Raw genomic sequence first — 59,421 nt, 5'->3', positions numbered from 1 at the left:
TCAGGCTGAGAACACGCTGGGCTGGAGTCACGTGATCGACTTGTAGTTCAAACACAGCTGTTTCCTTTCCTGAGTTCTTATCACATCTCCTAAACACATTTCCTCCACCTCACAACGTTTCTAACAAGGAAAAGTGCTTAGGAAAGGAGGTAGGAGACCACTGAGTGTATGTGAACGTGAAGGGCTTTTATTGTGAAATGCAGGGTAGGGAAAAGTTGTTCCGCACATGCGCGGTAGAGATCCTGCGTGAGCAGAGACTAGTCAGTTTAACAAGTTTGATGATTTGTTTAAAATACAGAACAAAAGTAAACAAAGTAGGACGGTAGGGCATCATGGCGGCTTTATGAACGGTAAGAGGCGGGAACACGGGGGCGACGGTCAGAGGGAGGACATCAACAGGAGGAGGACCGGAAGCTGTTTGAAAGCCGTGAGCGGGAGTTTGTCAGCAGGGGGAGAAACCGGCACCCGGAGCGAAGACATGGACCCCCTGCAGGAGCTCCTGGACCGGGTCAAGCCCAGCACCGAGGCGGTGAGTCCCAGTCTGACCCTGTTTGCCCGAACTGAGCGATAAATAACAGTCTACGTACACGCACAGCCCTGCGTACGTAGACCGTCTGCGTCATGACGTAAGGCAGAGCAGCAGCCGATCACTGTTTCGAGCTAATTCTATAGCAGAAATCCACACAGAAAAGAGAATATAAGGATGTGAGCCTGTTTTACATTTATTATTGTGACCTCCGACCTGCTGCTTTGTTTCTTTAGGAGTCCCTGTGGTTAAAGAACATCTTCACCTCCATCTCTGAACACCTGAGTCCTGTGGTGTGTAGCTCCGCCCCCTCGCAGACAGGTGAGTTCCTGTTTGTTTGAAACAGCTGGCTGATAAATCAGCTGTACTTTAAATCCTTAATGACGATGTCCACTTATGAAACCAAATACTATTTAAACCATTATTTAAACAGTGAAAGCAGGGCTCACCTGCCCTCACAGGTGTCATCAGAGCAGTCCAGTGTGTAGATGTGAGTGTGGTTCAAAGGTCAGAGCCATGAAGGTGACCGACTGTCAGTGAGGAACAGGGAGGACTAAGAGTCTGAGGATGAAGAGCAGCTGCTTCCTCAGGTGGTCCCACCTGTTGACACACCAGCTCTGGTGTCCACTTCAGGTGTTCTCAGTGGGCGGGGCTTCAGTTGTTTATGTTTGTGTTTACCCTTTAAACTTTGTTTTCCCAGGTAACCACGGTGACCTCAGCCTCTTCGATCTGAGCATGTGTGCGGTGCAGGCGATCCAGCAGCAGATGTGTGTGGCCCACAGCTTACCTGTCAGCTACAGGTAACGCCCGCTGACATCATCGCTGTCGCAGGTCACGTGACCTGGCCTTACCGCTGTCCTCCCGTCTGTCCGCAGGCTGCTGTCCGTCTCCCAGCTCGTCTCCCAGCAGCACCTGGCCTGCGTCAGCAACCTGTCCTGGAGCACCAATCAGCAGAGAGCCTGGGCCAGGGAGGCGGAGCTCGCCGTGCCGGGTCAGAGGGCGCTGCCGAGGGTCAACCTGCTGCTGATTGGCTGTCTGAGAGAAGGCCCTGACGGAGAGTACAGGCTGACGGACGCCAGCGGCAGCGTCATGTGTGAGGTGAGTCAGAGGGGGAGGAGCCTAACCTTAACCCATGGTCCATCAGCTGGTTAGTTCTCAGGAGCTTCTTCACAGCAGCGTCACTAAACCGGATCTGGTCAGAACTGATGGTAACGAGGTCACAACAAACTGCAGGTGTTCATGTGCAACGTGAATGAAATCGAATTCCTCTTTAATTCAGCTCGTTCTCTGTGCAGGGACACAAGTGCTGATAGAGTCTGGTCATCACACGCTTCTCTGCTGATGTTTACATCAGCATGAAACAAGCAAACAAGCTCAACAGCTGACTTTCATTTCTGTAACTCAGAAACATCAGGACTTGTTAAATGTGAGCTGTGTTTATATGGATTCACTTAGCTGATCGATAAGTAAGGATGTAAAGACAGAGTCTGTCAGCAAGTGAGTAACTGTGCTGGCACAGACGTGATGACAGCAGAGCTTTATAAAGATGTGGAGCCTCCTCCTCACATAAAGTATACAGATAGCATCACCTGCAGTAACCTGACAGATTACAGTCAGACAGCTGCAGCAGGCTCAGTGTGGTCCTAGCATCACCGCACGGATTAATGACTCACAGTACTTGAAATGTGCAATTCCCTTGTGTTCTTATTGCTATTTATTCTATTCTTCCCTTTTCTATACTCTGTATTTGTATATGTGTATATTTCTGCTCACCTTCTGTAACTTCTGTCGGTGCTGGGCTGTTGGAAACCGAATTTCCTGGAGGAACGCAGCCGAGGGATCAATAAAGTTTCATCTAATCAGATCAGATTAGATTAGATTAGATTAGATTAGATCAGATCTAATCTGATCTGATCTGATCTGATCTGATCTGATCTGACCTAATCTAATCTGATCTGATCTACTGCAGCTATAAAACAAACGGCATCACTGCAGATCAGAGCTGATGAAGCTGTCATCATCAGTACAGGCTTCCAGCATCCACCCAGGACACACTCCGCCTCTCTCTCACCCGCGTCTCTCTCTCTCCCTCATCCAGTGCCTGTCTCTCTCGCCCCTGTGGCTCGATCGTCCCGTTTTCCTCCCTCACTGGAACTACATCCCCCACAATGCATCGGGCCAGGAAGAGGCCGCAGGCTTCTTGGAGCTGATTGGCTCCCCTGTCCTGTTGTGTCCTGGTGCTGAGCAGGGATTGGCTGCTGCTCCTGGAAGGGTGGAGCTAAGCGGAGCGGTGGGAGTCGGAGAGGCCGGCAGGCTGCTGAGGCACAGGTGGGTCACATGACCTCTGAACTGCAGCGGAGTTTCTGAGCAGTGTGTGTGACAGATGTGTGTGTGTGCTCCAGGGTCAAAGGTCAGCGGCTGAGCGTGTTCGGAGAGGTGGGCTCAGTCTGCCCTCTGCTGGCCGTGGCAGGAACGACCTTCTTTTGCTTCACGCTGACGGATGAGTCGCGCTCGCTGCCCGTGCTCGTACAGGTACCAGCTCTCTGAGGATGATGATGGTGAGGAGGGACGATGAAGCTCAGTGTGTGTGTGTGTGTGTGCAGGACAGCAGCCGGCTCAGCTGGATCCAGCGTGTGTGTGTCGGGCAGAGCGTGTGTGTGACAGCTCTACGTGTGTGTGCGCTACGAGGCTGGAGAGGAAACAACATCCTGTGTGTGACGAAGCGCTCCGAGCTGCACGCCGACTACACGCACACACAGGAACACACACAGGAACACACACACTCTGAGTCCCTGCTGCCACAGCCTGCTGAGGACGACTGTGAGGAGGCGGAGCATGAGGAGGTGGAGCTGGACCAATCAGCTGTGAGGATAAAGCAATCCAAAGTCATCAGCTACCAGGTGAGAGTGCTGTGAGCTCTGATTGGCTACCACAGGTTTGTACCTGTGTGCTGATTACTAAGCCTCCTCTGCTGTGATAGGGCACGGTGACTGAAGTTGTGAGTGAGGGGGCGGGGCTCTACGTGCTGGATGGGAAGGTGGGTCTGTGCGTGGCCTATCAGCCGGCGGCGAAGAGGAAGCTGAGGGCGGGAGACAGAGTGGAGGTGAGTCACATGATGTGACATCATCATGCCCGTTTGTGTTCGTGGCAGCCACGACTAATAAAGTTTGATGGTTCCTCCTCCTGCAGTTGCATCACGCCCACTTCCTGTACCGGCCCTGCCCGGACTTCCCTCCCAGCATGCTTTGCACCTGCCTGCGCTCCAGCCTGAGGGTGACGGCCTTCAGCAGGGCGGGAGGCTCGCCACCCGACAACCGCTGCCCGGGAGATGGGGCGTTACCACGGTTACTGCTGCAGAGAAACACAGATGTGTCCGATTACCTGTGGACCTGTCACCTAAGCTCGCAGCTGGCACACAGGTGAGGCTCCACCCACCACCACCTGTCCACAGTCAGAGACAGCAGAGCCTAACCTTTGTCCTCCTGTCCTGCGCTGGCTCTGGCTTGTTTCCTGGTCCTGGTTCTGGTCTTGGTCCTCAGTCTGGTCCAAGGTGTGTGGAGGCAGCAGTGTGTGTGCTTGCTGTCCTGGAGGCTGATGGAGACTCTGAGCAGAGCTGGAGGACGAGGACGCAGAGACATCTACGCTGAGATGCTGGACGAGCCTCACACCTGTCCTGTGACGCAGGTAGGTCCCACTCTCACCTGTCTTCCTTACAGGTGAGTGTGGAGCATGCTCAGTGTGCTCTGTGTCCCTGCAGTACAGCGTGTCCTCGGCGGTCCGGCAGTACCTCGGTGTGTCGGAGCTCCTGGAGTCCCTGCAGACTGGCTGCTGGTCTTCGGCCCCTCTGAGCTCTCTGCTGCCCCCCGATGGCTCCAACCTGACCTCCGCCCAGATCAACGGGTTCCTGTCCTGGTCTTGCAGGACTCTGTCCTCCGAGCCTCGGGGTGGAGACGCTGTCAGGTAAGGTGACAGCAGCTCCCACATGAAGTCATGTGATTACGTACCAATGGTTTTTGCCGGTTTGTGTGTCAGGCAGCGCCCCCTGCTGCTGGTCGGCGTGCTGGAGCTGCCGTCACAGACGTCTGAGTTCAAACACTCGATGCAGCTCAGAGACGCCGCGGGAGCTGCAGCCTGCGTGCTGACGGAGAGCAGCGAGGAGGAGGAGGGAGCGCAGAGGGCGGTCTTTAACAGCGCCTGGATCGGTACAATGCACGCACACAGACACACACACAGTGACACACAGCTTTATTCTTTAATGTGTGTGTGTGTGTGCTGCAGGTTGTCTGGTGGGTGTGGTGCAGTTCACCATGGTGACAGAGAGATTCCTCCAATCAGATTTCCCCTCCTACCAACACCTGGACCAGGACAGGTTCATCACACACAAACACTGCAGGTACACACACACACACAACCTGCAGCATGCTGACTGCTCATTGGTCCATTCTGTGATGTAGGAGGGCGTCTGATTGGTTCAGGGTGTGAGCTTCCTTCCTGGTTGTAAACATTATGAGTTAAATAAAGCTGGGTTCAATTCACAGGGTTTACCTGCAGTTCTCTCTGGACCACCTGCACATCCTGAGTCCATCTGTTGCCATGGAGACACACCTGAGACACAAGGGGGAGGAGCCAGGAGGGGATGTCACTGCCAGGAAGCAGACAGTAGAAGAAGAAGAAGAGACTGCTGGGAGTAAGAGGAGGAGAAGAGAAGAAGAAGAAGCCGACTCCGGCAACCCCTGGCCCTGTGTCTCCATGGTGATCAGGGTGGAGCAGAAGGAGGGTGTGTCCTGGAGGAATACAGGGGCGGAGGCAGAGGATCAGGAGGCAGGGCTGAGACTGTGCTTCTCAGTGAAAGCTGCTGTGATTGGTCCAGTGGTCAGCTGGAGGCGGGACCCAAAGAATGAGCCAATGACAGAGAAAGAAAGTGAACAAAAGCAGGAGAGAAAGGTGAGAGACGCACCTGTGTGTGTTTACCTGAGCTCACCTGGATACACAGTTACATGTGTGTGTGTGTGTGTGTGTGTGTGTGTGTGTGTGTGTGCGTGCGTGCAGGTGGTGCTGGTGTTCTCAGGTGTGTGTACGCGGTGGTTTCCTGTCCTCCAGCCTGGATGTTTCTACAGACTCATCGCCGCTAACACTCAGGTATCAACCCAGCTTTGATGATGTCACTAAGGGGCGTGGCCAGAGGTTGGCCTCATCGGTCTCTGCTCTCTGATATTAGTACACATGAACACGTTTTTCAGCTTTAACTGTAGTTGTTCACACACTGAGGTTAATTATGGAGTTCCACAGGGTTCAATGCTTGGACCAGTTCTGTTTACATTATACATGCTTCCCTTAGGCAGCATCATCAAAACACAGCTTACATTTTTACTGCTATGCAGATGACTCCCACCATTCCTGTTTGTGGGGAGTTGATCTGACCTGAATCCTTGCAGCTGATTGGCCCATGTGTCTGTCAATCAGGATCCCAGTGTTCTGATTGGCTGTGGAGTTTCTGAGCGCAGTGGGGTGGATCTCCACGCTGAGTCGACCCTACAAGTCAGACGTGGTTGGAGATTCCACACTCTGACACGCCCACTGCTGCTGCCCACCTGCAGACAGGTAACACTCGGTTTGCTCCCCGTCTTCCTCCAGGACCCTTAAACTTTTTTTTTAGAGATTGACAGACCATGTGACTTTCACGCATTGCATTGTGGGTACAAGTGGCAACAAAATCAAAACACTGCATTGAGCGCTAGCATTTCCAGCACTTTGGGGTCCTTCGGGACTAAGTAAAGAATACAAATACAGGCCATTTACCGTTTATTTAGCTGTTGTTAAATATTTTATCTCCTGTACAGGCCAACACAATCTATTTGTCGTTTCAGGTTGTAGTGTTACACAACATTTTCAGATCTAATATAAATAAAATGAGTGTTTCGTAATTCATTCAATTTATTGTCTTTATTTATAACTGGCATCATTGTTTCATTCTATTATAGAATCTTACAAGAAAGAGGCAACATTGTAAAAATCCATCAGCTTTATTAGCTGCTTCCTGAAAAACAAATCAACAATGCAAAGAAAAAAAACTTTGCTAACAACAAACTGGAAAACAGTTATTCATCACTTGCTTGCTTCAGTACAACCCTTGGGCACATATATGCGGACGTTTCGTGGCTGTTTCGATATCGCTCTCTCTCTTAACCAATCAGATCTGGCTGTGGTAGCAGCTTTAAACTCGGTATGACCCAGGCTGATAGAGGGGCCAGTCTGGATCACATTCCTGCATTTTGTTTCTGGTTTTCCTACAAAACACAACAAACATTAGCCCGCAAAGCCACAGTGAACAAAGCAGCATAGCAACGAATTCAATTCAAATCAATATAAGACTTATTTGTAACCTACATCATCAATCATGTTGTGATAAATTACGTAATAACTCCAACAGAAGACTTAATAATACAACACAGTTAATAATACAGCAGCTTCTTGCCATTTTTGTGTTTCTTTTTATTACTGTGTGACTGTTTTCGTGTGAAAGCCTGCGTGCGCTAGTACCGCTTGCCACTCGTTCCCACAATCCTTTGCGGTTTTACCCCTGAAGGACGTCACATTTTCCATCTCTATTCTCTGTGTTTTCAGGCCGTCCCACCCACAGTCTTGTCCGTCTCAGAGGTCTTAGACTGCAGGTAAACTGCTCGTCCCTCACTGAGTCGCCCCCTGTGGCCATCCGAGGAACTGCAGCTGCAGCCTGCTTTAAACTCTTACTGGTGTGTGTGTGTGTGTGTGTGTGTGTGTGTGTGTGTGTGTGTGTGTGTGTGTGTGTGTGTGTGTGTGTGTGTGTGTGTGTTTCAGCTCAGAGCTGGTGTGTTTTCAGGGTGTGGTGTCTGAAAGGATCAGTGTGAACAACAGGACCGCCCACTCTGGACACACACACTCAGGTACAAACACACAGGTGGTTTGTGTATCAGGCTTTTCTGCTGTGAAGTTGTAACATGGGGGTCTATGGAGGCGACTCACTGCTGCCTCTGCTGGACACTAGAGGAACTGCAGGCATCAGTGCTTCAGGTATGAGTCTCAGGTCTGACTGTTAGCTGAATGTGTGTGTGCAGGTGTGCGTCTCACTCTTTGTGACCAAGCTGGGAGGAGTCTGCAGGTGTACCTGGACTTAAGTCACACCCCCTACCCTGCTGGCCTGTTGCCGGGTAACACTCTGCTGTTGTCTGGTTTCCAGAGGAGGCTGTCCAGGTGAGACACACATAGACAGGCTTATAAAAGTTTGGACTCTTTATTTGGACTCATTTCCAACAATGTCAGCCCAATAAAGTTCTGGATCATCTTGCATCAATAGGCTGCTGGTTTTCTTTACTGGTTTCAGGTGTTACCAGCAAAATAGTTGTTTGATCATCTGGAAATGTACCCAGATTTATTTATTTAGACAGAGATCTTGACCCCCCAATGTTCAATACAAAGTCACGCCCATGGTTACGTACCTGTGCGGTTTACCTGTGTGTGTGTTTCAGGACAGGAAGTGTGTACTGCACGTACTTACCTGTCAGCTCCATAACTGTGGTCTCCCTGGGAGACACCAGGTAAGTTTACAGGTAAAGTCTGGTTCACGTGTTTGTCGTGCTGTTGTTTATTTGTTTGTTTGGTTTCTATCAGCTCGGCCCAGCCTCCTCCTGCTCCCATCATGCACCTGGGTGAGTGGGCTCTGAGCAGCAAGCAGAGGTGCGCTGTGGGACGGGTCAAAGGTCACGTGGTGTGTTTCCTGTTCCTGCAACTGCAGTGGAGCTGCTCGCTGTGTGGCAGCGTGTACACACAGGTACTGCATAAAATACACACAGTGTGTACAGGATGTGTTTAGTGTCAGTTTCTCGGGTGCAGTGAAAGTACTCAGAGTGCTTCATGTGTTGTTAGCGTGTTGGTGGTGTGTTAGTGTTGGTGCAGTAAGTAAAGTGTCGTTTTGGAGGAAACTGCTCACGATTTCAGGTGTGTGTGTTTACCTGTTGCTCTCTCTCTCTCAGGGCTGCAGCAGCTCTCAGTGTCACTCGACCTCGTCAGTGTTTCAGTCCAAAGCAAAGTAAGAGCAGCTTCCTGTTGAGCTCACCTGCTGATACGTGTTAATCACCTGGATGAGTCAGGTGACAGTCACATGATCAAACCATGTGGCTCTGCTCTTCGATCAGGCTGGTGATCGATGACGGGACAGGTGAGGCTCACGTCTGGTTCTCAGCTGCTCTGGTTCGTGCTCTGCTGGGATTGGCTGATGCTCAGTGGGAGGGGCTTCAGAGAGCTCTCAGGGTCAGAGGTCACATCAGAGTCTTCCCTCGTGGGCAGAGCCAGGTCAGTAGCACCTGTCAGGTGTATATGTTTACCTGCCACAGGTGAGTCACGTGCTCATCGTCGTCTTTAAACTTTATTTTGTCTTTAAAATTTAAGATGAGGCTTTAACTGTGAAAGGGCACATCCAGTTTGCATCCTGGTAACAGCTCCGTCTGCTCACACCTTACTGCTGAACTGGTTTAGGGGCGTGGCCACTTCCACCTTTAAAAGTCTGTAGGTGTGACGGACCCACGCTGGGCTCACGTGAACAGGAGGGAGGGGCCTTACAGCCGTGTGTTTCAGCGAGACTCAGGTCGTGCCCCTGACTCCACCCACTCGACCTGATGAAGCAGCAGGTGGTGTAGTTCTGAGGGTAATCAGGGCTGACTGTGAATGCCACACCTCCCACATGGAGGGTGGAGACCACAGGGGAGGGGCAGGACAGCGAGAGGCATTTAGGACTCGGGTCACACCAGGAGAACCCACAGGGCCCCTCCACCCACAGGTGGAGCTGTGTTAAAAGACCCTGCAGACTGAAACGTCCTGTGGTCAGAGGAGGTGAAACGAGAAGAAGATGCAGCTACAACCCAAAGAACAGCGTCCACACAGTGAAGCACGGTGGGGACGCTGTGGGGGGGCCACCACAGAGAGAAACAGGCGTGCTGCAGGACGTTTCCACAGGGCCGAGCCGTGAGTCTGCAGAGACGTAACCTCTGTGTCTGTCTCAGGTGTGTGACGGGGACGCTGACGACTTCCTCCTCCACTTCCTGTTGTGTCTGTGCAGCAGCGATGTCATGATTCGGCCGCTCAGCCTCACCTGCAGGAAACACACCAACCAGAGACCAGAAGGTAACCCCACCCTCACACACCACCCTGACCAACCCTGACTGCAACCTTCAGTGTGTGTGTGTGTGTGTGTGTGTGTGTGTGTGTGTGTGTGTGTGTGTGTTTCAGAGGTGAGGAGGTTCACTCGAGGAGACAGAGTTCCTGACCAGACTGGCTCCTCCCCTTCAGCTCACCTGTCTGCACCTCCACCCTGACTGAGCTCCACCTGCTTCGTTCTGACTTCATCTGTTCTACGTGTTCGTACAAATAAAACTTTATAGTTCCTCCTCCTGTCACACGGTATCTCACCTTCACTGACCCTGACGCTGGTGATCAGGGTCAGAGGTCACACGAAGCTCTCTGGGTTTAACAGGTCATGTGACCCTTCTACAGGAAGTGATCCCTGTGAGTGGCGCCCACATCGGAGACGTTCTCAGATGGTGATTCATGAAACCTAATTGGTAAAACTAAACACTGAACGTGTTTCGGTTTGTTTACAGAGGTCAGACGGTGAAAGCTTCAGCCTGACCAGGAAAGAATCAGTCCTCTTTAAATCACACTTACTTTAAATGAATTCCTCCTCACCTTCATGTGTTTTGTATTATTGCATCTTATACTGAAAGAGTTCATCCATCGACACATTTGAATCCTGCAACATTTCACCGTGTCAGTTTGTCATGAATTGGACTATTTTAGGATTTCAGTTCATCTTTCCAATAAAGCTGGCAGCTCTGACACAGCTGTTCTCTCTGAGGCTGTTTTGCATGTAAATAAAAGTGAAATAATTAAATGTTCTGTGAACAGACCGTCCAGTGGAGCTCCTCAGGGCTCTGTGCTTTCACCACTTTGTTTTCTATGCTAATGAGTGTCAGAGCACGTCAGCATCAGTCCTTCAACATGGTCACAGCCTCTGATGAAGGTGTTCAAATGTGGCTTTTAATCCAGGTTTACACTTAAACAGTCTCCATGAAACGGGCCTCTGCCCTCATTCATCCTGGAGATCACTCGTCTAAACCAACCAACATAAAGAATGTGATGTTTTCAAAGCGAACACGTACACACAGTTGTTATGGATACGATTAAATGTAGGAGCGATGATTTGTGAAATCCTACATGTGTGTTCTAACATGCTTTAATGATGGCACGAGCTGACAATGAATAACATAAAGTTAATAGTTAATCTGCAACAAAACTTTTTCACCGCTTCAGTTTTTGGTCTTTTCCACATACGGTTGTTGTTGTCATGGAAACAGAAACCAATCGGGCCTTGGATGGACGTCGGGAGTTCTTAACAGCAGCTCGTTGTTCATTCTGATGTTGTTTTTTAATTATATTTTATATTTAATATCATATATTGGCCTTTTTCAGCTTTATCTGAAGGGCCACAGGTCAGACTCCAGCTGGGCCTGCCGCTCTCAGCCTCACTCTGAGGAAGCCCACAGTCTCTCACAGTGGAAACTACACCGGGGGACCCCATCCTTGGGGTGGACCCATTTTTGTTTTAGCGTGTTTTGGGGTTTAAAAGCCACAGAGACGCGGTGCTTAGAAAAAATGCATTTCAGCTGTGCTGATGCTCCTGACACGTTGGAACGTTGGGTTGTGTTGCGTGGTTGAGAGGAGGCGGCAAAACACCTAGCAGGCTAGTCGGAAGAACACACACCCACGCTGGTATCGGTAATCCACGGTGGTTCTTTAATACGCCTTCTTCAACAACCATATAAAAGCCCGGCTGAACGGCTGCGGCTCAACAACATAACGCCCAGCGTTCATACAACCCAAGCGTTGCAAACAAAACAAGAAGAAAACGTAAATCCGTCCCTCGTTAAGCAGAAGCGTGCAGGCACGTGTCCTCATAATCCCAGAGAGAGAGCAGCGGCACAAACTGATGACACCATCAACCCTCGACTTGGGTGTCTTAAAGGGACACCGCACCATAGTGGCTGTCACAACGTATAAGACTGGGGAAACCTGCATTCAGCTGGACCTGAAAAACACTATGTCCAGATAAACACAATCAACTTTTGGAGAAAAATAAAAGATTCTTCATCAGACTAACAACTAAAAACATGACACTTACCTTAACAGTATGGGCTACGTCAAATATATTCAAGACCGACAACAACACTTCTCACTGCTGCTAATTTTAACAAAACTAAACAAAAAGTAGAAAAAGGCAATTCACCAAGTCTTGAAAAGTAAAACTGAAAAATAGAAACACAGAATAAAGTAAAACATCCATCCAGATCTTTACCACCAACAACATAAAATCTATCTTGATTAAATGGCCTAATTCTCCAATAAATTAGCAATAATAAAGTAAGAAAAAATAAGACATTCAATTTATGGACGCTCAAATTAACAGAGCGACATTAAACGCACCTCATTGCCTGCCGTAGCGTTCTTCGCAGCTGCACTTCACCTCAAAGGTCGGTTAATACATCGGATTGAACTTAACCAAAGTCCAATTAAAGGAAAATAAATGTTTCTAACAAATACAATGAAGAAGATTAAAATAATTCACTGTCAGTTACTGTCGCTGTGAGTTTGACGAGGTCAGCTGCTTCATTTGGTTCTGCCTAAAGTTCTCTCAGTGATCCAGTGTTTATATGATAAGATACGTGTTTAATGCAGAGAGTTGGAATTACAAGTTGGTAAGAAGCTTTTTAACAAAGGTTTGATTTAAGCTTTAAGTTCAAAGGTGAAAGAAATTTCACGTTTGATGAAGGAAGATCAAGGCTAACAAGGACATAGGTCAAAGGTCAAAATAAGGTGAGAAAATATAATAGATATATATAATCAATCAATAAGGTGAAAATATCAGATAAAAGGGTTTTTTGGTTATAAGGAATAAAGAGGTCAAAGGTCAAAACAAGAGACACTGGTAGAGACCTCAAATCATTGTTACTGAAGAAGGAGGAGTTCTTTAACAGTACGACATTGATAGAGTTTGTGTGTTTGAGAGTTCAGACTGAAAGGGAGCGCACAATCGTGTGTGTGTCTGCAGCTGTTGTGTTGTTGCTGCATCGTTGCCTCAGGGGGAAAGTTGTGTGTGTGTTATGCAGACTAGCAGAGACTGCAGCTGTCAGCAGCCACACACACTTTCTATTCTTCAAATCAAATCACAGTGAAACATGTTCACTGACAGCTCAGCTTCAGCATCGTCTTCATGCTGTGACTGCAGCCGTTCAACTCTGTTTGTCTTTAACCCAAATCATCACAACATGCAAATATAATCATCAAAATGATGTGACTGGAAGGATGCAGCAGTCTGTGCTCCACCTTTCTCCTCCACACCTGCAGGTGGAGAACATGGATGCATGAATCTCTACAGAGTTCTTTGAATATTATCCGTCTCATCAGTTTTCAGTGAACAAAACTCCTCACAGAGCCAAAATAAGCAGTTTGTATCCAACATAACTCAGCTGGACTCTGATGCTCCGTATAACAGCCACACATGAGTCTGGATTCACTCAAAGCATTGAACAAACTTTATTGGAAATGAAGCTTTTGGACATTTGTTCTCTGATATTTGCTCTTCAGCTCGAGTCTCCATCAGTGGGAACATTTCCTGATTCAACTTTTCTTCTGTTCAAATCAAACTCCATGAGAATCAAAGTGTGAATCAGAGTCCTGATGATCAGATTCTATAGAAACATGGAGACTGTAGAGGATTTACACTCAATATGTTCATTTGTTCCCTTCAAGAAAAATCAATCATTCATCCAATAAAATCAGTCGTTGATCAGTTTGATTGACAGGACAGATGATCAGAGGTGCAGCGTTTTTACCTCCATCATTGAAACAGGGATTGAAGTATGGGTGGAGTTTGTGAGTGAAGGAGCAGCCAGTAAAGGAGTAGATCAGAGCTGCAGCACCTACATCATAAAAGGAGACCAGACCCTCCTCATAATCCACAAACACCCCCACCTTCTCAGGACCAGGATGAAGACAGAGGGGGACTGAAGGACCAGCAGCAGCTTCGTACTCATTTCCATTTCTCAGCATCACAGTCCAGACACCATCCTGAGGTCTCCGTGTGATTTGTCCCTTCCTGTTGATCGACTCTGTGGCCACTCCTAAAATCCACGCAGTCTTTCCTTTAACCTGAACCTCAAAGTAAAATCTGCCTGAAGAGAAACTCTGCTCTCCTAAAACACAAACATACTGAGAAAATCTCTCTGGGTTGTCTGGAAGTTTCTTCCTCACATCACCACAGTACACTTGTTTTCCATCATCAGACAGGATGAGCCAGGGATTTGCTGTATCAGGATCCAGAGTCACATCCACCTCATGCTGCTGCACCCTCTGCAGCTCAGCCTCTAACAGCTTCTTCTTCATGAGTTTCCTGATTGTCTCCTCCAGCTGAGCCACAGCTCTCCCCACAGTCCCCTCATATGATGGTGGATGAACTCTGACCTCTGTCCAGTCCTTGCTGGGTGGAGCAGCTTTCAGGGAGGAGAAGCTTTGGAGGAGGTGGAGGTGGTCTTCAGAGCGTGAGAGCTGCTCCACCTCAGAGCTTCTCTCCATCAGCTCAGAGATTTCCTGTTCCAGATCTTTGATGAGACCTTCAGCCTGTTTCTCTGTAGCTTCCTGTTTGTCTTCGATCTCCTTCATGAGCTCCTTCAGGCGTCTCTCAACAGACTCCATCAGAGCCGTGAGGACCTGAACACCTTCTGCTTTCTGTCTGTCTGCAGCATCTTTACTCATCTTCACCGACTCTGTGATCTCCTGAATCTTCAGTCGTCTCTTCTGGATCATCTGCTGAATCTCAGCCTCTGTCTTCTCCAGCTCTGCCTTCTTTCCTTCATATTCTTCTCTCAGAGGAACAAACTCGTGGTTCTTGTGGTCTAAAACAGGGCAGAGCACGCAGACACATGTCTGGTCGGTCTTACAGAACAGCTGCAGAAGGTTATCGTGCTTCGTGCACATCCTGCCTTCCAGGTTCTCCACAGCATCAACCAGCTGATGTCTTTTCAGACGTTTCACTGTCAGATGAGGCTCCAGGTGAGTCTGACAGTAGGAGGTCTGACACACCAGGCAGGACTTCAGGGCCTTCAGTCTGGTTCCAGTGCAGACGTCACAGGGAACTTCTCCTGGTTTGGCAGCTTGTTGCTCTGAGCTGCTGCTGCTGGCTTTCTGCTGAGCTTCACGTCTGAACTGAGCAACCATCTCAGAGATGAAGGTGTTGACCCTCAGCTGAGGTCGAGTGTAGAAAGTCTCTTTACACATGGGACACTGACAGCTCTGATTCATGTCCCAGTGCTGACTGATGCAGGTTTTGCAGAAGTTGTGTCCACATGGTGTAGTGACTGGATCAGTGAACACATCCAGACAGATGGAGCACAGAAACTGATCTTCAGATCGCAGATTGCTGGCAGCAGACATGTCTGCACTCTGAGGGAGAAAGAAGAGAAACATTTGATTCAAAATTCACTTTAAATTTCATTTTACAAAGAGAGAAACAAGCGTCAGTAGTCTGAGGAGCTTGGAGAGAAAAGCGTCTGGACTTCTTTGAGTTTCTTGAAGACGTTTCATCAGAGAAGCTTCTTCAGTTCTCAGAGTAACTGGTGGAGACCCAGCAACACACTCAGACACAAACTGGTTCATCCAAACACAAACCTAACATCGTAGTGTCTGCTGTACAGTGCAGCGTCCAGATGGACAGGATCAACGTTTGGGGATGAAGATAAATACAGTCGTTACAAAGATGTGAAATTGTTTCTCTGTTTTACAGAAGGTCCAAGATTCATCCAGATCATTTGTATACTTGAATAAATCAGTTTGTTGGATATTTTCCATCAATCACTGTGAAGTAAACTTCGACCTTGTTGGTGACTGAATACTTCTTATTGTACGTCCAGATCAACGAGCCATTAATATTAAACAGTGACTGTTCCAGTAGAGCTGACAGTGAGGAGGACGATGAATCACAAACCTCAGAAATGTGTTATTAACTGTTGATCCAGTATTTTAATGGCATTGATGAGAACATGTTTATTCAGAGGTGTCTGTATATTTGGTCCATTTGTGCGTCAGTAAAAACTGTCCTGTTTTCTCTCACAGATACTGGAACATCCTCACAAACTCAGGATGTGGAAGAAGATGAACTTTTCCAGTCACTCGCTGGGATACATCATTCATGTTATTCTGGATCCTCAGAAAACATTGATTTATTTTTGTGTTTCACATATTTGTTTGTCCAAATCAAAGATTGATGTTAGTAGAGAAGAAGCCACCATGATAAAGCCTGTGTGTGAAAACGAGATCAGTGGATTTGATCAAAATCCCATTTAAGGAGGAATTCTGTCCTCCAGTTTGTTTAAATAAGCTTTGGGATTAAACAGCATCATCTATGTTTGTGTCTGATGACATGTTTGATCCAGGTCAGCTTGAATATCACAGCTGATGTGTGGAACTCTGACATGTTTAAAGCCTGATTATCAGGATGATTCAAACACATCTGTTTAAATAATGAGATTCATGTTTCCACACAAAGTTATAAAGTGCAGCATCGACTGTTTTCTGAATGATTGAGGATCATCTGTGACTCTTACAGGATACACTAAGTCAGATAATCTTTGTAAAATGTGTGAATGACTTTTTGAAGTACTGACCAAAATCTGCTGGTTTACAGTATCAAAGGCTTTATATCAATAAAGAATAAATAGGTGTTTTCACGTCTGTAATCCTTATGATCAATCAGATCCAGAATCAATCTAATAGGAACAGGAAGTGATGAATAACCAGGAAGTGTGGAGTCAGTCTGAAGTCCAGAGCACAGCCTGAGTCCACAGTCCTGAGCAGAGCCACAGTGAGACTGAAGCAGCAGCTCGATGCTCCTACAGTGGATCTGTGGTTACATGAGCAGCTTTCTATGGATCCAGTGTGACTGTGATGAGTCCTGATGAAGTGAACAGAGTGAAGATTTGTGTAGAAGCAGGAAGTGTGATCAGCTGCACTCACCACTGTTGCTGAGAGGAACCTGATGGACTCCAGTGAATCTTCTTTTAGAGACAAACAGGACTCGACTGCAGCTCTGCTGCTGCTCTCTCACACTTTCACTTCTGCAAAATGACGTTGGGCTTCTTGTTTTTCAGCTGTTGCTCCGCCTCTTCCTGCCTCTCCCTTTACAGGAATCAGCCGGTCTGTACTCAGTGACTGTGTGCAGCGGGTGGGAGGAGTGAGGAGTGGTGTGTGGGTTCACACAGTAATGACGGCCTCAGGTGATCAGGAGAAACTCACCTGGATTTCCTTTTTCCACAGCAGACTGAGAGCTTCAGGTGGACCCTGAAGGAGGTCTCAGACACAGGTGATAAAAGTACACACAGTGTGTACTGAAGTAGAAGTACTACTGTTAAAAATACTCCAAGTACTAATTCAACTTCTTTACTCAAGTAAAAGTAAAAAGTAGTGGCTGTGAAATGAGAGTAAAAAGAGCTGATTGAAGAACATTTCTAACACGTGTGTTTATACAAAGCTAACTGACTAACTGCTGTGGTTTGGAGTAGAGATTCCTGAATTTACCAGGTGCACCTAAAGGCAGCACAATTTAAACCGTAAATAATGATGTAGGTGCGCAAATCCTTTTCAAGCGTCACAGCATCAGATGAGCCGGCTTACGTTTGTTGCACTTCTACACCAAGTTTTTAGATTAGATTAGATAAAACTTTATTAATCCCTCGGGTGGGTTCTAATAGCACAGCACCGACAGAAGTCACAGAATGTGAGCTGAAATATATACATACATATATAATAATATACACATGTATAAATACAGAGTATACAGAAGGGATCATAGAGTAAATAAGAATACAAGGGAATTGCACATTTCAAGTATTGTGAGTCTTTTGCACCGTTGGATATTAACAAAAGTATTGCACAGTGAAAGGCACTACAGCTTTTTTTTTACGCTCGCGATTTTTGTTCCACAAACCAAAAGAACAAAGATTCAACCTTTAATATATTTTCATGTGTGTTTCAAGCACTGTGACATATCACACACACACACATGCTGAGTGTGTCACTGATAAAGCTGTGACACAGCAGCTCACTCAGTCCAGTCCAGGTAACAGACTCACCTGTTAGCAGCAGCTCTGCCCTCACAGAGCTCAGCTGCTTATTTCAGTCAGCAGGAAACATTAATATTATGGACTACAGCCGTCTGTCAGGGCCGTTCAAGGACACAACGTCACACACAGGTTTAAACTGTTAGACTCATGAATACCCACAACGTTCGATGCACATTTCTCTTTAACAGGAGCAAACGGCCTGATCAGATAATATAAGAACTCATAAAAGCTCATTTATGTAAATCTCTGCTTGGACCAGTGAAACAGTCTCACACTGATTAAACACCATCACTACTTCAGTAATGACAGAGGGGCGTAGGCGTGCTCGTGGGACAGCTTCCTCCAGCTGTGGAAACCAGATGTGGAAGCAGACTCCCTGATGTTGCAGTCCAACACCAGTGTGAGCAGAGAGGACTCAGCTGCTGGGCGGAGCTTATCTTCCTGTCCTGTTCAAATCCAGCATGAAACTCTTCTTATGTTCCCTCTTCAGTCTGATCCTGTCTAACAAACATCACTGTTCACCTCCTCCTCCCTCTGTGACTCCTTCATGTCCACTTTACTCCTCAGTAAGTCTCCACAGCTCCAAGCCAGCTCTGCATTCAGAGTTAGTCCACGTTCTCACCTCCATCTTCAACCTTTCCTCAGCCAGAGTGTTGTGTCTGTGCTTCCACAGGCCCCGCTGGTTTACAAACTTGTTCCTGTTAACGGAAACAAGACGAACAGCTTTTACTTGCTAGCAAGGGAGGACCGCTCGGTGTGTCAGGAAAGCACTGACTCCACCCACAGACGACCTTTTACTGAACACAGTTACAGTACACACAAGCACCACCCATTGTAACCCCCCTATGGTCAACAAACATAAGGCCCTATGTGTGTGTGTGTGTTTGGGGTGCGTTTGTGTGACCTCCTGCCCACAAAGGATGATAAAGCAGGAAGCTTACTAAGCAGCAAACAGAGCCCTCACATAGATGTGCCTATAACAAAACACTGCAGCCTCCCCACCAACAAACTGGCTGGAGAGGTGGTCAGAGACAAAGGAACGTCTTTGATCAGGCTGCTTGAACCAAGACTTACAAACTTAAGTAACACAATGACAACATTTAACAATTTGACTCCAACACAGAGCACTATCCCCACATGCTTCAAGACCACAACCATCATGCCCCTCCCCAAGAAAAGCCCAGCCACTAAACGCCTGCAGAGAAGATGATCAGGACCCCGCTGCCCTCTGCATCCACCATCGCAGAGTCCAGAGGAGAGCTGCCTCCATCCTCAAAGACCCCACATCCCCCCAACACGGACTGTTCACACTTCTACCCTCAGAACGAAGGTTCAGAAGTTCAAAATCCAGAACATCCAGACTCAACAACTCCTTCTTCCCACTGCTGTCAGACTCTTGGACAGCTGACCTGTTTTAACAGTAATGTTTGCACATCAGGTCATCTTTCATATCAAGCTCACAGCTCCTTTGCACATACATCTACCTCACACTTACATTTAGTCTCCACTCATTTATTCATAGTATTTGTATCTTATCTTGTTCTATTTGTATTTATTAGCCTGCATCTGTGTGTGGACAGCACAGAGATCCACATCTGAAACCATCAACAGTCACATGTAGATCTGCTTCATCTTCAGCTCTGTGTTTCGTTTTTGTCTGATCTTCTCTGAAGCTTCCTGACAGTCAGCAGCTTTGACCTTTGACCCACATGAAGCTAACATGTGACACAGAGTCAGGACGCTCCGTGGAGATCCATCAGCACAGCAGAAACACGCTCGGGGTCATCATCTTTAGAAACTTCCTGTGGATCCTACAGTCTAAGATCCAGAGCTGTCACTAGGATGGTTCAGTCATTTCTCATCAGCTACAATTAGAACTCAGAGCTGAGCAAATATAATCAATCACATGCTGTAGAAACATAGAAGTTTCTATCCTTCAGAAAACATCTGACAAAAAGATCTAAAAGTGTGTGAAGAGCAACACTTGTTGTTCTCTAAATGTTTGGCCACAGCTGTAGAAAACACTGTGAGTGTTGGTCAGTAATTACATTTAATTTAATTCCTCTTTGTGCAGTTACAGGTGAACACTGTCCAATCTTCTATCTAAATGACTGCTTTGTCTTTAAAAAGGTGAAGAGCCTGAGGCCGGTGACCTTTCCCCGAGTACATCCTCACAGCGGCTCACAGGACCAGGCCTCACTCCTGTCCTGCCAGAGGAGAAGCTTCAGAGTGTCCGTGCAGTTCAACCACACCTGTCATATTCAGTACGGCGTTCATGCAGGTTGCTACCCGACAGTTACAGCATGTAGTAATACAGTCCCACTGCCTGTTCAGCATATGCAAACATATTCATGTTCAAGCATGTGATGACAAAGGCCTCCCACTGTGGGCATTTCATCATGTTTAGGAGCCTCATCCAGCCACACATCTGATCAGTGGAGTATTAGTAACACAGAAAACTAAAGAGGACACATGTTACTTTCATCTTTATTTGTTTTATACATCTGTCATTGTTAGACATGAGGTTCACTGAAATCATTAGTTTTGTCAGATTTCTCTCCCTCTTCCATGTGACTGTGTCAGCTCGTCAGCATCTGTTTGGGACGAGAATGCACCAGGAAGTAATGAAAAGTACCATTAAAAGCAGGAGAGGTTCTTATATTACAGAAGAAGAGATTATTTAAAAAACTATCTCAATGCCATCAATGATTTATGGCACTGAGATAGTCCCGTTCTACCTTTAAATACTCGAGAAACAACAAGTAGGCCTGCAGTGCGAGAGCGAAGAGACCTGAACACTGAACAGAATCAGAATACTTTATTAATCCCTTGACTACGTCATGATCCACCTGATCGCTCCGTACAGACAGAGGCTGAAGCTCTCCAAACCTGTCATGAAGACTAAAAAACTGTGGAGCAACAAGTTGCTGGAGGACCTTGGCACATGTTTACAGATGAGGATGAGTTCATGGACGCTGTCACCTCCTATATCCACTTCTGCGAGGACAGCATCGTGCCATCACGCACCAGGGTGAGTTATAACAGTGACAAACCCTGGTTTACTCTTAAACTCAAACAGCTGTGGCTGGAAAAGAGACAGGGACAGAGAGGCCAAGTACAGGTTCAGTAAAGAAGTGGACATTGCTAAACACCAGCACTCTGACAAGATGCAGCAGCAGATCTCAGAGAACGACTCTGCCGACAACTTCTTCTTGGCCAACACCGTCAACGACTTTTACTGCCCTTTTTATGAGCCATCAAGCAGCCTTCATACCTCCACCAGCCCCAACAATAGAGACACTTTGGACACTAATTTTTGATTAAAGTGTTGTCTTGCAGTATGTTTCGCACTAAGTACCACAGCAATTCCCTAATGTTGTAAATCCGCTCAATGTTTGGCAATAAAACCCTTTTCTGATTCTGATCTCGAAGGAAATTATGTAACAGCTGTTGACAGAGGAAGATCAAAGCTTCTTTAAACTGCGTGAACCTCAAAAAGCTAGCAGAGGGTCTGCTCTTCATCCACCAGCTCCTCTTCACCATGTTTTACCACCAGAGGAATTTGGGTTTTTATTTTTTCCTTTCTGTGGAACTCGTCAGACGTCCTGTAGGAGCAGACAGAGGAGCATCAGATGTATCCAGTCTGGTCTCATATTGACACACATGTAACATCACATGGTCCAGTTTCACAAAGAGAAGTGAAAAATCAGCTGCATGGGAGATGTTTGGTAAATTTCATGTTTTTTAGGGTGCTGAATCCAAAAGTTATGTCAATTTCTCTCCATCATGTACAGTGTTTTTGCAAAACATGAGGAGTTTCCATCAAAAAAAGTACAGCAACGATAAAATAAAGGACCCATATTTTATTACAATTAAGTATGTATCATTGTTCTGCGATTCCTCAACTCCTGCTATGAACAAAATAAACCTGTTGAGACATGATCATTGCTCATCTGATCATCCTTACACTTTCTATTTTTATGTCTCTTGAGTCTCTATCTTAGAAATACTTGAATTAATGTAAGAAATCATTATTGGATATGGTTTTCTGACTCAAATATAGAACAGCAGATTTCAGCTTGAAAAAACTTTATTACACTAAAAACATGAGTTTTGCCAGACAACCTGATGAGATGGCATTTTTAAATACTTTTTCCCAGTTTCAGTGAGAAAAAATCTATAAGAAACAGTAAATCAGTCCAGCAGTACTGGAGGAGGTCCAGAGGTGCACAAGGAGGCCACCTTAAAGATCTGACACATTTAAATCAGGTCTGGTTTTATTTCCATCATCCTTTAAGGAAGGTTTGGATTTGTTATGTCACTGTGATATTCACATCATGTCAGTCACCTCCACACTGAACACTTCACACCAGCTTTAACAACAGACAAAGAACAAGAGGAACAGAGAGAAGGAGGGAGGAAGAGGACATGATTCAGAGGAAGGACAAAGGAGAAGGGAAGGGACAAAATGCATAGAATTAAGGCCGCAGTTAGCCTGCGACTTTTGCATCCCCCAATTTTGGGGCAGGAATTGGCCGGGGTTTAGTAGTCTGTTGGGGCATTACGTGGGGATGCGTGTACTGCCCCAGGGGTGGAGAGTGGGTCATGCCATTCAAGGCAGCATTTTTGCAGAAGAAAGCTCTCTGTGGGGAGCCATTGCTCCCCACTCCTAACTTTTCACTCCCATTTGTCCTGCAGACTTCGAGGGCTAGGGGCCGTTTCGTCCCAGCCAGTGCTCTATATTAGCCTTTCTCTCACATATGTAGCATGAGAGAAGGTATAACACTGTAGAAAAGGAGTGCCTGGCTATTCAGTGGGTGGTGCCGGGGAGACAGGTAAGGCCACAGGTGGAGGCATTTAGACTTCTCACAGTCTCTTCTTTTTATAGTGAAGCAAGAGAATATACAGTGGGGCAAAAAAGGTTCTGTGTTATTGTTTGCCATCAGTCTGACTGTGGCATATTCAGTGTTGTGTTATCAGGGGTTCTTCCAAAAGTGCAGTATTCATTCCTTGGTCCGTGTTGAGGATGAGGTGAAGAAGCTTCTGTGATGAAACGTCTTCAAGAAACTCAAAGAAGTCCAGACGCTTTTCTCTCCAAGCTCCTCAGACTACTGACGCTTGTTTCTCTCTTTGTAAAATGAAATTTAAAGTGAATTTTGAATCAAATGTTTCTCTTCTTTCTCCCTCAGAGTGCAGACATGTCTGCTGCCAGCAATCTGCGATCTGAAGATCAGTTTCTGTGCTCCATCTGTCTGGATGTGTTCACTGATCCAGTCACTACACCATGTGGACACAACTTCTGCAAAACCTGCATCAGTCAGCACTGGGACATGAATCAGAGCTGTCAGTGTCCCATGTGTAAAGAGACTTTCTACACTCGACCTCAGCTGAGGGTCAACACCTTCATCTCTGAGATGGTGGCTCAGTTCAGACGTGAAGCTCAGCAGAAAGCCAGCAGCAGCAGCTCAGAGCAACAAGCTGCCAAACCAGGAGAAGTTCCCTGTGGACTTTTTGGTCGACTCCTTTGCTGTCTTTTACTTACTTACTTAATTAATTAAGAACTAATTTGTGCTGTATGTGTGTTTGTGTGTGTGTGTGTGTGTGTGTGTGTGTGTGTGTGTGTGTGTGTGTGTGCGTGTATGTGTGTGCGTGTGTGTGTGTGTGTGTGTGTGTGTGTGTGTGTGTGTGTGTGTGTGTGCTGTCATTCACTTGCAGGTGTTTGTACCATTAAGCTGTAATAACAAGAACAATAAATAAGAGATTAGGAACAATATTGAATCTATATATATATAATATAATAAATAATATATATAATTATATATATTATATATAACAATAAAAAATGCTATGATTCACATAAATAAAAATAAAATGTATGATGGATGAAACCTTATCAAGGCTCTCAGCGCCTCCTTTGTTCTTGTTGTAGTCCTGGATCATCAGAGGCTTCCTGTCCTCTGTGGTGCTGACAGCGGCGTCTTTGTGTAGGACGACAAGATGTCAGGATGACATTTCTATTCTTCTTGGGAACTTATGACACAAGAGTGTGTGTGTCAGTGAAAGCACATTTGGATGAGAGTCCTTCCTCTGGTTGATACCAGCTGAGGGGGAAGTTCAGGCTTGTTCTTCCTCACTGTCCCTACCATGGTGAGCTTTCTTTTCAGCAGCTCCTGACCACCTGTCTCCTGAAGCACCGTGCACTTGTGGATTACCAGCTTCTGCAGTCTTTTCCTCAACACTAACCCTCATATAGTGTGAATGATGTTGTGAAGCTGGTTAGGGTTTAGAATGTACGTGGTTAATGATGTGCTTTTGAACACACCATGTGTGAAATAGTCCCATGTGACCCCGTGGGGAGCTGTTTATCTTGTGCCTTGTTTCTCTCCTGTTCCCACCTGTGTTTTTCCCTCTGAAGAACTGGTAACCAGTGTGAAACGTCAGGGATGCTCGATCAGACCAGTGAGAGCAAACAAACCCAGCCCTCCCAGCTTATGGTTTAATCTTTATTGGGGGAGAAAACTTTTTAAGCCCTAATTTTGACAGGGAGTAGAGTCTTTGAAGCCTTTTCTGGATCCTCAGAGGGGATGAAGGAGGCAGAGGAGGAAGCAGAGATCGGTCTGTGTTTCATTGTAAGATAGAGACCTGGACCATTCTGGGAATGACAGCCGACTTTGGCCCATCGGTGGAGGATCTCATGAAGAGAGAGGGCAGGGAGAAGGACAGTGTTTCATCGATAACAGCTCCAACACCTACAGTGTATATAATATATACATCAAAGTATATTTGCTATACTTAATGTATATAACATCATGTTCTTCTGTCCCCTTCACAGTGCAGGAGCGTGTCAGGATAGAGTTCACTGCGTGTTGTATTTGTATAACTGTGCATGTGACAAATAAAGAAACTTGACTCTAATCAGCACAAACGAGGCTCTGACACATGGATTGTTTTTATAGTTTATTTAAAAGGATTAACCCCAAAATGTGAAAACAAGACCATCAACAGGCAAGACAGAGCTGACAATGTTACTGATGTCTGTCTGTAAATAAAGGGTGAGTGGAAACTAAAACTGGGGTTGGGAAACTTGCTGTGATCACTAACAGCTGCACGAGTTCTGGAGTCACCAATAAAACAAAAAGTATAAAAAAGGTTTAGCAAGCTCAGCATTACATAGATAAGGGATTAGGTGGGGATACTTTCAATGCAAACCCAGGATGAGAGCACGAGGTGAGGCAGAGGAGGAGCAGGGAAGTGATGAAGGAGGACCAAAAGGATTCTTCTGTATCTTTGGGTTTGCAGCAATAAGCAGGTGGATTTTTAATGTTTCTAACTGTTTGCACAGTTTCCGTGCTGTTATTCTTTAGCTTTGGGGCCGTTTTATAATAGTTTTGTCTGAGGTGTTTAAGCTTCTATTTGTTCATCCACAATATTGTTTAGCTGATTCTATACGAGCTCGTTCCAGTTCTTTCAGTCAGTCTGTTGCTTCTCTCCCGATCATTTTCCCTGTTCCTCATAAATCCCAAGGGTGGGGCCCGTGGGTCCATGTTAGAGTCTGGACACATTTCCACCCTGAAAAGAAGAAATGACATTCAGTTACCTTTGTGTGCAGCAGAAATGCCTCCTGGGTGCACTGGAGATAGAAAAGCACATTCCTCACTTATTTTAAAGCTAATGCATTCAACAGCATTTCTATAAAATCAGACCTGATTTTTATTCCATCATATTAAGCCCATCTCTCAGCATAAACATTACTGTCATGGGTTACTTTGATAACTCCAAACTACAGGAGGTCAGAGGTCGTTAGAAGCTCCCTGGCTGTGCAGAGGCAGGAGGCGAGCTGTAGGAAACCCTTTGACGGCTGATGAGGAATTGTAAATGCTTTTTGTTGGAAGACGGCAGCTCGTGAAAGGCAGATGTGCAATGCTTTTGTGCTGTGTGAACGACCATCGTTGAACATCTATAATCCAGTTTTAAGATCCCTTTTTGTCAGGTGTGACTGCACTTAAAGAGGCCTGGAGGCCTTTTCAGAGGCGTCTCTCTTCGTGCATGAGAGACAAAGGTGCCACCCTGTCTGCTGGCTTTGTTATCTTCACACCTCGGCTCATATGATTAGGTAGAGGATGATTAGGGGTCCATGACCCTCTTGGGGACTCTCCCATATGGCTAAATGTGGGACTCTCCATCAGCAGCTCCTTACACTATGCTGAGCTGGATGACTGAGAACCGACATACTTCCAGGTGAATGTAACGCTACGGAGAAACTACAGCGAGAGTAAACCTGCTAACTTTGGTGTTTTTTCAAGTATCGGGTAATTTTATATGTGACTTTTTCTATCAGGTGAACAAAGTGTGCATGCATATTCACGCTAAAGTTAAATGCAGAGAAAGCGCAGAGTCTCTGCTTTCAGAAACAATTGTATTAGGTTCAATTGAGCGAACGGTTCAAACGTTACAGTGATTTAAAAACGTTGCAGAAACCTGTTGGATTGTGAGTTTCAGGCATTAAATGCTATTCTACATCCGGACACTAGAGGGCGCAGAGCGCGATGGTGGTACCGAGCAGTGTTTTGGGGCGCAGAAGAAGAATTTCACAGAAAGAACTTCCTGTTGTGAAGCTAACCCCAGCACAGCATGTGTGTCGTTTGTGTTCACGGTTTACAGAAGATTATTGTGTTTTCGTCTACTTGTTACCCAGGCTGACAGCAGCTTCACTGCCTCAGGTTAGTAAACATTACAATGAATGTGCACGGCGCACCTCACAGTACAGGCTGTTGTTCGGTCATTCGCACATCAGGATGCGGGTCATTGTGTGTACACTGTGGCTTTAGGCTGCAGGTTGATGGATGCTAATGCTAGCGACTTGGCTAATGCAGAATACAGTGGAGCCCCGACTTACGAAAAGTTCAAGTTACGAAGGCACTGAACGGCAATACTTCTGCCCGTGTTACGGCAAAATGCCCGCGTAACGAAATCCGCTGGCTCTGATTGGCTGAGCCTTCAAATCAAATTCAAATTTTATTTGTCACGTACACAGTCATACACAGTACGATATGTAGTGAAATGCTTGGACAACTGCTCGTGACCTAAAGAAAACAAAAAGGAAAAGGCTATGAATAAGATAGGAAATAAATATGAAAAATTAAAAAGGGTAAATTTAACTAGGAAGGAATAAAATATAAATTAAGGTTAAAAATGAAATAACTGTACAACACACTGGGAAAGAATAAGATAAAATATATAAATTAAATTGAAAATAAAATAACTGTACAACAAAATACACAATACACAATATAGAACTATATAAGAATGTATGGACAAAATACACAAGAAGTATAAATAAATATATACACAATAACAGCAGTAGTGATTTAAGTGATGAAGTGAAAACAAAGTCCAGAATGTCCAGTGTGTGTGTAAGAACCATATGTGTGGGTCAGTACTGTGGTGTGATTGTGATTGAGAGACCGTATCGCCTGCGGGAAGAAGCTCCTCCTCAGTCTCTCTGTGTTGGTCTTCAGGGAGCGGAATCGCTTTCCTGACCTCAACAGAGAGAACAGTCTGTTGTTGGGATGGCTGAGGTCCTTCACCATCTTCCTGGCCTTGGTCCAGCACCGCCTGCTGTAGATTGAGTGCAGGTCAGGGAGCTCGGAGCGGATGGTGCGCTCAGCTGATCGCACAACCCTCTGTAGAGCTCGTCTGTCCTGCATGGTGCTGTTCCCGAACCAGGTTAAGATGTTTCGGGAACAGCTCAATGCCCACAATGCCTTCCGAATCATGTGACAACCCCTTGGCTTCCGTACTTGCACTTCGACCATAGGAACAATTATAAAACAAAAATAAGTCATGAAAGCAGGTAAACCTTCAAAGGGCACCACCATCATGTCCAAAAGGAGGACCCCCATACACGACGAGATGGAAAGGCTTCTCCTTGTTTGGATTAAAGACAAGGGAGAGACTGGCAATACCCTCACAGAGACTGTCATTTGCGAGAAGGCGTCCTCAATTTATAATGATTTAGTAAGTAAGGCAGCTTCCAATGAGCAGCCAACGGCATCGACGTCCTCGCAGGAGGCACCCCTAACCTCCCCAGAGTTCAGGGCATCGCATGGGTGGTTTTATCGGTTCAAGAAGAGGACTGGCAACCACTCCGTTGTGCGTCACGGCGAGGCAGCAAGTTCTGATCACACGGCTGCCGAAGAATTTGTTAAAAAATTTGAGGAACTTATAAATCAAGAAGGCTACATCCCCCAGCAGGTATTCAACTGTGACGAGACTGGCCTCTTCTGGAAAAAGATGCCGTGGCGTACGTACATCACCGCGGAGGAAATAAAGATGCCAGGCCACAAGCCCATGAAGGCCCGTCTCACCCTCGCCCTGTGTGCTAATGCCAGTGGGACTGTAAGGTCAAGCCACTCCTAGTGTACCACTCAGAAAATCCGCGTGCCTTCAAGAAACACAAAAACTTTAAAGGAGAGGCTCGAGGTTATGTGGAGGTCCAACCCCAAGGCCTGGGTGACCCGACAGTTCTTTGTCGAATGGGTCAACTTGGTTTTTGGCCCTGCTGTCAAGAAGTTCCTCGAGGAGAACGAGCTCCCCATGAAGTGCCCTCTGATCATCGATAACGCCCCCGCCCACCCCTCTGGCCTCGAGGACGATATCCTGGAGGAGTTCTCGTTCATCAAGGTTCTCTTCCTCCCTCCCAACACGACCCCTCTCCTCCAGCCCATGGACCAGCAAGTGACCTCTAATTTAAAGAGACTGTACACGAAACACATGTTCAAACGGTGTTCGGACATAACAGAGAGTACGCAGCTCAGCCTCAGGGAGTTTTGGAAAAATCATTTCGACATCGTTGCATGCCTCAAGTTGATTTCTTTGGCATGGCGGGAGGTGAGTCGTCGAACGCTAAATTCTGCTTGGAGGAAGCTGTGGCCTGATGCTGTTGCCCCTCGAGATTTTGAAGGCTTTGAGGGGGAACCTCAACCTGAAGTCAAGGTTGAGGAGATCGTAAATCTTGGCACTGCCCTGGGACTGCAGGATATAAACGACCTTGTGCATGAACATCGAGAGGAGCTGTCAACGGCAGAGCTGCAAGAGTTGGAGGCGATGCTGCACTCATCAGTACGGCAACAATTCAGCGAGGAGGAGGCCGTCATACCATCGGCCGATATCAAGGACAATCACCCTGAAAAGAACTTTACCGCTCGTGCTATAGAGCATTTTGGTGACGTCTGCCTCTCCCACTTCAGATCCATTTTGAAAAGTAGACAGAGACAGACGTCGTTGGATAGATTTTTCACAAAGAGGCCAGCAACAAGTCAACCTTCAGGTGAAAGTGTGCCTTAGAGGGCGAAAAGCGATGAAAGTAGCAGTAGTGATTAGTTCAAAAACATAAAAATGCACAAAAAATGTAAAAAATAAATGATAAAATAGATTTTTTTTTTAAATTATCTAAGTTTAAAAAAGTTTTAGTTTTAATGTTTAGAACGTCATGTACGTGCAGCATATGTATGCATGCATACAGCTGACACATATATACACTTATTCCTCTAATTTTGAGTTATTGGTAATGTTTTTACCCAAATGCGATACTTCTTAAAATACAAGCAGACATTACAAAGAAAGCTGAAGTGTTACTAATTGTGTAAAAATGTCTGAATTGTTTTTTGTTGCCTTTCTTTTTTACTTGTAGTGTTTTAGATGTCAGGGCTGTTGGTGGATTAAAACTTTTTGTTAATAAAAATAATGTTCTCTCTGGTCTTTAATGTGCACTTCAGTGTCTGTTGCACTACCTCCTGATGTTTAAAGCCTGATTAATCTTTGAATTAAAAAATCAACAACTTTACACCTTAATGTTATGCCAGTTTCCCCCGTGGTGGTGCTGTATGTATGCATGCATACGTATGCTTTCTTCAGCCTCCACCACCTCCGCCACCAAGAACTTCGTCTCCAGCCAGCATCTTCTCACTCAAAAGGCGCGATGGCTGCTTCGATTTACGAAAAACCGTCGGGAACAGATTAATTTCGTAAGTCGGGGTTCCACTGCAGTGTGTTGCTGTGACATTTGTGAGGTTCCCTCAGACACACTCCGCCAGTCTTGTTGCTGTTAACAACAAAATATTAAAAAATCCACCATCTGTTCCACCGTCACCAGTTAATCTGGAACACCGGGTGATTTAACGTTACTCCGTGTTCATACTTGGAAGTATTAGCATGTTATTGACTTGGATACTATATTGTTTTAAGCCTTTGTGAATGTTTGTTCATTTTAAAGTGAAAACGCCATCTGCTTTTGGCACAAAACTATCGAATTTGCAGCTTCGGTTAAGTGGGATGGTTTGTCAGACATCACTGTAACATCATCCTACAGTAGGACCGTTTGTCAAACAGTGGTTACATGATGTCTGGAGACTTTCTGGTTCAGTTTTGTTTGTTTAGCAACTTCTGCTCATTTACGTAACTGCTGTTTTAGTCATGGCTTGTTTTCTTTGCGTTTGCTGGTTGTAGAAATGGTTTCTATGAAGCGTTTCTTTTAGCTGAACGAACTGCTCGTGTGCGTGCATGTTTTATACATGTGCTAAAGTTAAATGTCTTTGTGCAGAACATTGTGTGCTTTGGAGAAACAGCAGAGGATCAACAAAGGTTCAGTTTTAAAGTAGGTACTGCTCTGTGTCCAGTGTAGCGACATAGCTAGCTTTGCATCATACCGAGACACGCTACTGGTGCTATAAAGTGATGTGCAGAGTTTGTCTCTCTCTTTGTATTTGCAGTCCAAACAACATGGAGAAAAACATTGTGTACTGCCTGCTGTGCAACAAGCCCCAGCTGTTCATTTGGAATCACCTGAGTGGAGTGTGCCTGAAACACGGCACAGCACAGGAGAGGGAGCAAGAAGCTTCCAGAGCTAAAGCCTCCCAGAAGCTGTTTTCCAGGGAAGGTCGACTCTGGAGCTTCTCGGAGCTGCAGGAGTTTTGCAAGGACGCAACATCTTGCACCAAACTCTGCAGTCGTCTTCAGAGTCGTGGCTTTATCATCACAGACACTCCCCAAACCTGCCCAACACAGAGGTCTGATGAGCTTGTTGCCACTCTGGCCAGTCCAGCTGTGGCTCCGGTTGACTCGATCCATCCCTGATGGAGTCTCCCATAAATCCTTTGGCTGGACATTTGACTTGTCTTTATTTTTCCTTTGTTTGATGCTTTGCTTGGCTTTTGTTGTGTCTGACCTTTTCTGATTAAAAGGAAATTGAGCTCACAGTACACCATGTTGCCTCAGCTGATGCAGTCCTCTTTGCAATAATGTTTATTTCCAAAGGAATTTCTAGAAATTCAGAACAGTAAAATTCACAGAATGAATTAGAAGATAACTCTGATGTAGTTAAACTAAAATCCTCTGTGGGGGTTAGTATATAAACTCTTAACACCTAGTTAGCATGAATAAGTGTTGAATGATCAACTCCAGACAGATTTGGTATTCAACACTAAGTCAGAGTTAACGTTCCAACTCTCCAATAAGAGTTAAATTAACTTATAAAGAGACTTTAAAAGAGCTGAAATCAAATCTGACAGTCTTCATTTGGACATGTTGGATTTGCTGTGTGGTAAGGCACCTGGGCCAGATGGCTTTCTGACTTTACAAAACCTTCCCAGAAGAAAGAATAATTCCACTTTTTAACATGTATGTAGAGGCATATCACACGGAGGCTCTCCACCCACTGTGAGACAGGCAGTGAGTACTGAGAAACCTGCTAAACCTGCAGAACACTCATCATTTAGAGTCTGACGGGGGTTGACACTAAAATACTTTAAATGTTTAGCATGAAGATCAGAGCCTTGGATCCCACATTTGATTCACTTTGTACCAAAGCATCAAGGGTTTCACAATATAAGAAGGGTTCTCATATAATTCATGAGAGATGTGATGCTAACGATGCAGCTTTATTATCACTGGACGCTCGTCAGGCCTCGGACAGAATAGACTGGTCAGATTTATTTAACCTTCTCCCAAGATATGGATTTGGAAATCATTTTCTCAGATGGGTTCAACTTTTGTAACAAACAATAGTTTCTAAACCTGTCACATTGGAGCGTTCCACTCATCAGGGGTGCCCGTTATCTCCAATGCTATTCATTCTGACTATGGAACCTCTGGTGATGACACTTACAATGAGAGCTGTACTATTTGGTTTCCAGTTAGGAGATCGAGAGCAGAGATTGGCCCTAGGCCCTAGACTGGCTGTCTGTTAGCAAAGTTGCAAAATTAATGCTACAAATGGAGCTATTTAGACAATTTTCTGGCTATAAATGATTCAAAATCCTCCTCCGTCCTATTCCTGAACAAGGATGAAAGGTTATGCAAAGTTTTTATATTGAGCCACGTCCTCTGCCTCCTCCAAAAGAATCCTTTCAGAAGTTAAACGATATCTTTAATTGGTCAATTTGGAATAACAAAGGTCCTAGATGAAGACTTGGCTTGTTGTACCTGCCATATGAAAGAGGGGGTTACAATTCTCTGATCTTAAACTGTATCACTGGTCTGCACAGGTGCGCTCAGCCACGCTCTATTTTTCCACTGAGACACCTGCAGCCTGGATAAAAAGTGAACAAAAAACAGTGACAAACCTTCAGTTTGATCTGCATCTATGCTCTGCAAGCTCAAAAAATAAAAAAATAAAATTATATGTATATATATATTATTTTATTTTATTTTAAAGTTTCCACTTGACAGAAGTGTGTTTTTGTTTGAGATTCCCGAGGTTCGCACGGTGTCACCCTCCTGAAAAGGAAACACCTTGTGGCGTCAGGTGAGCTGCAAAAGGTGCTGTCAGTCACATGACCCTGAGCCTCAGCAGGAAGTCTGACCCCTTCATAATAAAAGCATGTTCTTCACCTGCACTAATCAGGCTGAGAACACGCTGGGCTGGAGTCACGTGATCGACTTGTAGTTCAAACACAGCTGTTTCCTTTCCTGAGTTCTTATCACATCTCCTAAACACATTTCCTCCACCTCACAACGTTTCTATCAAGGAAAAGTGCTTAGGAAAGGAGGTAGGAGACCACTGAGTGTATGTGAACGTGAAGGGCTTTTATTGTGAAATGCAGGGTAGGGAAAAGTTGTTCCGCACATGCGCGGTAGAGATCCTGCGTGAGCAGAGACTAGTCAGTTTAATAAGTTTGATGATTTGTTTAAAATACAGAACAAAAGTAAACAAAGTAGGACGGTAGGGCATCATGGCGGCTTTATGAACGGTAAGAGGCGGGAACACGGGGGCGACGGTCAGAGGGAGGACATCAACAGGAGGAGGACCGGAAGCTGTTTGAAAGCCGTGAGCGGGAGTTTGTCAGCAGGGGGAGAAACCGGCACCCGGAGCGAAGACATGGACCCCCTGCAGGAGCTCCTGGACCGGGTCAAGCCCAGCACCGAGGCGGTGAGTCCCAGTCTGACCCTGTTTGCCCGAACTGAGCGATAAATAACAGTCTACGTACACGCAGAGCCCTGCGTACGTAGACTGTCTGCGTCATGACGTAGGCAGAGTTCAGTTCAGTTCATTTTTATTTCAAACATTTCAAACATGTGCCTTCACAATCATTACAAAATATCATTCCAGTATTTGTTTGAAAAGGAGTAGGCTGAAGTATTTACTTATTTGTCCCTACCCCTTCAAGCTTTACCTCTCATTCATTTAATTTTTTTTTGTCTTAAATTAAACAAACAACATATGAAACATATGAAGTAAAACAAAACATAACATACATAAATCAAAAACAAGAAATTAGCAAGCCCCACCACAGTATAGTTTCTTTCATATGAAAAATACAGAATGTGTATATTTGCAGATACACAAGTTATGGAAAAACAACAAACCAAAAAAAAAAAAAAAAAAGAACCACAACACCATTACCAGCTACATTACCGTCCTGGGTTAACCCCGTTTTCTTCATTCTTATACTTATTTAAAATTAGGTTTTTATATTTTACTTTAAACTGTTTTATGTTTTGACTGTCTTTCATTTCTTCTGTTAGACTGTTCCATAATTTAACTCCTGCAATTGACATAGTTCTTAAAGTTGTTCTAGCACTTTGTATTTTTAAATTCCATTTCCCTCTTAAGTTATACCCACCTTCTCTTTCTATGAACAATTTACAGATTTCTTTGGGAAGCAGTTTATTTCTGACTTTATACATTATTTGCGCTGTTTTAAGCTTCACCAAGTCTTGGAATATAATAGCTTGCATTTTGACAAAGAGTGCATTTGTATGGTCCCTGTACCCTACATTATTTATTAATCTAATGGCCCTTTTCTGTATTATAGTTATTGTTTGTGTGTTACTTTTGTATGTGTTTCCCCAGACCTCTACACAGTAGCTCATTTATGGCAGTAGTAAAGCACAGTATAAAATGTGCAGTGCTTTCTGATCCAACATATGCTTTGCTTTTCCCAGGACGGCAATGCCCCGTGCCAATTTCCCCCAAACATAAGTAATGTGTGGCTTCCAACAGAGCTCGTGGTCAATGATCACCCCAAGAAATTTTATTTCATTTACTCTTTCTAAATATACATTGTCAACACATATTTCTACTTCGATGTTTTTCTTTTGGTTTCCAAACAACATAAATTTGGTTTTATCGAGATTCAATGATAATTTATTTATATCAAACCACTTCTTTAATATCGTTAATTCCTGTGTGATCATCTCCAAAACCTGTGGCAATTCCACACCTGAACACAGTATATTTGTGTCATCTGCAAATATTACAAACTTTAAAATCTCCGATACTCTGCAGATATCATTTAAGTACATAATAAACATTTTTGGACCCAGTACTGAACCTTGAGGTACTCCACAAGCTATATCCATCAAATTAGATTAATATTCATTTATTTGTACATATTGTTGCCTATTCCCTACATAGCTTTTTAACCATTCCAAAACCACTCCCCTAAACCCGTACTTTTCCAGTTTTTTTTTTTTTTTTTTTGAAAATATTTTTATTGAAAAAAGAAAACAGTACTTGCAGTTACCGAAATACAATCAACCTTTCTTAATTTTCCTAATTAACACATATATATATATATATATATGAAAAGAAAAACAAAAAAAAACAAAAAAAACAAAACACAACGCCCCCCCCCCCCCAGTCCCACACAGATCAACACAACCATCAAACATATTAGGGGAATATAACAGTAACAAAAGTAGATTTAAACAGGCAATACCTCTAGACTAGCAAAATAAGAGATAAAGGGTTGCCACTTGTGAAAAAATTTGGCTGTGCAACCTCTCAACGTATATTTAATTTTTTCAAGTTTTAAAAAAAACATGACATCTTTAAGCCACCGGGAAATAGTAGGACACTTAACAGACTTCCAATGCAACAATATTAGACGTCTCGCTAATAGGGATGTGAAGGCTATAATATCCCTTTGTGTGGAATCAAGTGTAAGTGAGCGAGCAGGAATCCCAAATACAGCAATCAAAGGACAAGGATGAAGAGTTACCCCAAGAACAGTTGACATAATAGCAAAATACCTTGTCCAGAAACCTTGTAGCTCAGGGCACAGAAAAAACATGTGGCTAAGGTGACAAGGAGAACCATGGCATTTATCACATTTATTTTCCACTTCTGGATACAATTCAGAAAGTCTAGACTTAGAGAAATGCACCCTGTGTATGACCTTAAATTGAATAAGTCCAAGACGAGCACAGGAGGTGGAAGATCGTACTCTCGCTATAGCCTGTTCCCAAGACTCCTCATGTATTCGAAATCCCAGTTCTTCTTCCCATGTACGCTTAAGCTTAACATTAGAGTGGTTACTAAAAGACAGAATAGCATCATAGAGTTTCGAAATGGTTCCTCTGTGATGAGGAATAAATGATACTTTTCCAGTTTTTTTAATAGAATTTCATGATTAACAGTATCAAACGCCTTCTTTAGATCTAAGAAAACTCCGAGCGCATACCTCTTATTATCCATACATTCCGTTATCTTTTCCATTAAATCTATCAGTGCCAAAGCTGTTGATCTGTTGCTTCTGAACCCATACTGACTATCTGTCATTAATTCATATTTTTCCACAAAACTGTCAAATCTTTTTATGAAGAGTTTTTCCAGTATCTTAGAGAACTGGGAGAGTATTGACACTGGTCTATAGTTTGTAAAATGATGTCTTTCACCGGTTTTGTAAATGGGAATAACTTTAGCAACTTTCATTTTTTGTGGAAAAACTCCTTTTTGAAACGACAAGTTGAATATATATTTTAATGGTTTTACGATACCATCAATAACTGTCTTTACTGTTACCATATCAATATCATTCCAGTCTGTACTGGTTTTGTTCTTAAGTCCTCTAACCATGTCATAAATCTCTTTCTCTTCCACTGCTCTTAAAAACATTGAGCTACTATTCCTTTCAATATTTTCACCAGTGTCCCTTTCTATTCCATCAACCTTTATTTCTTCTGCCAGTTTTGGCCCTATGTTTACGAAGAATTCATTAAAGCCATTTACTATCTCCTCCATGTTATTAATACTTCTTGTCCCTTCTATAAAGTACCCAGGGTAATCATTATTCCTTGATTCATTTTTGATTATTCTGTTTAATACATTCCATATATCTCTTGTGTTATCTTTATTGTGTTCTAACCTTTTAATGAAATACTCTCTTTTACAGGATCTCATTATATTAGTTAATTTATTTTTGTAAGTTTTATACTTCATTTCAGTTTCTATTGTTCTCTTTTTTATGAATTCTCGATATAGGGTATTCTTTTTTTTGCTGGCATTTTGTAGTCCTTTTGTCATCCATGGTCTTCCTGCATAGTTGTTTCCTATTGATTTCAATTACTGGGCAGTTTTTATCAAGTAATGTGTTAAATGTTCTTAAAAATCCTTCGTAAGCTTTATTAACTTCTGTTTGTTCATATACAATATTCCAATCTTGCTTTAAAAGTTCATTTCTAAGACAATTTAAGGTCTTCTCTGTTCTTATTCTTTTGTAAATAATCTTATGTCCATCGTTGTTCACTTTATAATGGCAATTATACGATGCAAAGACTGGTAAATGGTCACTTATATCATTGATTAACAGCCCACTTTTTATCTTTCCTTCTATTATATTTGTAAATATATTATCTAATAGAGTTGCACAATGAGATGTTATTCTGGTCGGTCTTGTTATCAGTGGAAATAAACCGATGCTGTACATGGAATCAATAAATTCTTCTGTACTCTTATTATGATTTGGATTCAATAAGTCAATATTAAAGTCCCCACAAATGAACATTCTTTTCTGATTTATATTTGTAAATAAGTCCTCCATATATCCTTAAATATCTCAATCTTAGATCCTGGTGTTCTATATATACAACTGACAATTAGGTTTTTCCTTTTTTCTATAATTATTTCCACTGATAAACATTCCATCACTCCATCAATAACAGTCGTCATTCTTCCCATTCTTTTGTACTTTAGGTTTTTATCAATGTAAAGTGCCACCCCACCTCCTTTCTTGTTGATCCTGTCTACATGAAGGAATTCATATCCATTTATTTTAAAGTCTTCTTCTTTTCCAGGAGTTATCCAGGTCTCCGATATGGCTATCACATTGAATGGCTGTTCAAACTGTTATGTAGTCTTTGATGGATTGAAAGTTTGCATATAAGCTTCGACTATTAAAGTGAACCATTGTTATACCCTGTTCTACCTTGAATTCCTTTTTAAGTTGCTCATTTGTATAATAATTGCATTCATTTGTCTTATTGTTAAAGAAATTACAATCAGGATCTATGTTGCTGTCATACATCAATGTCTTATTTTCAATATCTATATGAGTTGTTAGTTGAAAATTGTCAGACATCTGCGTTGGTTGTGCACTTGGACGGTCCCATCATATTTAGCACTGCTTTGCATTTATCAGTTATATTTTTCTAGTTCCGTCATCTCTTTGATGACTAGAACCTTAGCCTGCTCTGGTGTTCCATTTAACTTAATGAATATTTTACAGTCTGACGTCCAAGTTGACTGTATTTTCTTCTGTTTTCTTAATATTCTTGCTTGTCTTGCAATGTCTGCATTTTTCTTGATTAGGTGTTCATTTAAATAAACATTTGTACCTTTTAGCTTTCTTCCTTGCTTGAGCAGTTCTTTTTTCTGTTTTCTATTAACAAAATGAATGATAATGGCAGGAAGAGGATGGCATCCCTCAATATTTTTACTGTCCATTTTGATACCTTTGCTTTTAAAGAAGGCCATTACCTGCTCTTCCAAAGAGCGTAGCTCTTGCTCGGGTGGCTCCCCTCTCTCTGATGCTGCTACCCGTGCGTATGTCTGATGCTTGGTTTCCAGTCCTGTCACTATCACATCATTTACTCTTGAATATTGCTCCAGATCTGACACCCGTCCTTCCAGCATAGCAATCTTCTTGTCCTTTTCCTCGCTCTGCCTTCTTAGTTCTTTAATATCATCCATTAAATTGAGTATCAGATTTTGTTGTTTTGAAATTGTTGTTATTTCTTCAGACATAAAGTTTAGGGATTTCTTTATGTCCTCCAGTTCCTCCTCATTAACGTTGCTCCTCTTAGGCGGCATCTTAACGGCATTAAGGCCCGCTGGTTGCGAAGCACCCTTGAGGGTTGCCGAAACCCGGCCTGTCCTGGCAATTAAGAGCAGCAGCCGATCGCTGTTTCGAGCTAATTCTATAGCAGAAATCCACACAGAAAAGAGAATATAAGGATGTGAGCCTGTTTTACATTTATTATTGTGACCTCCGACCTGCTGCTTTGTTTCTTTAGGAGTCCCTGTGGTTAAAGAACATCTTCACCTCCATCTCTGAACACCTGAGTCCTGTGGTGTGTGGCTCCGCCCCCTCGCAGACAGGTGAGTTCCTGTTTGTTTGAAACAGCTGGCTGATAAATCAGCTGTACTTTAAATCCTTAATGACGATGTCCACTTATGAAACCAAATACTATTTAAACCATTATTTAAACAGTGAAAGCAGGGCTCACCTGCCCTCACAGGTGTCATCAGAGCAGTCCAGTGTGTAGATGTGAGTGTGGTTCAAAGGTCAGAGCCATGAAGGTGACCGACTGTCAGTGAGGAACAGGGAGGACTAAGAGTCTGAGGATGAAGAGCAGCTGCTTCCTCAGGTGGTCCCACCTGTTGACACACCAGCTCTGGTGTCCACTTCAGGTGTTCTCAGTGGGCGGGGCTTCAGTTGTTTATGTTTGTGTTTACCCTTTAAACTTTGTTTTCCCAGGTAACCACGGTGACCTCAGCCTCTTTGATCTGAGCATGTGTGCGGTGCAGGCGATCCAGCAGCAGATGTGTGTGGCCCACAGCTTACCTGTCAGCTACAGGTAACGCCCGCTGACATCATCGCTGTAGCAGGTCACGTGACCTGGCCTTACCGCTGTCCTCCCGTCTGTCCACAGGCTGCTGTCCGTCTCCCAGCTCGTCTCCCAGCAGCACCTGGCCTGCGTCAGCAACCTGTCCTGGAGCACCAATCAGCAGAGAGCCTGGGCCAGGGAGGCGGAGCTCGCCGTGCCGGGTCAGAGGGCGCTGCCGAGGGTCAACCTGCTGCTGATTGGCTGTCTGAGAGAAGGCCCTGACGGAGAGTACAGGCTGACGGACGCCAGCGGCAGCGTCATGTGTGAGGTGAGTCAGAGGGGGAGGAGCCTAACCTTAACCCATGGTCCATCAGCTGGTTAGTTCTCAGGAGCTTCTTCACAGCAGCGTCACTAAACCGGATCTGGTCAGAACTGATGGTAACGAGGTCACAACAAACTGCAGGTGTTCATGTGCAACGTGAATGAAATCGAATTCCTCTTTAATTCAGCTCATTCTCTGTGCAGGGACACAAGTGCTGATAGAGTCTGGTCATCACACGCTTCTCTGCTGATGTTTACATCAGCATGAAACAAGCAAACAAGCTCAACAGCTGACTTTCATTTCTGTAACTCAGAAACATCAGGACTTGTTAAATGTGAGCTGTGTTTATATGGATTCACTTAGCTGATCGATAAGTAAGGATGTAAAGACAGAGTCTGTCAGCAAGTGAGTAACTGTGCTGGCACAGACGTGATGACAGCAGAGCTTTATAAAGATGTGGAGCCTCCTCCTCACATAAAGTATACAGATAGCATCACCTGCAGTAACCTGACAGATTACAGTCAGACAGCTGCAGCAGGCTCAGTGTGGTCCTAGCATCACCGCACGGATTAATGACTCACAGTACTTGAAATGTGCAATTCCCTTGTGTTCTTATTGCTATTTATTCTATTCTTCCCTTTTCTATACTCTGTATTTGTATATGTGTATATTTCTGCTCACCTTCTGTAACTTCTGTCGGTGCTGGGCTGTTGGAAACCGAATTTCCTGGAGGAACGCAGCCGAGGGATCAATAAAGTTTCATCTAATCAGATTAGATCAGATCTAATCTAATCTGATCTGATCTGATCTGATCTGATCTAATCTAATCTGATCTAATCTAATCTGATCTCCTGCAGCTATAAAACAAACGGCATCACTGCAGATCAGAGCTGATGAAGCTGTCATCATCAGTACAGGCTTCCAGCATCCACCCAGGACACACTCCGCCACTCTCTCACCCGCGTCTCTCTCTCGCCCTCATCCAGTGCCTGTCTCTCTCGCCCCTGTGGCTCCATCGTCCTGTTTTCCTCCCTCACTGGAACTACATCCCCCACAATGCATCGGGCCAGGAAGAGGCCGCAGACTTCTTGGAGCTGATTGGCTCCCCTGTCCTGTTGTGTCCTGGTGCTGAGCAGGGATTGGCTGCTGCTCCTGGAAGGGTGGAGCTAAGCGGAGCGGTGGGAGTCGGAGAGGCCGGCAGGCTGCTGAGGCACAGGTGGGTCACATGACCTCTGAACTGCAGTGGAGTTTCTGAGCAGTGTGTGTGACAGATGTGTGTGTGTGTGCTCCAGGGTCAAAGGTCAGCGGCTGAGCGTGTTCGGAGAGGTGGGCTCAGTCTGCCCTCTGCTGGCCGTGGCAGGAACGACCTTCTTTTGCTTCACGCTGACGGATGAGTCGCGCTCGCTGCCCGTGCTCGTACAGGTACCAGCTCTCTGAGGATGATGATGGTGAGGAGGGACGATGAAGCTCAGTGTGTGTGTGTGTGTGCAGGACAGCAGCCGGCTCAGCTGGATCCAGCGTGTGTGTGTCGGGCAGAGCGTGTGTGTGACAGCTCTACGTGTGTGTGCGCTACGAGGCTGGAGAGGAAACAACATCCTGTGTGTGACGAAGCGCTCCGAGCTGCACGCCGACTACACGCACACACAGGAACACACACAGGAACACACACACTCTGAGTCCCTGCTGTCACAGCCTGCTGAGGACAACTGTGAGGAGGCGGAGCATGAGGAGGTGGAGCTGGACCAATCAGCTGTGAGGATAAAGCAATCCAAAGTCATCAGCTACCAGGTGAGAGTGCTGTGAGCTCTGATTGGCTACCACAGGTTTGTACCTGTGTGCTGATTACTAAGCCTCCTCTGCTGTGATAGGGCACGGTGACTGAGGTTGTGAGTGAGGGGGCGGGGCTCTACGTGCTGGATGGGAAGGTGGGTCTGTGCGTGGCCTATCAGCCGGCGGCGAAGAGGAAGCTGAGGGCGGGAGACAGAGTGGAGGTGAGTCACATGACGTGACATCATCATGCCCGTTTGTGTTCGTGGCAGCCACGACTAATAAAGTTTGATGGTTCCTCCCCCTGCAGTTGCATCACGCCCACTTCCTGTACCGGCCCTGCCCGGACTTCCCTCCCAGCATGCTTTGCACCTGCCTGCGCTCCACCCTGAGGGTGACGGCCTTCAGCAGGGCGGGAGGCTCGCCACCCGACAACCGCTGCCCGGGAGATGGGGCGTTACCACGGTTACTGCTGCAGAGAAACACAGATGTGTCCGATTACCTGTGGACCTGTCACCTAAGCTCGCAGCTGGCACACAGGTGAGGCTCCACCCACCACCACCTGTCCACAGTCAGAGACAGCAGAGCCTAACCTTTGTCCTCCTGTCCTCCGCTGGCTCTGGCTTGTTTCCTGGTCCTGGTTCTGGTCTTGGTCCTCAGTCTGGTCCAAGGTGTGTGGAGGCAGCAGTGTGTGTGCTTGCTGTCCTGGAGGCTGATGGAGACTCTGAGCAGAGCTGGAGGACGAGGACGCAGAGACATCTACGCTGAGATGCTGGACGAGCCTCACACCTGTCCTGTGACGCAGGTAGGTCCCACTCTCACCTGTCTTCCTTACAGGTGAGTGTGGAGCATGCTCAGTGTGCTCTGTGTCCCTGCAGTACAGCGTGTCCTCGGCGGTCCGGCAGTACCTCGGTGTGTCGGAGCTCCTGGAGTCCCTGCAGACTGGCTGCTGGTCTTCGGCCCCTCTGAGCTCTCTGCTGCCCCCTGATGGCTCCAACCTGACCTCCGCCCAGATCAACGGGTTCCTGTCCTGGTCTTGCAGGACTCTGTCCTCCGAGCCTCGGGGTGGAGACGCTGTCAGGTAAGGTGACAGCAGCTCCCACATGAAGTCGTGTGATTACGTACCAATGGTTTTTGCCGGTTTGTGTGTCAGGCAGCGCCCCCTGCTGCTGGTCGGCGTGCTGGAGCTGCCGTCACAGACGTCTGAGTTCAAACACTCGATGCAGCTCAGAGACGCCGCGGGAGCTGCAGCCTGCGTGCTGACGGAGAGCAGCGAGGAGGAGGAGGGAGCGCAGAGGGCGGTCTTTAACAGCGCCTGGATCGGTACAATGCACGCACACAGACACACACACAGGGACACACAGCTTTATTCTTTAATGTGTGTGTGTGTGTGCTGCAGGTTGTCTGGTGGGTGTGGTGCAGTTCACCATGGTGACAGAGAGATTCCTCCAATCAGATTTCTCCTCCTACCAACACCTGGACCAGGACAGGTTCATCACACACAAACACTGCAGGTACACACACACACAACCTGCAGCATGCTGACTGCTCATTGGTCCATTCTGTGATGTAGGAGGGCGTCTGATTGGTTCAGGGTGTGAGCTTCCTTCCTGGTTGTAAACATTATGAGTTAAATAAAGCTGGGTTCAATTCACAGGGTTTACCTGCAGTTCTCTCTGGACCACCTGCACATCCTGAGTCCATCTGTTGCCATGGAGACACACCTGAGACACAAGGGGGAGGAGCCAGGAGGGGATGTCACTGCCAGGAAGCAGACAGTAGAAGAAGAAGAAGAGCCTGCTGGGAGTAAAAGGAGGAGAAGAGAAGAAGAAGAAGCCAACTCCGGCAACCCCTGGCCCTGTGTCTCCATGGTGATCAGGGTGGAGCAAAAGGAGGGTGTGTCCTGGAGGAATACAGGGGCGGAGGCAGAGGATCAGGAGGCAGGGCTGAGACTGTGCTTCTCAGTGAAAGCTGCTGTGATTGGTCCAGTGGTCAGCTGGAGGCGGGACCCAAAGAATGAGCCAATGACAGAGAAAGAAAGTGAACAAAAGCAGGAGAGACAGGTGAGAGACGCACCTGTGTGTGTTTACCTGAGCTCACCTGGATACACAGTTACGTGTGTGTGTGTGTGTGTGTGTGTGTGTGTGTGTGTGTGCAGGTGGTGCTGGTGTTCTCAGGTGTGTGTACGCGGTGGTTTCCTGTCCTCCAGCCTGGATGTTTCTACAGACTCATCGCCGCTAACACTCAGGTATCAACCCAGCTTTGATGATGTCACTAAGGGGCGTGGTCAGAGGTTGGCCTCATCGGTCTCTGCTCTCTGATATTAGTACACATGAACACGTTTTTCAGCTTTAACTGTAGTTGTTCACACACTGAGGTTAATTATGGAGTTCCACAGGGTTCAATGCTTGGACCAGTTCTGTTTACATTATACATGCTTCCCTTAGGCAGCATCATCAAAACACAGCTTACATTTTTACTGCTATGCAGATGACTCCCACCATTCCTGTTTGTGGGGAGTTGATCTGACCTGAATCCTTGCAGCTGATTGGCCCATGTGTCTGTCAATCAGGATCCCAGTGTTCTGATTGGCTGTGGAGTTTCTGAGCGCAGTGGGGTGGATCTCCACGCTGAGTCGACCCTACAAGTCAGACGTGGTTGGAGATTCCACACTCTGACACGCCCACTGCTGCTGCCCACCTGCAGACAGGTAACACTCGGTTTGCTCCCCGTCTTCCTCCAGGACCCTTAAACTTTTTTTTTAGAGATTGACAGACCATGTGACTTTCACGCATTGCATTGTGGGTACAAGTGGCAACAAAATCAAAACCCTGCATTAAGCGCTAGCATTTCCAGCACTTTGGGGTCCTTCGGGACTAAGTAAAGAATACAAATACAGGCCATTTACCGTTTATTTAGCTGTTGTTAAATATTTTATCTCCTGTACAGGCCAACACAATCTATTTGTTGTTTCAGGTTGTAGTGTTACACAACATTTTCAGATCTAATATAAATAAAATGAGTGTTTCGTAATTCATTCAATTTATTGTCTTTATTTATAACTGGCATCATTGTTTCATTCTATTATAGAATCTTACAAGAAAGAGGCAACATTGTAAAAATCCATCAGCTTTATTAGCTGCTTCCTGAAAAACAAATCAACAATGCAAAGAAAAAAAACTTTGCTAACAACAAACTGGAAAACAGTTATTCATCACTTGCTTGCTTCAGTACAACCCTTGGGCACATATATGCGGACGTTTCTTGGCTGTTTCGATATCGCTCTCTCTCTTAACCAATCAGATCTGGCTGTGGTAGCAGCTTTAAACTCGGTATGACCCAGGCTGATAGAGGGGCCAGTCTGGATCACATTCCTGCATTTTGTTTCTGGTTTTCCTACAAAACACAACAAAGATTAGCCCGCAAAGCCACAGTGAACAAAGCAGCATAGCAACGAATTCAATTCAAATCAATATAAGACTTATTTGTAACCTACATCATCAATCATGTTGTGATAAATTACGTAATAACTCCAACAGAAGACTTAATAATACAACACAGTTAATAATACAGCAGCTTCTTGCCATTTTTGTGTTTCTTTTTATTACTGTGTGACTGTTTTCGTGTGAAAGCCTGCGTGCGCTAGTACCGCTTGCCACTCGTTCCCACAATCCTTTGCGGTTTTACCCCTGAATGACGTCATATTTTTAATGTCTGTATTTTCAGGCCGTCCCACCCACAGTCTTGTCCGTCTCAGAGGTCTTAGACTGCAGGTAAACTGCTCGTCCCTCACTGAGTCGCCCCCTGTGGCCATCCGAGGAACTGCAGCTGCAGCCTGCTTTAAACTCTTACTGGTGTGTGTGTGTGTGTGTGTGTGTGTGTGTGTGTGTGTGTGTGTGTGTGTGTGTGTGTGTGTGTGTGTTTCAGCTCAGAGCTGGTGTGTTTTCAGGGTGTGGTGTCTGAAAGGATCAGTGTGAACAACAGGACCGCCCACTCTGGACACACACACTCAGGTACAAACACACAGGTGGTTTGTGTATCAGGCTTTTTCTGCTGTGAAGTTGTAACATGGGGATCTATGGGGGCGACTCACTGCTGCCTCTGCTGGACACTAGAGGAACTGCAGGCATCAGTGCTTCAGGTATGAGTCTCAGGTCTGACTGTTAGCTGAATGTGTGTGTGCAGGTGTGCGTCTCACTCTTTGTGACCAAGCTGGGAGGAGTCTGCAGGTGTACCTGGACTTAAGCCACACCCCCTACCCACCTGGCCTGTTGCCGGGTAACACTCTGCTGTTGTCTGGTTTCCAGAGGAGGCTGTCCAGGTGAGACACACATAGACAGGCTTATAAAAGTTTGGACTCTTTATTTGGACTCATTTCCAACAATGTCAGCCCCAATAAAGTTCTGGATCATCTTGCATCAATAGGCTGCTGGTTTTCTTTACTGGTTTCAGGTGTTACCAGCAAAATAGTTGTTTGATCATCTGGAAATGTACCCAGATTTATTTATTTAGACAGAGATCTTGACCCCCCAATGTTCAATACAAAGTCACGCCCATGGTTACGTACCTGTGCGGTTTACCTGTGTGTGTGTTTCAGGACAGGAAGTGTGTACTGCACGTACTTACCTGTCAGCTCCATAACTGTGGTCTCCCTGGGAGACACCAGGTAAGTTTACAGGTAAAGTCTGGTTCACGTGTTTGTCGTGCTGTTGTTTATTTGTTTGTTTGGTTTCTATCAGCTCGGCCCAGCCTCCTCCTCCTGCTCCCATCATGCACCTGGGTGAGTGGGCTCTGAGCAGCAAGCAGAGGTGCGCTGTGGGACAGGTCAAAGGTCACGTGGTGTGTTTCCTGTTCCTGCAACTGCAGTGGAGCTGCTCGCTGTGTGGCAGCGTGTACACACAGGTACTGCATAAAATACACACAGTGTGTACAGGATGTGTTTAGTGTCAGTTTCTCGGGTGCAGTGAAAGTACTCAGAGTGCTTCATGTGTTGTTAGCGTGTTGGTGGCGTGTTAGTGTTGGTGCAGTAAGTAAAGTGTCGTTTTGGAGGAAACTGCTCACGATTTCAGGTGTGTGTGTTTACCTGTTGCTCTCTCTCTCTCAGGGCTGCAGCAGCTCTCAGTGTCACTCGACCTCGTCAGTGTTTCAGTCCAAAGCAAAGTAAGAGCAGCTTCCTGTTGAGCTCACCTGCTGATACGTGTTAATCACCTGGATGAGTCAGGTGACAGTCACATGATCAAACCATGTGGCTCTGCTCTTCCATCAGGCTGGTGATCGATGACGGGACAGGTGAGGCTCACGTCTGGTTCTCAGCTGCTCTGGTTCCTGCTCTGCTGGGATTGGCTGATGCTCAGTGGGAGGGGCTTCAGAGAGCACTCAGGGTCAGAGGTCACATCAGAGTCTTCCCTCGTGGGCAGAGCCAGGTCAGTAGCACCTGTCAGGTGTATATGTTTACCTGTCACAGGTGAGTCACGTGCTCATCGTCGTCTTTAAACTTTATTTTGTCTTTAAAATTTAAGATGAGGCTTTAACTGTGAAAGGGCACATCCTGTTTGCATCCTGGTAACAGCTCCGTCTGCTCACACCTTACTGCTGAACTGGTTTGGGGGCGTGGCCACTTCCACCTTTAAAAGTCTGTAGGTGTGACGGACCCACGCTGGGCTCACGTGAACAGGAGGGAGGGGCCTTACAGCCGTGTGTTTCAGCGAGACTCAGGTCGTGCCCCTGACTCCACCCACTCGACCTGATGAAGCAGCAGGTGGTGTAGTTCTGAGGGTAATCAGGGCTGACTGTGAATGCCACACCTCCCACATGGAGGGTGGAGACCACAGGGGAGGGGCAGGACAGCGAGAGGCATTTAGGACTCGGGTCACACCAGGAGAACCCACAGGGCCCCTCCACCCACAGGTGGAGCTGTGTTAAAAGACCCTGCAGACTGAAACGTCCTGTGGTCAGAGGAGGTGAAACGAGAAGAAGATGCAGCTGCAACCCAAAGAACAGCGTCCACACAGTGAAGCACGGTGGGGACGCTGTGGGGGGGCCACCACAGAGAGAAACAGGCGTCCTGCAGGACGTTTCCACAGGGCCGAGCCGTGAGTCTGCAGAGACATAACCTCTGTGTCTGTCTCAGGTGTGTGACGGGGACGCTGACGACTTCCTCCTCCACTTCCTGTTGTGTCTGTGCAGCAGCGATGTCATGATTCGGCCGCTCAGCCTCACCTGCAGGAAACACACCAACCAGAGACCAGAAGGTAACCCCACCCTCACACACCACCCTCACCACCCTGACTGCAACCTTCAGAGTCGTGTGTGTGTGTGTTTCAGAGGTGAGGAGGTTCACTCGAGGAGACAGAGAGTTCCTGACCAGACTGGCTCCTCCCCTTCAGCTCACCTGTCTGCACCTCCACCCTGACTGAGCTCCACCTGCTTCGTTCTGACTTCATCTGTTCTACGTGTTCGTACAAATAAAACTTTATAGTTCCTCCTCCTGTCACACGGTATCTCACCTTCACTGACCCTGACGCTGGTGATCAGGGTCAGAGGTCACACGAAGCTCTCTGGGTTTAACAGGTCATGTGACCCTTCTACAGGAAGTGATCCCTGTGAGTGGCGCCCACATCGGAGACGTTCTCAGATGGTGATTCATGAAACCTAATTGGTAAAACTAAACACTGAACGTGTTTCGGTTTGTTTACAGAGGTCAGACGGTGAAAGCTTCAGCCTGACCAGGAAAGAATCAGTCCTCTTTAAATCACACTTACTTTAAATGAATTCCTCCTCACCTTCATGTGTTTTGTATTATTGCATCTTATACTGAAAGAGTTCATCCATCGACACATTTGAATCCTGCAACATTTCACCGTGTCAGTTTGTCATGAATTGGACTATTTTAGGATTTCAGTTCATCTTTCCAATAAAGCTGGCAGCTCTGAAACAGCTGTTCTCTCTGAGGCTGTTTTGCATGTAAATAAAAGTGAAATAATTAAATGTTCTGTGAACAGACCGTCCAGTGGAGCTCCTCAGGGCTCTGTGCTTTCACCACTTTGTTTTCTATGCTAATGAGTGTCAGAGCACGTCAGCATCAGTCCTTCAACATGGTCACAGCCTCTGATGAAGGTGTTCAAATGTGGCTTTTAATCCAGGTTTACACTTAAACAGTCTCCATGAAACGGGCCTCTGCCCTCATTCATCCTGGAGATCACTCGTCTAAACCAACCAACATAAAGAATGTGATGTTTTCAAAGCGAACACGTACACACAGTTGTTATGGAGACGATTAAATGTAGGAGCGATGATTTGTGAAATCCTACATGTGTGTTCTAACATGCTTTAATGATGGCACGAGCTGACAATGAATAACATAAAGTTAATAGTTAATCTGCAACAAAACTTTTTCACCGCTTCAGTTTTTGGTCTTTTCCACATACGGTTGTTGTTGTCATGGAAACAGAAACCAATCGGGCCTTGGATGGACGTCGGGAGTTCTTAACAGCAGCTCGTTGTTCATTCTGATGTTGTTTTTTAATTATATTTTATATTTAATATCATATATTGGCCGTTTTCAGCTTTATCTGAAGGGCCACAGGTCAGACTCCAGCTGGGCCTGCCGCTCTCAGCCTCACTCTGAGGAAGCCCACAGTCTGTCACAGTGGAAACTACACCGGGGGACCCCATCCTTGGGGTGGACCCATTTTTGTTGTAGCGTGTTTTGGGGTTTAAAGGTGCTTAGAAAAAATGCATTTCAGCTGTGCTGATGCTCCTGACACGTTGGAACGTTGGGTTGTGTTGCGTGGTTGAGAGGAGGCGGCAAAACACCTAGCAGGCTAGTCGGAAGAACACACACCCACGCTGGTATCGGTAATCCACGGTGGTTCTTTAATACGCCTTCTTCAACAACCATATAAAAGCCCGGCTGAACGGCTGCGGCTCAACAACATAACGCCCAGCGTTCATACAACCCAAGCGTTGCAAACAAAACAAGAAGAAAACGTAAATCCGTCCCTCGTTAAGCAGAAGCGTGCAGGCACGTGTCCTCATAATCCCAGAGAGAGAGCAGCGGCACAAACTGATGACACCATCAACCCTCGACTTGGGTGTCTTAAAGGGACACCGCACCATAGTGGCTGTCACAACGTATAAGACTGGGGAAACCTGCATTCAGCTGGACCTGAAAAACACTATGTCCAGATAAACACAATCAACTTTTGGAGAAAAATAAAAGATTCTTCATCAGACTAACAACTAAAAACATGACACTTACCTTAACAGTATGGGCTACGTCAAATATATTCAAGACCGACAACAACACTTCTCACTGCTGCTAATTTTAACAAAACTAAACAAAAAGTAGAAAAAGGCAATTCACCAAGTCTTGAAAAGTAAAACTGAAAAATAGAAACACAGAATAAAGTAAAACATCCATCCAGATCTTTACCACCAACAACATAAAATCTATCTTGATTAAATGGCCTAATTCTCCAATAAATGAGCAATAATAAAGTAAGAAAAAATAAGACATTCAATTTATGGACGCTCAAATTAACAGAGCGACATTAAACGCACCTCATTGCCTGCCGTAGCGTTCTTCGCAGCTGCACTTCACCTCAAAGGTCGGTTAATACATCGGATTGAACTTAACCAAAGTCCAATTAAAGGAAAATAAATGTTTCTAACAAATACAATGAAGAAGATTAAAATAATTCACTGTCAGTTACTGTCGCTGTGAGTTTGACGAGGTCAGCTGCTTCATTTGGTTCTGCCTAAAGTTCTCTCAGTGATCCAGTGTTTATATGATAAGATACGTGTTTAATGCAGAGAGTTGGAATTACAAGTTGGTAAGAAGCTTTTTAACAAAGGTTTGATTTAAGCTTTAAGTTCAAAGGTGAAAGAAATTTCACGTTTGATGAAGGAAGATCAAGGCTAACAAGGACATAGGTCAAAGGTCAAAATAAGGTGAGAAAATATAATAGATATATATAATCAATCAATAAGGTGAAAATATCAGATAAAAGGGTTTTTTGGTTATAAGGAATAAAGAGGTCAAAGGTCAAAACAAGAGACACTGGTAGAGACCTCAAATCATTGTTACTGAAGAAGGAGAAGTTCTTTAACAGTACGACATTGATAGAGTTTGTTTGTGTGTTTGAGAGTTCAGACTGAAAGGGAGCGCACAATCGTGTGTGTGTCTGCAGCTGTTGTGTTGTTGCTGCATCGTTGCCTCAGGGGGAAAGTTGTGTGTGTGTTATGCAGACTAGCAGAGACTGCAGCTGTCAGCAGCCACACACACTTTCTATTCTTCAAATCAAATCACAGTGAAACATGTTCACTGACAGCTCAGCTTCAGCATCGTCTTCATGCTGTGACTGCAGCCGTTCAACTCTGTTTGTCTTTAACCCAAATCATCACAACATGCAAATATAATCATCAAAATGATGTGACTGGAAGGATGCAGCAGTCTGTGCTCCACCTTTCTCCTCCACACCTGCAGGTGGAGAACATGGATGCATGAATCTCTACAGAGTTCTTTGAATATTATCCGTCTCATCAGTTTTCAGTGAACAAAACTCCTCACAGAGCCAAAATAAGCAGTTTGTATCCAACATAACTCAGCTGGACTCTGATGCTCCGTATAACAGCCACACATGAGTCTGGATTCACTCAAAGCATTGAACAAACTTTATTGGAAATGAAGCTTTTGGACATTTGTTCTCTGATATTTGCTCTTCAGCTCGAGTCTCCATCAGTGGGAACATTTCCTGATTCAACTTTTCTTCTGTTCAAATCAAACTCCATGAGAATCAAAGTGTGAATCAGAGTCCTGATGATCAGATTCTATAGAAACATGGAGACTGTAGAGGATTTACACTCAATATGTTCATTTGTTCCCTTCAAGAAAAATCAATCATTCATCCAATAAAATCAGTCGTTGATCAGTTTGATTGACAGGACAGATGATCAGAGGTGCAGAGTTTTTACCTCCATCATTGAAACAGGGATTGAAGTATGGGTGGAGTTTGTGAGTGAAGGAGCAGCCAGTAAAGGAGTAGATCAGAGCTGCAGCACCTACATCATAAAAGGAGACCAGACCCTCCTCATAATCCACAAACACCCCCACCTTCTCAGGACCAGGATGAAGACAGAGGGGGACTGAAGGACCAGCAGCAGCTTCGTACTCATTTCCATTTCTCAGCATCACAGTCCAGACACCATCCTGAGGTCTCCGTGTGATTTGTCCCTTCCTGTTGATCGACTCTGTGGCCACTCCTAAAATCCACGCAGTCTTTCCTTTAACCTGAACCTCAAAGTAAAATCTGCCTGAAGAGAAACTCTGCTCTCCTAAAACATTAACACACTGAGAAAATCTCTCTGGGTTGTCTGGAAGTTTCTTCCTCACATCACCACAGTACACTTGTTTTCCATCATCAGACAGGATGAGCCAGGGATTTGCTGTATCAGGATCCAGAGTCACATCCACCTCATGCTGCTGCACCCTCTGCAGCTCAGCCTCTAACAGCTTCTTCTTCATGGGTTTCCAGACTGTCTCCTCCAGCTGAGCCACAGCTCTCCCCACAGTCCCCTCATATGATGGTGGACAGACTCTGACCTCTGTCCAGTCCTTGCTGGGTGGAGCAGCTTTCAGGGAGGAGAAGCTTTGGAGGAGGTGGAGGTGGTCTTCAGAGCGTGAGAGCTGCTCCACCTCAGAGCTTCTCTCCATCAGCTCAGAGATTTCCTGTTCCAGATCTTTGATGAGACCTTCAGCCTGTTTCTCTGTAGCTTCCTGTTTGTCTTCGATCTCCTTCATGAGCTCCTTCAGGCGTCTCTCAACAGACTCCATCAGAGCCGTGAGGACCTGAACACCTTCTGCTTTCTGTCTGTCTGCAGCATCTTTACTCATCTTCACCGACTCTGTGATCTCCTGAATCTTCAGTCGTCTCTTCTGGATCATCTGCTGAATCTCAGCCTCTGTCTTCTCCAGCTCTGCCTTCTTTCCTTCATATTCTTCTCTCAGAGGAACAAACTCGTGGTTCTTGTGGTCTAAAACAGAGCAGAGCATGCAGACACATGTCTGGTCGGTCTTACAGAACAGCTCCAGGAGTTTATCGTGCTTCGTGCACATCCTGCCTTCCAGGTTCTCCACAGCATCAACCAGCTGATGTCTTTTCAGACCTTTCAGTGTCAGATGAGGCTCCAGGTGAGTCTGACAGTAGGAGGTCTGACACACCAGGCAGGACTTCAGGGCCTTCAGTCTGGTTCCAGTGCAGACGTCACAGGGAACTTCTCCTGGTTTGGCAGCTTGTTGCTCTGAGCTGCTGCTGCTGGCTTTCTGCTGAGCTTCACGTCTGAACTGAGCAACCATCTCAGAGATGAAGGTGTTGACCCTCAGCTGAGGTCGAGTGTAGAAAGTCTCTTTACACATGGGACACTGACAGCTCTGATTCATGTCCCAGTGCTGACTGATGCAGGTTTTGCAGAAGTTGTGTCCACATGGTGTAGTGACTGGATCAGTGAACACATCCAGACAGATGGAGCACAGAAACTGATCTTCAGATCGCAGATTGCTGGCAGCAGACATGTCTGCACTCTGAGGGAGAAAGAAGAGAAACATTTGATTCAAAATTCACTTTAAATTTCATTTTACAAAGAGAGAAACAAGCGTCAGTAGTCTGAGGAGCTTGGAGAGAAAAGCGTCTGGACTTCTTTGAGTTTCTTGAAGACGTTTCATCAGAGAAGCTTCTTCAGTTCTCAGAGTAACTGGTGGAGACCCAGCAACACACTCAGACACAAACTGGTTCATCCAAACACAAACCTAACATTGTAGTGTGCTGTACAGTGCAGCGTCCAGATGGACAGGATCAACGTTTGGGGATGAAGATAAATACAGTCGTTACAAAGATGTGAAATTGTTTCTCTGTTTTACAGAAGGTCCAAGATTCATCCAGATCATTTGTATACTTGAATAAATCAGTTTGTTGGATATTTTCCATCAATCACTGTGAAGTAAACTTCGACCTTGTTGGTGACTGAATACTTCTTATTGTACGTCCAGATCAACGAGCCATTAATATTAAACAGTGACTGTTCCAGTAGAGCTGACAGTGAGGAGGACGATGAATCACAAACCTCAGAAATGTGTTATTAACTGTTGATCCAGTATTTTAATGGCATTGATGAGAACATGTTTATTCAGAGGTGTCTGTATATTTGGTCCATTTGTGCGTCAGTAAAAACTGTCCTGTTTTCTCTCACAGATACTGGAACATCCTCACAAACTCAGGATGTGGAAGAAGATGAACTTTTCCAGTCACTCGCTGGGATACATCATTCATGTTATTCTGGATCCTCAGAAAACATTGATTTATTTTTGTGTTTCACATATTTGTTTGTCCAAATCAAAGATTGATGTTAGTAGAGAAGAAGCCACCATGATAAAGCCTGTGTGTGAAAACGAGATCAGTGGATTTGATCAAAATCCCATTTAAGGAGGAATTCTGTCCTCCAGTTTGTTTAAATAAGCTTTGGGATTAAACAGCATCATCTATGTTTGTGTCTGATGACATGTTTGATCCAGGTCAGCTTGAATATCACAGCTGATGTGTGGAACTCTGACATGTTTAAAGCCTGATTATCAGGATGATTCAAACACATCTGTCTAAATAATGAGATTCATGTTTCCACACAAAGTTATAAAGTGCAGCATCGACTGTTTTCTGAATGATTGAGGATCATCTGTGACTCTTACAGGATACACTAAGTCAGATAATCTTTGTAAAATGTGTGAATGACTTTTTGAAGTACTGACCAAAATCTGCTGGTTTACAGTATCAAAGGCTTTATATCAATAAAGAATAAATAGGTGTTTTCACGTCTGTAATCCTTATGATCAATCAGATCCAGAATCAATCTAATAGGAACAGGAAGTGATGAATAACCAGGAAGTGTGGAGTCAGTCTGAAGTCCAGAGCACAGCCTGAGTCCACAGTCCTGAGCAGAGCCACAGTGAGACTGAAGCAGCAGCTCGATGCTCCTACAGTGGATCTGTGGTTACATGAGCAGCTTTCTATGGATCCAGTGTGACTGTGATGAGTCCTGATGAAGTGAACAGAGTGAAGATTTGTGTAGAAGCAGGAAGTGTGATCAGCTGCACTCACCACTGTTGCTGAGAGGAACCTGATGGACTCCAGTGAATCTTCTTTTAGAGACAAACAGGACTCGACTGCAGCTCTGCTGCTGCTCTCTCACACTTTCACTTCTGCAAAATGACGTTGGGCTTCTTGTTTTTCAGCTGTTGCTCCGCCTCTTCCTGCCTCTCCCTTTACAGGAATCAGCCGGTCTGTACTCAGTGACTGTGTGCAGCGGGTGGGAGGAGTGAGGAGTGGTGTGTGGGTTCACACAGTAATGACGGCCTCAGGTGATCAGGAGAAACTCACCTGGATTTCCTTTTTCCACAGCAGACTGAGAGCTTCAGGTGGACCCTGAAGGAGGTCTCAGACACAGGTGATAAAAGTACACACAGTGTGTACTGAAGTAGAAGTACTACTGTTAAAAATACTCCAAGTACTAATTCAACTTCTTTACTCAAGTAAAAGTAAAAAGTAGTGGCTGTGAAATGAGAGTAAAAAGAGCTGATTGAAGAACATTTCTAACACGTGTGTTTATACAAAGCTAACTGACTAACTGCTGTGGTTTGGAGTAGAGATTCCTGAATTTACCAGGTGCACCTAAAGGCAGCACAATTTAAACCGTAAATAATGATGTAGGTGCGCAAATCCTTTTCAAGCGTCACAGCATCAGATGAGCCGGCTTACGTTTGTTGCACTTCTACACCAAGTTTTTAGATTAGATTAGATAAAACTTTATTAATCCCTCGGGTGGGTTCTAATAGCACAGCACCGACAGAAGTCACAGAATGTGAGCTGAAATATATACATACATATATAATAATATACACATGTATAAATACAGAGTATACAGAAGGGATCATAGAGTAAATAAGAATACAAGGGAATTGCACATTTCAAGTATTGTGAGTCTTTTGCACCGTTGGATATTAACAAAAGTATTGCACAGTGAAAGGCACTACAGCTTTTTTTTTACGCTCGCGATTTTTGTTCCACAAACCAAAAGAACAAAGATTCAACCTTTAATATATTTTCATGTGTGTTTCAAGCACTATGACATATCACACACACACATGCTGAGTGTGTCACTGATAAAGCTGTGACACAGCAGCTCACTCAGTCCAGTCCAGGTAACAGACTCACCTGTTAGCAGCAGCTCTGCCCTCACAGAGCTCAGCTGCTTATTTCAGTCAGCAGGAAACATTAATATTATGGACTACAGCCGTCTGTCAGGGCCGTTCAAGGACACAACGTCACACACAGGTTTAAACTGTTAGACTCATGAATACCCACAACGTTCGATGCACATTTCTCTTTAACAGGAGCAAACGGCCTGATCAGATAATATAAGAACTCATAAAAGCTCATTTATGTAAATCTCTGCTTGGACCAGTGAAACAGTCTCACACTGATTAAACACCATCACTACTTCAGTAATGACAGAGGGGCGTAGGCGTGCTCGTGGGACAGCTTCCTCCAGCTGTGGAAACCAGATGTGGAAGCAGACTCCCTGATGTTGCAGTCCAACACCAGTGTGAGCAGAGAGGACTCAGCTGCTGGGCGGAGCTTATCTTCCTGTCCTGTTCAAATCCAGCATGAAACTCTTCTTATGTTCCCTCTTCAGTCTGATCCTGTCTAACAAACATCACTGTTCACCTCCTCCTCCCTCTGTGACTCCTTCATGTCCACTTTACTCCTCAGTAAGTCTCCACAGCTCCAAACCAGCTCTGCATTCAGAGTTAGTCCACGTTCTCACCTCCATCTTCAACCTTTCCTCAGCCAGAGTGTTGTGTCTGTGCTTCCACAGGCCCCGCTGGTTTACAAACTTGTTCCTGTTAACGGAAACAAGACGAACAGCTTTTACTTGCTAGCAAGGGAGGACCGCTCGGTGTGTCAGGAAAGCACTGAATCCACCCACAGACGACCTTTTACTGAACACAGTGTCAGTACACACAAGCACCACCCATTGTAAACCCCTATGGTCAACAAACATAAGGCCCTATGTGTGTGTGTGTGTTTGGGGTGCGTTTGTGTGACCTCCTGCCCACAAAGGATGATAAAGCAGGAAGCTTACTAAGCCTATAACAAAACACTGCAGCCTCCCCACCAACAAACTGGCTGGAGAGGTGGTCAGAGACAAAGGAACGTCTTTGATCAGGCTGCTTGAACCAAGACTTACAAACTTAAGTAACACAATGACAACATTTAACAACTTGACTCCCGCACAGAGCACTATCCCCACATGCTTCAAGACCACAACCATCATGCCCCTCCCCAAGAAAAGCCCAGCCACTAAACGCCTGCAGACCAGTCGCACTGACTCCCATCATTGCAAAGTGCTTTGAGAGAGTGGTGCTGGCCTACATCCAGAGCAACATCCCAGACACTCTGGACCCCCTGCAGTCTGCCTACCGGCCCAATAGGTCCACGTCAGACGCCATCGCTGCTGCCCCTCACTACTCCCTCTCCCACCTGGAAAACAAAGACCTCAGGGTGCTTTTTGTTGATTATAGCTCCGCCTTCAATACAGTCATCCCTCACAAACTCATTCCCAAGATCCTCAGCAGCTTCTACAGCTGCACTGTGGAGAGCACACTGACCAGCTGCATCACTGCATGGTACGGCAGCACTACTGCTATGGACCAAACGCCTGCAGAGAAGATGATCAGGACCCCGCTGCCCTCTGCATCCACCATCGCAGAGTCCAGAGGAGAGCTGCCTCCATCCTCAAAGACCCCACATCCCCCCAACACGGCTGTTCACACTTCTACCCTCAGGACGAAGGTTCAGAAGTTCAAAATCCAGAACATCCAGACTCAACAACTCCTTCTTCCCACTGCTGTCAGACTCTTGGACAGCTGACCTGTTTTAACAGTAATGTTTGCACATCAGGTCATCTTTCATATCAAGCTCACAGCTCCTTTGCACATACATCTACCTCACACTTACATTTAGTCTCCACTCATTTATTCATAGTATTTGTATTTTATCTTGTTCTATTTGTATTTATTAGCGTGCATCTGTGTGTGGACAGCAAAGAAAGAGTTTCATTGCACAGAGAAATGCTTTTCTGAGAAGCTTCTTCAGTTCTAAGGGTCAATGGTGGGCCCCACCATTGACCCTTAGAACTGAAGAAGCTTCTCGGATGAGAGGTGAAACGTCTTCAAGCAACTTAAGAAGTCCAGACGCTTTTCTTTCCAAGCTCCTTAGACTACGATGACCTGGATGACTGAACCTTCACAGACACGATGGAAGCTGAGGATCACATGATGGAGTTAGTTGTCAATCAGAGTGACTGACAGGAAGTGTGGGTGTGGCCTCAGGGCCTCCATCATGGCTCGTTCCTGCTCTGATTGGAGCTCTGAGGTCAGAGGGGTGTTTCATGATGTTTTGTCTGATTCAATTCAATTAAATTTTATTTATATAGCGCCAAATCACAACAAAAGTCGCCTCAAGGCGCTTCATAGATACAGAGAAAAACCCAACAATCATATGACCCCCTATGAGCAAGCACTTTGGCGACAGTGGGAAGGAAAAACTCCCTTTTAACAGGAAGAAACCTCCAGCAGAACCAAGCTCAGGGAGGGGCGGGGCCATCTGCTGTGATTGGTTGGGGTGAGAGAAGGAAGACAGGATAAAGACATGCTGTGGAAGAGAGACAGAGGTTAATAACAGATATGATTCAATGCAGAGAGGTCTGTTAACACATAGTGAGTGAGAAAGGTGACTGGAAAGGAAAAACTCAATGCATCATGGGAATCCCCCGGCAGCCTACGTCTATTGCAGCATAACTAAGGGAGGATTCAGGGTCACCTGGTCCAGCCCTAACTATATGCTTTAGCAAAAAGGAAAGTTTGAAGCCTAATCTTAAAAGTAGAGATAGTGTCTGTCTCCTGAATCCAAACTGGAAGCTGGTTCCACAGAAGAGGGGCCTGAAAACTCAAGGCTCTGCCTCCCATTCTACTTTTAAATACTCTAGGAACAACAAGTAGGCCTGCAGAGCGAGAGCGAAGTGCTCTAATAGGGTGATATGGTACTACAAGGTCATTAAGATAAGATGGGGCCTGATTATTTAAGACCTTGTATGTGAGGAGCAGGATTTTGAATTCAATTCTGGATTTAACAGGAAGCCAAAACAGGAGAAATCTGCTCTCTCTTTCTAGTCCCTGTCAGGACTCTTGCTGCAGCATTTTGGATCAGCTGAAGGCTTTTCAGTGAGTTTTTAGGACTTCCTGATAATAATGAATTACAGTAGTCCAGCCTGGAAGTAATAAATGCATGAACTAGTTTTTCAGCGTCACTCTGAGACAGGATATTTCTAATTTTAGAGATGTTGTGCAAATGGAAGAAAGCAGTCTTACATATTTGTTTAATATGTGCGTTGAAGGACATGTCCTGGTCAAAAATGACTCCAAGGTTCCTCACAGTGTTACTGGAGGCCAAGTTAATGCTTCTCTGAAGCTTCCTGACAGTCAGCAGCTTTGACCTTTGACCCACATGAAGCTAACATGTGTCAGGATGCTCTGTGGAGATCCATCAGAACAGCAGAAACACGCTCGGGGTCATCATCATTATAAACTTCTAATGTGACAGAAACAGCTGCTTAACATCTGGCTGAGGTTAGTTAGCTGTTAGCAGAGGAAGGCCAAAGCAAAGCTGCACCTTCATCTTCCTCAGGGCTGAATACACACTAAATACTTTATACTGTATATACACACAGGCTGCTCTTCATCACCAGCTCCTCCTCCTGGTGACCTCACAGTTAAACACACATACCTCAGCTCCCCTTTGACCTCTGCATTTGGTGCCCTCCTCCTCCTGAGACGTGCCAGCATGTCTGCTATGGCTAATATTAAGGTTTCCGTAGAAGAGAAAACATGAGCGAGTCTCAGAGCTCATCAACTTATTTCTAGATCAGAAACAAACCATGTGACCGTGTGCAAGACTCTTTCCTCTCAGCTGTGGTTTAGTTTGAATAGTGGGAATAATAGAATCACCAGTGGACCATCTGACAGTGACCCTCCAAGCCTCCGTGAACCCAGCAGAGCTGAGCACCGACTCTGGTCAGGTCTCCAAATTCAGACTGTTAGCGAATCTGATTTCTGTGATTGAATTTATGGATGGAAATCAGGGTTCCCAGCCTCTTCCTCACAGTCAGGA

At 45.4% G+C, this 59,421-nt stretch overlaps 5 protein-coding genes and 1 long non-coding RNA gene across 15 annotated transcripts; 3 read left to right on the top strand and 3 right to left on the bottom strand.

Moving 5' to 3' along the window:
- The first annotated feature begins 216 nt into the window (after positions 1-216).
- Positions 217-16,344, top strand: LOC147333570 (CST complex subunit CTC1-like). Of its 4 annotated transcripts, none has more exons than XM_086286283.1 (26): positions 484-529; positions 763-847; positions 960-1,116; positions 1,227-1,326; positions 1,402-1,624; positions 2,625-2,854; positions 2,929-3,058; positions 3,130-3,426; positions 3,507-3,629; positions 3,716-3,945; positions 4,066-4,210; positions 4,284-4,486; positions 4,559-4,728; positions 4,805-4,919; positions 5,065-5,470; positions 5,576-5,665; positions 5,990-6,127; positions 7,151-7,197; positions 7,364-7,449; positions 7,621-7,756; positions 8,032-8,100; positions 8,174-8,333; positions 8,536-8,591; positions 8,698-8,854; positions 9,562-9,682; positions 15,722-16,344. In XM_086286283.1, the coding sequence occupies exons 4-26, from the start codon at positions 1,262-1,264 to the stop codon at positions 15,871-15,873; spliced, it is 3,549 nt and encodes a 1,182-aa protein (XP_086142409.1). In that variant the 5' UTR covers positions 484-529; positions 763-847; positions 960-1,116; positions 1,227-1,261; the 3' UTR covers positions 15,874-16,344. The 4 variants fall into 4 exon arrangements, with proteins under 4 accessions (XP_086142407.1, XP_086142408.1, XP_086142409.1 ...); XM_086286284.1 differs by having other exon boundaries at positions 489-529; positions 988-1,116; XM_086286281.1 differs by lacking the exon at positions 960-1,116 and having other exon boundaries at positions 217-529.
- LOC147333571 (E3 ubiquitin-protein ligase TRIM21-like) lies at positions 11,332-16,106 on the bottom strand. Its single transcript, XM_086286363.1, has one exon. The coding sequence runs from the start codon at positions 15,074-15,076 to the stop codon at positions 13,373-13,375; it is 1,704 nt and encodes a 567-aa protein (XP_086142489.1). The 5' UTR covers positions 15,077-16,106; the 3' UTR covers positions 11,332-13,372.
- Positions 16,345-26,289: 9,945 nt separating the features above from the next.
- Positions 26,290-30,984, top strand: LOC147333569 (uncharacterized). The gene is made up of 3 exons (XR_015128379.1): positions 26,290-26,447; positions 30,329-30,382; positions 30,498-30,984. It is a non-coding gene; the product is annotated as an uncharacterized LOC147333569 (long non-coding RNA).
- A 1,710-nt stretch (positions 30,985-32,694) lies between these two features.
- Positions 32,695-54,014, top strand: LOC147333566 (CST complex subunit CTC1-like). Of its 7 annotated transcripts, none has more exons than XM_086286275.1 (25): positions 32,695-33,154; positions 38,521-38,605; positions 38,985-39,084; positions 39,160-39,382; positions 40,363-40,592; positions 40,669-40,798; positions 40,868-41,164; positions 41,245-41,367; positions 41,454-41,683; positions 41,804-41,948; positions 42,022-42,224; positions 42,297-42,466; positions 42,543-42,657; positions 42,801-43,206; positions 43,302-43,391; positions 43,716-43,853; positions 44,870-44,916; positions 45,071-45,156; positions 45,329-45,464; positions 45,741-45,809; positions 45,883-46,045; positions 46,248-46,303; positions 46,410-46,566; positions 47,274-47,394; positions 53,392-54,014. In XM_086286275.1, the coding sequence occupies exons 1-25, from the start codon at positions 32,969-32,971 to the stop codon at positions 53,541-53,543; spliced, it is 3,858 nt and encodes a 1,285-aa protein (XP_086142401.1). In that variant the 5' UTR covers positions 32,695-32,968; the 3' UTR covers positions 53,544-54,014. The 7 variants fall into 7 exon arrangements, 6 of the variants coding, with proteins under 6 accessions (XP_086142401.1, XP_086142403.1, XP_086142400.1 ...); XR_015128371.1 differs by lacking the exon at positions 53,392-54,014 and adding an exon at positions 47,841-48,146 and having other exon boundaries at positions 32,696-33,154; positions 47,274-47,745; XM_086286278.1 differs by lacking the exon at positions 53,392-54,014 and adding an exon at positions 47,468-48,146 and having other exon boundaries at positions 32,699-33,154.
- On the bottom strand, positions 37,007-38,317 carry LOC147333568 (uncharacterized). Its single transcript, XM_086286407.1, has one exon. The coding sequence runs from the start codon at positions 38,315-38,317 to the stop codon at positions 37,643-37,645; it is 675 nt and encodes a 224-aa protein (XP_086142533.1). The 3' UTR covers positions 37,007-37,642.
- LOC147333567 (E3 ubiquitin-protein ligase TRIM21-like) lies at positions 49,000-52,908 on the bottom strand. Its single transcript, XM_086286364.1, has one exon. It carries the CDS (start codon positions 52,746-52,748, stop codon positions 51,045-51,047), a length of 1,704 nt encoding a protein of 567 aa, XP_086142490.1. The 5' UTR covers positions 52,749-52,908; the 3' UTR covers positions 49,000-51,044.
- Positions 54,015-59,421: the final 5,407 nt, after the last annotated feature.

The sequence above is a fragment of the Aulonocara sp. 'chitande type north' Nkhata Bay genome, linkage group LG3, assembly GCF_057382095.1.
Source record: "Aulonocara sp. 'chitande type north' Nkhata Bay isolate Kocher_YH1m ecotype deep benthic linkage group LG3, A_spYH_male_GT1.1, whole genome shotgun sequence".
NCBI classification, from domain to species: domain Eukaryota; kingdom Metazoa; phylum Chordata; class Actinopteri; order Cichliformes; family Cichlidae; genus Aulonocara; species Aulonocara sp. 'chitande type north' Nkhata Bay.
The sequence above is the reverse complement of the archived record's forward strand: the minus strand, read 5'-3'. Positions and strand labels throughout refer to the sequence as shown.

Bases quoted from the DNA above. Each gene is read 5' to 3' on its own strand.
- LOC147333570 (XM_086286281.1), top strand. From the start codon at position 344: ATGAACGGTAAGAGGCGGGAACACGGGGGCGACGGTCAGAGGGAGGAC. The intron at 2,855-2,928 runs GTGGGTCACATG...TGTGTGCTCCAG, and splicing joins GGCAGGCTGCTGAGGCACAG to GGTCAAAGGTCAGCGGCTGA. The intron at 3,059-3,129 runs GTACCAGCTCTC...GTGTGTGTGCAG, and splicing joins CGCTGCCCGTGCTCGTACAG to GACAGCAGCCGGCTCAGCTG.
- LOC147333571 (XM_086286363.1), bottom strand. From the start codon at position 15,076: ATGTTTCTCTTCTTTCTCCCTCAGAGTGCAGACATGTCTGCTGCCAGC.
- LOC147333566 (XM_086286274.1), top strand. From the start codon at position 32,969: ATGAACGGTAAGAGGCGGGAACACGGGGGCGACGGTCAGAGGGAGGAC. The intron at 41,165-41,244 runs GTGAGAGTGCTG...CTGCTGTGATAG, and splicing joins CCAAAGTCATCAGCTACCAG to GGCACGGTGACTGAGGTTGT. The intron at 42,467-42,542 runs GTACAATGCACG...TGTGTGCTGCAG, and splicing joins CTTTAACAGCGCCTGGATCG to GTTGTCTGGTGGGTGTGGTG.
- LOC147333568 (XM_086286407.1), bottom strand. From the start codon at position 38,317: ATGCCGCCTAAGAGGAGCAACGTTAATGAGGAGGAACTGGAGGACATA.
- LOC147333567 (XM_086286364.1), bottom strand. From the start codon at position 52,748: ATGTTTCTCTTCTTTCTCCCTCAGAGTGCAGACATGTCTGCTGCCAGC.